Source organism: Anguilla rostrata, chromosome 16 (assembly GCF_018555375.3).
Source record: "Anguilla rostrata isolate EN2019 chromosome 16, ASM1855537v3, whole genome shotgun sequence".
NCBI classification, from domain to species: Eukaryota; Metazoa; Chordata; class Actinopteri; order Anguilliformes; family Anguillidae; genus Anguilla; species Anguilla rostrata.
This window is the reverse complement of record NC_057948.1, coordinates 12,886,846-12,958,934: the sequence shown is the minus strand read 5'-3', so window position 1 is coordinate 12,958,934 and position 72,089 is coordinate 12,886,846. Positions and strand designations below refer to the sequence as shown.

General features: G+C 43.0%; 2 protein-coding genes across 2 annotated transcripts; one reads left to right on the top strand and one right to left on the bottom strand.

Moving 5' to 3' along the window:
* Positions 1 to 23,487: 23,487 nt before the first annotated feature.
* plin1 (perilipin 1) lies at positions 23,488 to 54,176 on the top strand. Its single transcript, XM_064312050.1, has 9 exons — positions 23,488 to 23,602; positions 24,885 to 24,948; positions 25,347 to 25,545; positions 26,540 to 26,622; positions 27,332 to 27,596; positions 31,005 to 31,192; positions 38,129 to 38,269; positions 40,251 to 40,442; positions 52,027 to 54,176. Exons 2-9 carry the CDS (start codon positions 24,898 to 24,900, stop codon positions 52,213 to 52,215), a joined length of 1,308 nt encoding a protein of 435 aa, XP_064168120.1. The 5' UTR covers positions 23,488 to 23,602; positions 24,885 to 24,897; the 3' UTR covers positions 52,216 to 54,176.
* Positions 54,177 to 55,953: 1,777 nt separating this feature from the next.
* On the bottom strand, positions 55,954 to 59,504 carry si:dkeyp-59c12.1 (Ras-related and estrogen-regulated growth inhibitor-like protein). The gene is made up of 4 exons (XM_064312055.1): positions 59,294 to 59,504; positions 59,131 to 59,184; positions 58,902 to 58,978; positions 55,954 to 57,820 (listed from the first exon to the last, which is right to left on the bottom strand). Exons 1-4 carry the CDS (start codon positions 59,406 to 59,408, stop codon positions 57,395 to 57,397), a joined length of 672 nt encoding a protein of 223 aa, XP_064168125.1. The 5' UTR covers positions 59,409 to 59,504; the 3' UTR covers positions 55,954 to 57,394.
* Between the last annotated feature and the right edge of the window lie 12,585 nt (positions 59,505 to 72,089).

Here is a 72,089-nt window from a genome sequence, read left to right as displayed (position 1 = left end):
CCTTTTCATGTACGTAGGCCTACGGGAGGTCTCCAGTACCATAAAGACACATAGAGAGCTTCCTTGCATTATGTTTTACATCCTTTTTATACAACCAGATCTCCTCCTACCCTGATGTATCTTCCCTTTAAAATAACACGATCCCAGCCTAGGTCAAACTTATGTTTCATCAGTTAGTTTAACAATAACTATTATATAATCTTCCATTTTAATCAATAACAAATATTTCACTACACACACTTACAGAGGAATGTACATGCATGACTTGAATAACAAGTATTTGTCCTCATGGTTAACAATTGTTCCATCTTCCAGTTCCAAAGTACATGCACTTCACATGCATTCACTACATGCTGTAATCCAACTGCAATATTGACTCATATACACACCACCATGCTCTAACAAACTATGTTTATATCATTACCGTTGCCGTGATTACTTTGATTTTCATCCATTCATTTTAATAGAATATAATCTATACATTTACTAGATATAGCAAATGAGTTATTTCTAGGTCAGTATCCTTTCTCTTCTCTTGCAACTCAAAGGTCTTCTGCACAAGACTGTTTCCCAACAGAAGTTACTTAGAAAATTCCACTAAGTAAATGTTTACAATTTTCCCTCCTGCAACTGGGGTTCAAAGATTCTCTAGGTAGTATGCATCAGTGTACAAGGAGACCACTGTCTTTCCTTAGTTACAAATTCTTAGACATAACACAGAATACCTATTGTTCTTCAGTGATCATCCCATAATCACATACATTTAAATATATTCTTAATCAGTACAATCTTTAATAAGAAGAAATGTAAAACCATTAAAAGAATGAAGAAAAACCATACTTCCACAAGCTCTACAGCTGTGGCGAGCAAATTGCTAGCATATACAGCAAAATGTATCACCTAAATAAAGGAGGTTATATAACTACTCTATAATTCTATAATGCGGTGCAAGCTCTAAAGAGTAACAAGACCACCGGGTCTAGGTATGATATTTTTGAGTTATGAAGAACAGAATTGAATCTTATAAGGGTCAGAAAAATGGCTCTGGGGAAGGATTTGATTTAGGTTTGAAAATGTAAAAAAGTTAATTAAAAGTGTACAAGTATTTGAGCTTATAGGCAAGTTGAGCTCTATAGGCTGAATATGATTGCTAAGGAAGAATTAAGGTGGAAATTACTGGGTTTACATTTTGCAGTCACACAGGGAAATGCCGCTATAGGCAGAGAGTGATTGACAGAGCTGGCCCTTGGGTTTTTGTGCCCTAAACAAGAATATTGATGTGGCCCTGAAGTGTAAGACACTTATTTGCATACCCTTAAGGAGAAGTCTGTTTCAGAAAATTATACAATCCATGTTCCATGTTAGTTTTATGTCGAGATAGTGATGTCTATTTTCCCCTCAACTCATCACAAGATCAACATGCCAAGGAGCCTGCGGCCAGCCCAGGGGCATTGGTGCAAAGGAGCTTTCAATTGATCTTTCTGATAAATCTAATGGTAAAGATCAGCTCAAAGAAGCGTCTCAGTCCACTTTATAATGACTGTACAACTGCAGCCATGAACTGCAGAATGAAACAAAATGGCAGAATCACACGTGTCAGAGGAGACTACAAGCATTTCTGTGCCCTCCTCGATCAATTGTGGATGTTGCAGTGATTGATTCAGTTAAGAAGTCCAATTAGGCATTCCAACTGGGTAGAAAACAAATAGAAACTGTATTTATTACTCAGATGTGCTAAGTAAATGAATGACTGGGTTGGCGCCCATGGTTTGCTTTCTCTGTGCAGATCCTGATCCTTCGTTTGTATATTCTAAAAATCACATAAGTGCCATGGCCATTTCGCTTCCAGTTTGTGTTGCAGTGAGCTCTGAACTATTCAAGAAAAATGGCAGATTTCATGCTGTCTCTTCAGGTGCAGTGAATGCACTGACTGTAATGGCTTTATTGATTGGCTTTATTTTATTCAATTCCTTTATTTGTTCTGTTTTAATACATTTGTCATTATTTTTATCTCTTTAATTCGTCTGGTCATTATTTTATTCATTAGTCTTTAAATTTTATTTTGTGAAGCACTTTATTCTGCGCTGCTGGGAATGTGCTTTACAAATAAAGTTGTTATTATAAACCGCAAAATCATTTCCTCAATAGCTCAACTTTCTGACCGAACATCTCCACCATCTGTAACTTTTGCTCCCATTTTATATTTTCTCTCATTTGTGACACCATTTATAACCTCTGGCAATTTGGGAATGTTGTGGGTCTAGGGCGAAATGAGTCACACATTGCGAGGGACCAATTAGGTGGGGGGGCCTTGAGTCTTACGTCAGTTCTTAGCAACCATGTATTCCACAATGTCTCAGAGTGCTTTTTGAGTGTAGTCTGCTCCACAGCGAAGTACACACATGCACTGACAAACTGAAAAAACTGTCAAGTGCTTGTACCAGAGGCATTTTAAGTGCGTAGAAACTTCTAAATCAAGTTAACTCAATTGAACTGGCATTGGAAGCTTGATACACTTACTAGAAGTACAGGATTTGCAATAAATACAAACTTTCACTCATCTTTTATTCACTTTTGAGTAATTGTTCCAATACCTATACTCATTTTAACTAGTAGGAACTCAAAATATACTTCTGTTGAAGCCTGACTACTCGTGAGTGTAAAAAATAATAACCTTTGGAACGGTCTTAACAGTTAGCAGCAGTGATTTATTCTTTGAAATCCAATTAATTTTTGTAGATAACAGGAAAAAAAAATCAACTTGGAGTCGCTCTCAAAACCTGCAGATGACACTATATGTCACCATGCCCTTGGTCGGCCAGGAAGTGTGAGAACAATTCAAAAACATTCATGGGAATTATAGCAGATTTGTTTTCTATCATTATTATCCAACCTGTCTGTGAAAACCAGTACATAAAGCAGTCCCCTTCACATCCCCACGGTTTCCCACTGTTCCCTGCTCCTTGCCCACATGCCGGCTCAGTGCAGTGCTCGACATTCTACACCAGTAGCCTAGTTCATGTTTCGTTGTTTTGTATTGAACCTAACCAATCTCAAAACGTTAAAGCCATCTCCCATGATAGTAGCAAAATAAACAGGGCAGAAACTCAAAAGGCTGTGGAGAATGGCTGACTACCCTTTCTCCTGTCTCCCTGCTAACCTCTTCCCCAGGGAAACTTGCCTATGGTGTGGGTTCAATACCAGACCATGGGGTGTGTCATTACTTCAAAAACCTTTGTTTTAGCAGGGCGATCTATTAATAGCTGTGGCCCATCATATGTTCATATGTCATTTCTCTGATGTGTATTACTGTATTTTTGTTTTTGCCATCTTAACTTAGACAACCACATGGTTGTAGATATACAGGCTAGCTATATGGCCATGATCCCATGAACATTTCCCTCAACTTGCATAAACTGTTGTGCCATGCAGCTGGCACAGTGGTACCACAATTAGTGATTCCAAATAGTGCAGGGGTGCCCAACCCTGTTCCTGGAGATCTACAAACTTATAGGTTTTCACTCCAAACCCTGTTCCTGGAGATCTACAAACCTATAGGTTTTCACTCCAAACCCTGTTCCTGGAGATCTACGAACTTATAGGTTTTCACTCCAAACCTAACAAAGTGCACCTCATTCAACAGCTAGAGCTCTTGTCAAGGTGCTAATTAGTATGATGTACTATAAGGGAGACCAACCATAACTGCAGACCAACAAGTAACTTCGGTCCCTATCTGCCTAACCAACTCTACCTACAGTAAAACCTGCCAATTCTTTGAAGGGTTACTGGGCATGGGGCAGCTTTGAACGCTGAACTTTGGGACAAGTACTCTGCAGACTGAGACCAATAGTTGGATTAGCGTACCCCCAACGGAAATTTAAAATTGCACCAACAGTAACCTAAAAAATAAATATGGAAAAACAAAATAACAAAGTAGTGTCCCAATGGAAGGATTTGTAGTCCAGCTGGGAACACGCTTCCAAACTAGAGTCACTATACCGCGAGCAGAGGGCAGAGGGCAGAGTCAAGGTCGAGTACGAGCGAATGGTCAAACACGAAATCCAATCTGCAAACAAAGCAGAGGGGCTAGGAGAGAATGGGAATCAAATACAACGAGCGGACGGTCAAACGCACTAAATCATGGGGCAAACAAACTGGAAGGGCTAGACTAGAATTGGAATGAAGCAGAATCAGGTCCAACATGTTAAGTCAAAATGAGGCAATCAATATCTACAAAACACCAAGCATGAGCTTGAAGAGCTAGTCTCCACTGGTAAATGGCAAATGGTGTTTTTTTCAAGCAGAGTAACAGAATACAGAAACGCACAAAAGATGAATCGTAAGAACAAGATGCACGTGCAGCATCTTAATGATATCTTAAATGACTTTTCTTTAAAACTTATAATCCACAACAATTTTTTTCCCTTTAAATAACATAATCCAACTTCGGTGATTCCTAAACTTGAATAAAAGGTGTTTATGAAGGATGATGTGTATGTGCATATCTATACCTCTTGTGTTGTAGTTCGATGTATGTCCTCAAATTTGAAAGCTAAATTTAGTTTCTGCCTTTCATCCTCTATCAGTGTATTCTGCCTCTCTTCTCTCTGCCCCTTCTATCCTGATGAAGGCTTTTTATGCATTTTATTTTTTCCGAAATGCGTTTCACACATTTTACTTTACAGGTTACATAAAACGATACATTCTGTGCTATCCAGCAGTACTTGGAAAAACAGTTCTCCTATCATTGTTATGCAGATGACACACAACTCTTCTTTTCTTTCCCCCCCTCGGCCACACAGGTCAATGATAAGATCTCTTCCTGCCTGGCTGACATCTCCACCTGGATGGCCAGCCACCACCTGAAGCTCAACCTCAACAAAACTGAGCTGCTCTTCTTCCCGTGCAAGACCTCCTTACTTCGTGAGCTCTCAATCACGGTTGATGGCACCACAGTGACTGCCTCTCACTCTGCCAAGAGCTTGGGGGTGGTCCTGGATGACCAACTGGACCTCAAGGAGCACATCAAGGCAACATCACGGTCCTGAAGATTCCTTCTGTACAACATCAGAAGGATTCGACCATACCTGACGACGCACTCCACCCAGCTGCTCGTCCAGGCTACGGTGAACTCTCGCCTTGATTACTGCAACTCTCTCCTTGCAAGCCTGCCAGCTTGTGCCATACAGCCACTACAGATGATTCAGAATGCCGCTGCCCGACTCATCTACAACCTTCCCAAATTCTCCCACGTCACTCCTCTGCTGCGATCACTCCACTGGCTACCGGTCGCTGCCAGGATCCGGTTCAAAGCCCTGACCCTTGCCTACACTGCTGCCAACAGGACAGCCCCCATCTACTTGCAGGACATGACTCGATTCTATGTGCCTGCTCGACCACTCCGCTCTGCGGCAGTAGGGCGCCTTGTAACCCCTCCCACCCGCCCAAAGGGATCACAGAGCTTCTCCACCCTAGCTCCCCAGTGGTGGAACGAACTCCCCGTCCCTCTCCGAACCTCCCCCTCACTACCCATCTTCCGCCGTGGCCTGAAGACTCATCTCTTCAGACTATACCTAGACTAACCACCACCACGCTGTATATTTCACTCTAAATCTCCCCCCCCTTTTCTTTTCATGACACTTGTTACATGTTGCCCCATCCCAGCACTTTTTGGTAATTTGTATTTGTCCTAATACTGTAGCTTATTCTTCTGCCTAGTTGGCTTTGCAGAGGTTAGGTTTGAATAGTGTTCACTGTGTGAACTAAACTGTGTTCTTGGCTAGAAATAGCTGTACAAAATAAGTATTGTACCTTACTGAACCTGTGTGAAGCAGTTGTCTATGACCATGAAATGCACTTTTTGTACGTCGCTTTGGATAAAAGCGTCTGCCCAATAAATGTAATGTAATGGAATGTACTTGTTAACTTCTATCCAACAAGCACTGCGTACCCCTGTGAGTCAGACACCAGTACTGTACGTCACAGGCCAGGATTGTCGGCTCCTTACTGGCCTTGAGCAGAAAGGCTAAATGGACTATGCAGCTGTGCAGTGGGAAACTAAGTTTTACTTTTCTTCCTAATGAGGTGCTCGTCCTTGGTGCTGACTAGCACATAGTTGCACAACCTCTCTTAGACGGTATGAAGGATTGGTGGAAATAGTCGTTTTTAATACGGTGTTGACTCTGTGGCAGGCGTGCTCTACTCTTTCGGCTGAAATCTAGACACATAATTGAATCGAGAGTGTCTGAACTGTTTTCCTGTCTGAACTGCCTCTATTATGAGACAAATTCTGCCTTCTCGACCCAACGCTCACTATGTGTTGTTGTGTATCTGTGTGTGGCATGTGTTAGCGTGCCACTACAAGGTTAAAGCGAATGTATTACAAGTTGATTACGCGCCAGCGTGTTTTCATCATGTCAAACGCTGAACTCCTGCAATAGCCCATCTTCAGTTATTCACTATAGTACTTGTTGCTGTTCGTGAATTCAATTTGCATATACAAATTTTAGCCACTGGCCTTGGGCTCCATTGAGCTGTGCGTTACCAATGCACTTAGCTGGGCCTGACAACATCTCGTCTGCCTGCTTTTGCATGACTTGCTGATTGCTCTATTCATTAAACGCCCTAATACCATTAACGCCTATCTATATCTCGCTGCTCGCGAGTGTGCTTGATTGTCTTCCATAAGGGGCAAAGTCTGACATTTTAAAACCAATTAAACAGGTACTTTGGCTAAAAAAAGGTTTGAAAAGTGCTGCAATCAGTTTGGATAGGACATTGTAATTGGCGCTGTGTCAGGTGGCACACCCTCTCCCAATTTAAACTGCTTCTTCTGTTTTATTTTTTATCAACTTGATTGGTTTCAACCTTGTACAGTGCAGAATGAGCTACTCGGAAGTTTCCATCCAACGAAATTACCCCTGAAAACCAGGTGTCCAGGTTTTTTATTTTTGTTACATAAGCATAAACCTGGTTGTTGTGTATTTGCTATTGAAGGCAGATTTTCATTGGTTATGGACACACGAGGTAGGGTTATTCTGTCAGCGTGAGATGTCCTTGGGCCATTTGACAGTGGTCCATAGCCTCTCAATGATGAAATAACTGCGTTTCAGAGAGACTGAATTCGTAATGGAGACCCAGTAAACTGCAATAACCCAACCTCACATCTCGGAGAAATGGACTATTTAGTGAAAGCTGTGGTTCATTCTAGACTGAGCAGCTTGTCAGAAATCACAGTGTCTCTGTCTCACAGCAGATGTTGGCTGTGTTGTTTTGATCACCCCTCTCTGAGTCACATCTTTTCATATTCTCCCAAATTGTGGCGTATTGGCAGAGCAATGATGAAAACATACATCAATAATCTTTTGGCCTATGCTAGTTCTGTCCTTGTGTCCTGCTAATGTGCGTCACACGCAAGACGAAGTTGATATAAGAGCTGAGGAAACCCAGAATTACAAATGCAGTTGGATCCGTCTTCTGGTTCACTTTTTTTCAGCATCCAATGCCAATGAGTCAGTGTTATCCAAAGCATCTCTGTTACGAGCGTAAGACCCTGAGGTCATCATTCTGTACTTGGAAACATACCCACTAATGCAATACATATAAAGCAAAACTTCTGTCTCTGTTTCCTCATAAAAGCTTTCAGTAAAGAACTACCAAGGTTCACTTCTCCATTTACTTTTTAACGTTCTATGATGAAGCCTTCTGTTCTGGAGGGTATTTATACTCAGTACTTGATATTGTCTTATTGTTTGGCACGTTGCTGTATTGGCTTTATGCATTGGGGGAAAGACATAGACATAGCATTTAATGTAATTAATTATGTGCTCATCGCTCATTTATTCTTCCTTAGTTCATATAATAGATTTGTCTGTGGTGTGTCGATTCTGGGTGGTTTGGGAAAATCTTTGCATTCACTTACAACGATTAACTGGATTTACTGCTGGCTGCTAGCATTGTTGGATTGAAAACATCTCTAATTAAAGTATTTAAAGAAATATGCTTGGCAGAAAGTAAAGAAACTGAGCTCTCTCTCTCTACCCCACCCCCCCCCCTCTGTCTCATGAGGCCAGTGTGATTGTGCATGTTAATGGCTCTGACTCCCACCGAAGAGCAGATTGTACTCTTTCGTCTCTTATCACCTGCGAAAAACCTGCTTCTCAAACTCCGCTGTGCAAACGGAGACAATGCATGCAAGGCTCAGTCCCAGCAGCTGTTCCTGATTGGACAGACGGAGGACATTGTCGACCCATTAGCATGACTGGGGATTGCAAATGGGGGATGGGGGGGGAGACGCCTCCTGTTTTTCTCTCTGAATTGTGAACCTTCATGCAGAGTTATGACCGTGGTGTGGTATGGGAATACGATGATATCCTCACCCAGGGAGGGCTTCAGTTGGCTGGGTCTAGCTGATGGAGAGCCTGCAGCAGCTGGGTGGGGGACATAAGATGCGTGTGCGCAAGTCAGATGAACCTTTTAAGGTATAAAATCACAGATATTCTTAACTGAACATTCTAACGCTGATGTAACAATCACTAATGGTTATTGAAAGCAATGGCATTCTAGAACACTGACTGAAAAAAAAAAACATTCCAAAAGACCATCCTAATCTTCAAAGGGTTAATTCCAGTTTTAAGTGCATTCAGAGTTGATGCTTCAACAGTACGCCAGTGAGGAGCTGGATATGCACATTGGCTGATGTTTGAGAGTGCCTCCCATATCAGACAGAGAATCAGTCAGACCCTGACTGATTTCATTGCATTTTTAATGTGCATTTATTTAATGCAGAATATAGAAACATTCGTTTCCAAAGTCATTTCCTTTGGGTTTAACTAAGGATGACACAAATGTTTTTTTTTCAGTCGATGATTAATGAATTTCTGCAAGGACTACTACATTCACCCAGCGCCTTGCTAAAATTAGGCTTTGCATTTTTAAGACTCCACAATCTGTCACTTGCGCATTTGAACTGGTATCTGCTGTTGGTGCAGGAAATTTGTTTGACCATTTTCATGACCTGTCAAATTATTGGATTAAAATATGGCTTATTTTAGACACAGTTCATCCTTTAGAACCTAATGGAATTTTATTTCTGCTCTAGGACCCCTGGAATCAAAGGACAGTGTTTTAAATCAAGTTAATATAGCTGTCACCTAAAATGTCCGCTGTCTACCAAGATAGCATATTTAACATTATTTTAAATAAAATATCAGAGCCAGCTGGTGAGCTGAAAAAAACTATTATGGTTTTGTGTCAATGACTAAAATAAGCACATTTGGTTTGTTATGTTCATAGACTTGCGATGATCACCTTTTGAAAGGACACAGCTTTAGCCAGCTTGCTAGCCAACAAATTCTACCTACAGTAATGGGAAAACAACACTTACGTGTGTACAAGCAGCTTTACTTACTGTTGTTTGATTGTAGACTTTTATTTTCAAATAATTTCAGCTTTATAGTGTAACTTGTGATTATAGTTTGCCATAAATGCACTGAAACTACCTCTGGTTTTCAGGAGTGCTTTAATTTTGCATACTTTTTCATAGTAAAAGTCTCACCTGTCTTTCAACGAGTGGAAGATACTGGGAATGCAATGAAAGTGGGGTTCCAATGCCATTCACACTAAATGGACAACATTGCACAATTCTGTCCAAGATTCATGAGGAAACCATACATTCATTGATTTAATTCTTTTTTTCTCCCCAGTCCCCTGGCTGAGCTGCAGTCATCTGTACTGTACGCTTCATGCAGATCTGGTGCATGCATGCAGCAGACACCTGATTAACCAGAGGAGTGAGACTCTGGCAACCCCGCCGACCAAAACCGGCCCTCCGGCTTCTCTGCCTGGTCAACTGGCAATAAGGGTGAGTGGAGTGTTCTTCTTCAACAAGTATCTCTATCACGCGGCTGAAAGAATGTTTTGTTTTCCACGTTCTGTTAGTAGTAACTCCACAATGTACTCCACAACTCTAGAAATGTGTACTACGTGGCCTCTACGACATCCGTTTGCTTGCTTGGCCTTAACTGAATATACAGGAGGACCTAAAGCAAGCCTTGTTTACAGAAGTCATTATTTTAGTTTTTGAAAAACTGAAACTGCTTTGCTTTATTTCTTTGATGAAATGTATACCAGAAAATCAATAGCCCAGCCTTGTGGTTGGAAGATAAGGCTTATCCACTATATCACAATATCATGCTTCCCTAAGCGTATACTTGCAAAGGGAATGGAGTTAAAACAGATTCATTTTGTGAGAAGCCATGTGTGTGAATCTCTATAAAGCACTTTGTCTTCAACCAGGCTACATTTTAGTAGCTTCCTTCCTCTGAGCTCTTTTACCCTGTTGAATCCGAGCGTCTGAGTGTGTATTCAGGGATTCATCAAGGAAACAATGCAGCGACTGCATTTCATTTAATATCCAGAAACTGTCAATCAGAGCAGGGGATTATCGTGCACCAGCGCATTCTCCTCAAGTGCACACTTGTGTGACAAAGGATGAATGCCTTCGCAAAAAATCCACCTGGGAAATGACAATACCAATGCGTGTTGATTAACTGTAGGTTTTCAGGGTTCGCAGACTGTGTGTAATGAAATGGTATTAAAAAAGATGTGGATAAGAATAACCAATCTATACTTCATAAATATGAAGCGCTGTCTTGCAAATTATTTTCGCTCTATTGTGCCATAGATTAAAGGCATACATATTTTCAGGCCAAGTTTGCATTAAAGATTCATATGCATGCTTCTGTACTTAGTTTTGAGGAAAGAAAGTTGATTAAAAAAAGAAAGTATACTCTCTTTGCAAAAATCACTCTACTGTGATGTGAAAGACTGATATAAAATTATAGGAAGTGTTTGGTTGCAGCTGTTTCTGCTAAAAGTGGTACCAGTCATTAGGTTTAGGGACAATTACCTTTTCACATGGGTGATATGGGTGTCTGGTCACTTTTTTCATTAAATAAATGAAATAATTTAAAAAGTGCATTTTGTGTTTACTCTGGTTCCCTTTGCCTAATATTACATTTTGTCTAAAGATCTAAAACCATTCAGTGTGGCAAATAGGGGAGACCTGGGGCAGGACAGTCCCCAACATGACTGCCCTGCCCCATATAAAATGCATTGACAAAGTTATCATGTTACTATCACGTAATATTAGACATTTACGTGACCATTCCACACAATTTTGAGTGCAAAATTGTGTCTATACCATGAATGGGTAATGATGTTCTCAACAGCCGGAGGTTGTCCACATTTCATATCAATCTAGTGCACCTGTCTGTCAGGCAGAAGCCACGGCGAAGAGGGATGAATATGGGAAGAATGATCATTTTAACTGATATGATTGCATTTTTTAAAATGGCACACCATCTACCAGCTTGACCTCCACAATAGACATATTGGGCACCCCTGTTCTAGCTTGTGGCTTCAATCTCCACTTAACCCCCACTGCTGCCACACCTGCAGTAATACATGGATATTCTGATTAATTAAATTTGGGCACCTGCTACCAATGGGCGCATGGCATGCAGCAATGCGTTCTCCACCCACCAATCAGAGGTGGAGTTATTTACTGGAGTCATTTTATCCAATTTCATAAAGCTCGTCAGAAATCACAAAGAAACCAGGTCCTAATTTGAACTAGTGGGCTACAGTGTTGTTGTGTCATACACAATCCTAAACTTCAATCCTAGTGCAATCAAAAACTTATGATGCAGGCAACTTAAAATGGAAATGAAATTGTACTAATAATACTAAAAAGAAAAAGGACCACAAAGCATCAGAAAAAGGGCAATATTCCACATCTGTGGCAGTGTTTTTTTTCTCTCCTTCAGGAAAGGACAGACATTATACTGGAGGTGTCTTATACACATAACTCCCTTAATGAATATCGGTTTCCTTCATGTTCTCAAACAGGTCAGACATTGAAAAAAGCGTAATGTCATTTTAAAAGGCATGTTGAGCAATTGTTCTAATGCATTCAGTTCTCAACTAATGGTACCTGAAAAAACATGAGTCAATGATGACTGCCTCAGGTTCATTCAAGCAATGATCCAGCGTGATCCAGAATGAGGTCTGAGTTCTGATGCAAAATGCCTGCTGTGTGTCAGGTTCGTAGGTGCTGGTCCTTGTTGGTTGTTAAGAAAATGTGTTCTCCCACTCTCCATCATAGTAAAGCACTTTAAATGTGTTTGAGAAGGAATGAATGCTATATAAATCCAATTCTTTCATTCAGAACACAAAATTAAATTGGGCCACATTATTTTCTAAATTGGTTGCTTATTGTAAACTTTTAAGTGTGTCATTTTAAAGTCTGAGTCTCTGATCGCCCACCTCTACAAAACAAACAAATCAAACCAGACTCACAATTCTCCTGGTACTCTCAATGATTTTCTGAGGTTTGCCACCAGTTCTTGACTACTGGTGCATTCTGCAATCGGGGTTATAAAACATGTGATGCTAATTTTATTTACTACTGGATAATTCATCAGAACAGAAGCACTTGAGAATCTGACAGTAGCACAATGGCAGTATGTCATAGATGATTGATGGATCCATGCTGGTCTGTCTTGCCTTATCGTACATGTTTTTGGGTAAGTCACAGAGGATATGCTAAAAAAAAAAGTCAGGTCAATGTAGGATGGCAATAAATGTATGTTTTCATGGTGGCACTTAAAATGTCAACATTTAGTCAGCAAGCTGCCTTCAAACTGCGTCCGAGGGAAAAAAGTGAGCAACAGTTCATCAGTTTTTTCAAGCCCCTTTGTCTGCACCTCGTCAAACGAGGTGTGCGTTTATCCCTTTGGCAGTTATAATGTTCCCATGCTGCTGCTTAACTTTACCCACAATTACCTGCGTAGATTGCTTATTTACATACTGAATATTCATACAGCTGGAACGGTTATTTTGCTTTAGTACCTCTCTTCAAAGGTAAAACAGCAGTTCTCCACCTGGGTTTTGATCGGTCAACCTCCCGTGAGCCAAATTAATTAATCATCACAGTACGGAACTGCCCTTTACTAATCTGCTGGAGGTCCTCCTCACTCAATCCTATGGTAGGTGCTATCGCAGAGGGATTTGTGAGTTCTTAATTCTGTAATCGGGTGGCTCCACGATGTTCTGCTGTTGAGACAAGGCCTGACATCCGTCCTAGACCCCCCCCCCCCCCCCTTCCCTTTTCTCTGAGGAGGACTCACGCAGAGAATGGCAAGGTTGGGTGAAACTGGTGTTGAGCACACCAGAGTTCTGACAGCACACATGACTCATGATTTACAGCGCTGCCATTCACTGTAACGCCGGGCACCCACCGCACGCGTCGCGTATGCGTCGCGTAAACAGCAGGGCGAAGCAGCACGGCGCGACGCGTAGGGTGTCTCCACTGGTTCCGTTTGTGTCGCGCAAAGGCTTGCGTAAAAGCTATATATTCCTAGTAGCTCTCGCAGTCTGCAGTGGGCTTTTACATCGTGTATTTCACGTTTGTTCACGACTGTTGATTATGGGTATTATGGGTTAAGTGAATACTTTGGTGAGAGACCTTTTTCAGTTTGTTAATTTGGTAATATTTCGTTAACTCGTAAATAGCCTACGTGAGAAAGTAAACGCTTTCAGGAAGTACCATAAACTTAAATCGCAACGTAGCCTGCATAACAATCAATCTCAAACTGTATTAATTTATTTGCTTGGTTAACAAGCGTGCCAATTTCATGAAGAATATGTAATGATCATAATAATAATAAATAATCCGTAATCAACCATTGGGAATTCCCGTGTTGTCTTGCCATTCACGTCAAAACATTTATAGGATCAGATTTAGTAAAATCAGCTAATCATGAAAAAGTCAGTAAAAGTTTTAATCTTGAAGGGATATGAACACCACAACGCCATGAACACCGGAAGCTTTGAAGTACAAGTGCAATAAAGGCTTGCTTACAACTTCATTTATAAAATAGGTGCATTTTCATCGGCAAGACCACTAAATAATCTGATTTTTTTAAAGCTCTGTGGATTATCTGATTTTTATTAACAAGCCCTTTTTGAAAGCACGGCGAACGAAGACATCGTAGAAGTCAAATAGGCTGAGCAATGGTTGGTTAAAAACTATCTTCCAATACTCGAGCTAACAAACCGCTGCTCGGTGCATTCCCTTTTACGTCACTCAATAGCCTACGTCTTTCTGTGGTGTATTTTCAAATTTACCCCACCCCCTCCGCAAAATAAGACAGCGAAACTAAGTTTGCCTTTCCCCCAGGTTCCAGTTATTTATTTATTTTTACAAAACGAAAAGGCTTGTATTTTTTTTAGCTGCTTAAAAAATATCTGGGAGGTAACTAGGGACACACCCCCAGTAATATAAGGATGAAATATAAATCAGAGCATGTATACCTAGCATTTTAGAGCATATTTCTGTGTATAAACAGGCCATCGTGACGCGCGACAAGCCGAAAATATAGAACTGAAGCGAAAAACTACGCTTCAGTTCGCTTGTGTCGCGCGAGCTTCGCAGCCGGTACGCGACGCGTTCGCATCTGGTGGAGACGACGTCGCCCGCTGCCGTTGTAATAACAGTACTTCAACTACGCTTCAGTTACGCGCGTAATACGCGCGTAGTGCGCTCGCGGCCGATACGCGTGCGGTGGGTGCCCGGCTTAACTGTGATAAAAAAAAAGGGAAAAGACGGAAGACAACCAGAATTATCTCACCCAAGCTCCGACTATCACATTTACAGGAAGTGAAACAATATGCACAGTTTGATCCTTTAAAAGTGATTATACCTATTGGCTATTGTCACACAAAAACCGTGTTTCGACCACGTAGGCCTTCGCTGTTTGTGTGACCAATTGATTAAATCACTGACTGAACTTATTTGATAATTCAGACACAGCAGAATCGCGCACATTCCAGAAGCCATAAGGTATAATTGCTCTTGTGCTATAATCGGCCTTTTTTCTCAGCTCCAGCACTGACTTGTGGATGCATATTACAAACCCTGAGCTGATATAGTCTGCTCCCTGTTTTACTGCATCACAGTGTTAAGTGGTCACGGGCCCAATGGCTTCTCATTTTAATATTGAAAGTATCATATGCCCTCTCTCATGCTCATCATCAGACAAATCAGATGAGATAAACCGGTTTAACGAAACCAAACCTGCTCTCCTTATTTGTAAATAAACACCCCGTGTGGTTACCGGAGTTTTATGAAATAGGGAATGGAATGAAGACAATCATTTGACACCTCTTTAATATACATCAAATACACAGAACATAAAAAGCCCCCCATCAATGTCAAGGCCTCAATTTTCTAAATTTAAATAAGATACTAAATCTTGAGAATGCAAATTAGGAAAATTAAGCAGCTGCGTATCACATTCCTAGGTTTTTGGCATATTTTGCATCAATTTTAAGTTAACTATTGTTCTGGACCAATTAGAAACACTGAGAGTAGCTTTGCAGCCAAGAGGACTAAGGCTCAGTGGGCCTTTTCATTCTCTGCCCACCATCCACATACACCAGCTCTCTGTCCTCCCCCCAGATCCTTAGGCCTTGACAGTATGCATAATGTAGTATATCTCGCACGCCTACCCCCACCCCCCCACCCCCAAGCCTATTCACATATGCATTGAAATGTGCTAGTTAGAGGACAAATGATAGTACTGGCCTGGGAGGTTAACAAACGCAACTCTGGAAGATATGAAAAAAGAGAAAACATGAGAAAAGCACGTACAGCAAGAGCATGAGCCTGAATACTATACACACGAGAGGACAATGAGAGAGGGATCTGTGAATGCTTTATCACACTGTCATGAGGTGAAGTAGTATTGATAACGATATTGTGAGATTTGAAAGACGATGCTGGGTCTGGATGAGGGAGGAAACGATTCCGCGTTCAGCTTGTACCCTTTACCATCCCTCTCAGGTTTATTATTGTTCCAATGCGTGACATGTTCCTCTAATTTCGTTTGCTCGGCATGATTTATTGCTGAGGGGATAGTAGCTTCTTGCTTTCCCAATGGGCACAGAGATGCTTTTCTTAAGCTGAACTTTGTAATTGTATGTGGTGCAGGTTGCTCTTTATGGGCATTGGGAGTTGGTACTGGGGGGTGAGGGGAGGGTGGGTTGAATGATGTTTTTTTTCTAGAGGTAAAGGCTATATATCCCCCATGCTCCCCCCGCTCTCACCATGATCTATGTTAACTTGTCCTGGAGGATGTATGTAATTGGAGAGGGAGGGGAACTGCAGCTGAATATCAGAGATGTGTGGACATTAAACCTGACAGGTGTGAACCCAATGGGCTGCAAAGGCAATTATCTCTGGAACATTCCGAGCATCGATTACACGTGTCTCACAATGTGTGCGGTTGGTACTCTCCAGAACTATTTTTAAATCCCTTGAGTTCTTGTGAACAACTTGCTGGAAATTGAGAAGAAGGCATTATTGGAGGTATTTGCAATGTTTTCTCTCACCGCTGTTGGTGTAGAAGTTTGCCATTCTGTTACCCTGCCTGTTTTGGCGTTTGTCTTGTCAAAGGACAACAAATTAGTTTTTGAGACGATGTGACATAGGTATTGGTATGGGGGGTGTTGTTTAAAAGTTTTAAGGATTTTCTCCCCTGCTGAAGATTGTTGAGGCAAATGTATTTGAGTTCTTGGAATGATGCCACAGTAATAGTCTTTTATTAAATAGGTGTTAGAAGGATTGGATTTCTTTTTGCTTTTAAAATATTTGAAATGGTCAGCAGTGTGTGCCAGACAACCTTCCCCTTCATGAAGCTTGCACTTGCTACATTTTAGTATCCTGTTCAAAAACTGCCATTGCATGCCAGTTTTGTGTCATCATTTTGGGAAACCCGTCTGGCCTACCAATCTTGATACAAACGTATAGTAGAATATTGGGATGCAATACTATATAGCCAAAGCAATAAGGACATATGTTGAGAGCTTTTTCAGCCATGGTCTGAAGATGCATCTCTGTACCATGACTAACTCTAACACTACTCCTTTGCAGGGTTACGCCCAATCCAAGATCACTGTCATACATTTCTAGTATCTTGATCTTCTAGCACTTTCGTGTTACACGTATGTCTTCATCTAGAAACTTTGTGTTGCACTTGTACCATCATCTTGATGTTATAGCACTTTATCACAACTCTTGTAATCTTGCCTCACTTCTACTTTGACTTTCCATAACTTTACTGACTTAGCCTACGCTTATTGTACTGTATCTTATCGAACCTGTGTTATGTAGTTGTTTTAATGACCTTACGTATGCACTTATTGTATGACATTTTTGATAAAATCAAAAACTAAATTAATGTAATGTATGACGGACAGAATATATGAAGAATATTGCAGCTTTAAAACTGCCTGTTGTTTTGGCCTTTCACCTGAACTTGTTATTTGGGTTATACATTTCTGGCCGGGAAAACATTAATTTACGCCAGAAAACGATGATGCACGGTCCCTATTGCACGCGGGATAAGTGGGTACCGCACATGCAATAAAATAAATGCTTTTGAAAACCTAAACCTGTAATAATTCTAATCGTTCTGTTTTTAATGCGCCTGAGTAATTGTGTGGTTCTGCTGGAGAGATTAGCATGCCGTTTGCTGTCATTAGACACCTGATGCAGTTCTTTCCCAAACGCACACGCGCACAAGAAGCATCCCTTTTGGTTATTTATAAAAGGCAGGTGCGGAACTTTTGAATTGTAATCTGCCGTACCACCATCAGTAAGGTTTTAGGTAGAACAGAACTATTATACATTTTCTCATGAATGTGTGAGTTCATTTTTAACACAGATTGATAGATACTTTAGCATGTTCCTTTCAAGTCCTAGTAGGCCAATTTATTTCTTGTGGGGGAGTGTCTTTACACTGGCAGGTGTCACTTTCGGCAAAATAATATGCTCGAGACAAATTTGCATGCCTTTACTGTGCAACAAGAAAATATTTGCAAGTGATGAGGTTCATTTGTACATTTCTGCTCTTTTAGGAAATTAAAAACCCAAATGGCAGTTAAAATATCTTAAAGAAGAAAAAAGCCCCTTGGGTGTGACAGGAGCACAAAAAAGAGAACACTGTCATTCAAATAGTTATTAATGAGGATAATATCCATAATTAAAACGTATGACCGTTGTTTAATGGTAAAAGGTGTAATTGAAAAATCAATCATTCAGTTATACCAGGTCATTTTCATTATACCAGAGCATTAATCATTAACCTTATAAAACCAATACATCTAAAAGCTGTAACAGTGGGTGGAATGGCAGTGCTTCAGTTTCCCCAGTTTACAGTATTAGACACTATCCTAGTTTCAAGAAAAAATGTGTTTGTGTGGGTCAGGGCTGGCTCTAGCTTTTGTGCCACCCTCAGCGAGACTGGTGTTGGGGTGGGGGGGGTAGGGTGCAGATTTTGTGTGTTTCTGTGAGGACGTGTGGATGGACGGGTGATCTCTGCGTGTGTTCATTGAACGTTTGTGTTGGCCTGCTGTGTGATTGGTCCACAGCATGCCTGTGCCTGTCCCCACAGATACACCACACAAATCTATCTCTCTGTCCTCCTTCCTTTATCTCTCCCTCTCTATCTCCTTCTCTCCCTCTCTCTCCCTCCCCTTCTCTTCCTCTCCTGAAGAAATACTCTTTTTTTATGAAGATGGTACAAATCTCAGATGTCATAACTGCACCTCCATTAAACTATTATCAGTGGGTACACAGAATAATAATAATAATAATAATAATAAACCTTATTTATATAGAACATTGTAGTATATAACAGTATATTAATTTCTTAAGGTAGCTTCTGCAGCACATCTGGTCTCCCACTGACAGTTTTAACCCTCTGATGTCCGCCTGCGCCGTTGCCAGATTGATAAAAGATCTTTTGTTGGAAAATTTTCCTTGATCTCTTCAGCGTCTTCATACGTTAGACAAGAGAATGACTGGAATTAGGTGCAGTTGCCGTGCAGCAATGTAGTTTAAACAGGCTCTGCTTAATTTGAGTTGTTAGCTCTTTTGTTTTTTGTTTTTTGGTCAGCCATTATAATTGCAGAAACGGAGCAGTAGTGCAGACTGCATCTCACTAGCATTTTAATGCAGAACGTTGTGACGCCTGCCAGGCAGGGTTAGGCCACTAGGGAAAGCTCTGTAGGAGGGCTTATGTTAACGGGGGGACCTGGCCTTTTGCCGATGCCGTAATGTCGCTGTCCTGTTGTGGGGGGAGAAACCAGGGTTTGGTTTGGTTTGCTTTGCTTATCCGGCACTGTGAATATACCATGTACTGAGTTCTACGTTTGGCTGACCTCGCATGAAAAATGATCAGGTAAATCATTTTCTTGTTATACAGCCCATAACCTCTCCAGATTTCAGATGATTACATTTACTTTATTTATTTTTCTCTTATGTACTTAAATATGTATGTACTCGGAAAGACCAATTATTTTGAGGTACTACTGTACCACACACAGCCCATTACAGGATCATTGCAGCTAAAGAGCATACACTGCACTGATGCCCCCTACTGCAAGTCAGATTCTATGCTCCATTCTACAGGCCACGCAGTATGACAGTGCTAATGTGTATGTGTGTGTATGTGTGAGACATCTTTACACTTCAAACAGCGAAAAGGTCACAGTTTTCACTCCTTATCTCTTAATACCTCTGTATCCGGCTCTCTCAAAGGAGTGAGCCTCACTGCGTTCCACAGATCTGCCGCAGAGTTGAATCACACCCAGCATCTGCCAGATTCGGAACAAAATAGCAATTAGCCTCTGGACTAAGGGGCTAAATCTATAGATTCCAGCCTAACACCACATGCCTAACCAAATACAGCTTACTTCTGAGCCAACATATATCCCCGGAAAAATGTCTTTTGGCAGGAATATAATGTCTTGTTTGAATGAGGTTAATGATCACGCAGATCACTCACCTTCTCACATTGGTCAAGTTGAGAAAGAGCTATCTTTAGTTCTTCAGTGTGAGTAGCAGCACCCCTAATGACGGCCCTGCTACTATTGCCCCCCCCCCCCCCCAGTTTGTAAGGACATATCGGCAGCATCATTGTGTCACGTCAGCTACAGCTCAGCAAATCAATGAATGGATGTGTTAAAACCAGGATAGATGCACTCTCATTCTCGTGAAAACCCGCAGAGATGAGCTCCAGTTAACCACAAATCTCTGCTATGATGAGTCACTCCGCCACGTTTGGCCGGATGTGCTTGTGGTTCTTTCGGCTCTAATGCTTTTGTGTGCGTCACTGGTGGTCCAAATAGGTGTTTGATGTGCTGTGTGGTATATGTGTATCTGCGCGGAGAAAATGTTTAACCACTTTATGAACCACTAATACGCCTCAGTATCCAGGCCTTTGAGGTATACTATTCACATTTAGGTTGACCATCAATCTTAATATTTCCCATTTAATAACAAACAAAAAAAACTGTTGGATCATTAGGTGCTGCTACAGAAATTCCAGTGATCTAATCTGTCTAGAAGAAAATCTAAATTCTGCATGCATAATAATAGGTTCCATTTTTGACGGCATTGTGAACAGTTTGTGTTTCTGAAAATCTTTCGGAACATCATGCAGTCTAAACTCTAACTTAAACATTTAGAGGGGAAATAAACTCACGCAAAATTGCTATTTATTGTCTTTTCTTAAGCTTTCAGCTTTTATCCAACCCCACATGCTTGCTGTGAGCCTGATAGAACATTTTGAGTTGAGCCATAACATTGTGGAATGGATGATTGATTTCCTGACTAACAGCACACAAAGGGTAAAATTGAATAGCATTTTATTTGATTCACTGTGTTCTACTGGCTCACCCCTGGGCTGTGGTCTTTCCCTTTACTCTTCACTCTATATACTCTACAGTGTTATATGACAAAGAGTCCATCCTTGGCCCTGTTATTGACTTTTTCACCTGGAGTGAAAAATCTTTCCTTCCAGTCCTTTCCTCCTTCAACCCACGGGACCACGACCGTTAAGGGCCTGGCTGTGGATGCATGGAAAGTATGTTCCTGTCATAGACTGGAGAATTGTGAGACGCTGAGAGTATAAGAACGGACATCAGCATCTGTTTTGCCTCAGAAAACTGTCCCTTTGTCATATTGGAAAAAAAACATGATGACCCTCTTATTTTCCCTTGTGTCATATTTTTGAAACCTGTTTCTGAAAAACAAAAATTCCCCAAACGAAACTATTAAAGTGGGCTTCTATGCTTATTGGTGAGTCCCAGCTCAATCTCTTCTTTACTCCTCAGAGCTAAAGTGTGAGATGAGCTCTATTTCAGCTGGGGTTTTGAAAACAGAAATGCTTTTGTATCTGCAGCTATTGCATTGCTAAACAAGATTGCATTGGACAGCATTGCCATATGCACTTTACCCCTGTGTAAACAGTTTTTTTTGTTTGTGTAAAAGTGTTTTCTTGACTGTTTTATGACTTATACTTACATTATGACCTTTGTTTTCATGTCTTTTGTATTGTATTTCTGTATTGTATTGTGATGTCCTCTGTATTTGTAACTCTGGAGCGCTGAATCTCCTCTCTGCAAAATAAATTAACCTTTGGGTACTCATAAAGAAACCTTTAACCTCGAATATTATATTCAAGTTTTGATCCAATGACTAATTTAATTTCAAGACTGTTTGATATAATTTTATGTTGGCTGGGTTCCTGAAGGGAAACCATGTGACCATGTCTGAGCAGGCGCTACTAATTTTCTGGCAGATTGGAGCATATCCATTATTATATGAACAACAGTCAAAATACATACCGCTAGCATGTTATTTTATCTCATGTATGAATTCTGAATCATTTGGAGGTCAAAAGGTTTGTAAATCACATATAAGACATCATCTCTGTCCGTCATTGCTGTGACAAAAGTGGGAGAGGGGAGGCAACTTTCCAATTTTTCCGATGAAATCCTTCACATTCATGGTTGAATTTTCAGGGCCGTGTTTCCTTTAGCGCTGATTACATACCAGACCCACAAACCCAGGTCAAACTAATACATTTTAAAAGATTCAGGGAGAGGCTCTAATCCACTGTGTTACATAAGATATCTGCCAAGTCAAACTACAGCGCAGTGAAGGTATCTATGGTTCTGACCTGAAACAGCGCAGCAGGCAGGCAGGCCGAGGTTGGAAGGTCTGAACCCGTGGTCTGTAGTGATCATGATGTTAATCAGCGTATGCCTCAGGCTACGACACACGTCATTTATTTAGCTCAGTGGTGTCAAACTCGTTGCCATGGAGGGCCATGTGTATGCAGGTATTCATTCCAGCCTCAGATCTTGATTATATAATTAGTTAAATTATTTGCTGAATTAGGGATGCAGGTTTGTGCACAATGGTGACCCGACGTCTATGGTGACCCGCATTGTCTAAATAAAAATTTTCTTATATTCTGTGCTTCAATGCAGCTAAACGCATATGGCTGAATGAGTAATTGGACTCAATTAAGGCAGCATTAATTGGTTGGAATGAAAACCTGCATACACACGGCCCTCCATGGCAACGAGTTTGACACCACTGATTTAGCTAAACCTGGCAGATGTGCAAGATGGGGCTGAAATTAATTCTTTTCTCCCAATTCCTCATCATGGTACTGAAACTTTGTGATAAAATCATGGGATGTGTCAATAGGTTTGTTTTTTTAAAACTCATTTTTAGGTTGCCCACACACACACACACACACACACTATACAAATGAGGTAGAGACATTGGAGACTGGTAGAAACAGTGTGCCTGTGTGTATGTATAATACAATATGCAGCATGTGTTGGAATAGCAAGAATACATAAAAAATGAAAGCAGGCCATTAAGCCCATCTGAACTTATTCACTTTATTTAGACTCTATGGAGCATCCAGAAGTACTTCAAGCCTGGATCTGTACACCCCAAGCATCTGAGCCTTTATTATGACCTGGAAAGCTCCGCATATGCACACTCATATAGTAATTAGATTTATAATTTTCATCTTACTTTTAACTCTGCTGTGTTGCCATGTCATGGCGAATTGAAGATGAAAGATTTGTTTGTTTGCATTTTTCTAACGCGCTGTGCCTACAAAAATCTAACGCAAAGGTAAATGGCGTCCTCTAGTGTAAAACTGAGGAAACAAAGCACACGACTAATTAAATTTCTCTTATGCTCGCATTTTACTTTGACATGCTCCAAACTCATACATGTTTTATGTGAAGAGAATCAACCCGTGCTTCTGAAAATAATTCCATGAATTTAAATAATGATTATTGTTATGTTGATACACATATGATTTTTTTTTATTTTTTTTTTTTACATCAAATTAAATTCAGACTGAGCAAGCATCGTACATTATGTCATATGTGTCAGTAGTCTATATCATTAGTCTAATCGTATCATCAAATAGTGAGTTCGTTTAATTTACTGAAAGAGAATAGCCAGAAGTCAAAGGACAGTGAACTTTGTGTTGTTTAAGCACCACCACAGTGCCTACTATTGAAAGTGCGTAGACCTGGGGATCTTGTGGGCGGGGTCGGCTGGTATTTCAGAAGTTGCTGCTCCATAAAGTCCTGTCTTGTTCATCTCGAATTGTCACGCAGACAGTGATAGCGGCTCCACCTTCGGCTCGTGTTTACCGTGAGTTTCCGACTTTCTGCGTGTTAATCTTTCAGTAAAATGGCTTACTTAAATCCACAGCGTAGGGGCTCCTAATGTATTGCTTTCAGTTATATTCGTTTGTGAATGTTAATTTGATGCTGGAGGTAGCACAAAAACGGCAGCTGTTGCTTTCGTTTGTTTTTGCGGCAAAATGTTCATAAAATAAGCGCATTGCACAGTTGACGTGTTAACACAATTTTTTCATGAGGGTGTGCTGGACCGACATAAAATAAGTTGATTAGTGCGAGTGGATTAATCCCTGTTTAAAAGTAAAACCAACTGCCAGCTTGTTTACCGCTGTAGGCTAGCAAATTAAGGCAATATCAAAGGTCCGACTTTGGCAGGGATTTGTGTTTGGAGCTTTGTTTTCCATTCTGTTCACATTGTAATGATTATTAAATTAATTAATATTCAATGTTTACAAAAGCTTACAAAAGAAGAATGGAGTATAATACTAATACATAATACATAATAATCGATAAAACCGAAGTAGAACACAAAAAAGAGAAAATTATTAACATACATGGTATAGGCAGGCAGGTATAGGCAGAAATAATGAAAAGCACCATTTATCATTTGTCAAACGTGACTCAATCCAAACATCATTGGACAGGGACAACTGATGGTTTTACATACTAAAAATTTCTGTGTAAAATCAGTTCCTATGGAGTACATTTTATAGAGTTGAATTAACTACTGTGTATCCTGCTGAAAAGTCAGACATGTATGAGCTTCACTGCTGTGATCAGATGTCTCCAATGCTAAATGTGGGCAATACATACATTATTGGCCTGGTGGTCATGGTCATCCCATTTCTGCTTTCACACACAGAATCTTGTAATTCACATGTTTATGAGGTCATAAAGACCATATTATACACAGTACCGTAGGGTGTGTGTACAAACACCCCGAGTGACTAAACAGAAATCCCATCAAGCTTGGTGACACTGTAGAATTCAGATCAAATAGGGCTGGCTATGTGTCAGAATTCTCTTTCCTTTTGCTGACATTTATACCAATAGCATGGTAATCACATGATATGGTTCTCACATTGAATTGGCAGTTTTGTATTTAAATGAAGAAAAACACATTGCACATCATTGTAGGGCATTGTGTTTCCCATGCTATCCCAGAGTAAAATCATTTTGGAGAAATAGCACAAAAAGGAGTATCCTTTCTTGACCGGTTTGATGATCACTCTTTCTCCAAATGTTCTCACTGATTTGTTCAATAAGGACAATCAATACTTTTGCTCTTGCAGGTTCACTTCACCAATGGCACCAGAAAAAACAGAGCCCCCCTGTACCAAGGATGGGAGCTTGCAGGTACAGCTCTCAATTTCTAAAAGCCTGCTTTGCCGTGTGCACACTAGGAGCTACAGTGCCTGAAAAACATTTCCCCCACTTTAAACAATTAATTTCCATACAGTACTAACTGAACACGTGTAACAGTAGACTACATACCCTAACACTTGTGTGTACATCCCCGTTTGTTCCTAGCACGAAAATCCTACTTATGCTGTAAGCCAGTCCTTCTAAGTTAGAACAATTAGTGTCTAATTAAGCACAATTAGCAGTTTATTACAATACAGTTTCTATAGTTGGAGCAGATCGCAGTATGCAGAGTTGGTCCCCAGGAGTAGGGTTGAGAGCGCGTGGGTGTGTAACATTCTGTGTGTGACGTTCTGTGCGTACCTGTGATGGCTGAGTCCCGTCCCCTGCAGGGCAGTGCGCTTCTGCGGCTCCTCAACCTGCCGGTGATCAGCTCCACCTGCGACATGGTGGAGAGGACCTACAGCAGCACCAAGCACACCCACCCGCTCATCTGCTCCGTGTGCGGGGTGTACGAGAGGGGCGCCAAGACCGCCGGGAGCCTGGCCGTGTGGAGCGTGAAGCCGGCCATCCATCGCCTGGAGCCTCAGAGTCAGCACTGCACACGTGCACGCACACTCTCTTATACACGTACACGTATACTTACACAGACACTCTTATACATGTGCACGTATACGCATGCTCTCACTCTCTCTTATACACTTCCACATATACACATACATACACTCTCTCTTATACTTGCACATATATACATACACACACTCCCTCTTATACACATGCACATATACACATGCAGTACACACACTGTCTCTGACAGGTGCACATACACACTCTCTTCCACTTGTGCATATATACATACTTATATAAATGTATACATTCTCTTCTACACACACATATGCATGCACAATCTCTTACACGCATATGTCTATCTGTCTATAACCCTGACAAAGGGTTGATTTATTTATTTATTTTTATAGCATGCCTTAATTGAGAGTGCCTTTGCTAGTGCTAGTAGACTGGGGGCAGTCCAGTTTTGTGTCAAAGAGAACTCTGGTTGAATATGAGGTCCACTCAGTCTGCCACGTGTCCCTTGGGTTTTTTCAGGTTGTGACACTCTGTCCTGCTTTTTCAGTGTGGAATGAACTTTACTGTGGTATTGCATACTGTTATTGCAACATATGTCTGCTGTAGCATGCAAACTTTGTGATTTCAGGTTAATTGGGAAATATGAGGAAAATATGTGGGGGGTTTTTTGGGTCCAGTTGGACATTTCACAATATTGAGCAGTCCAGCCTATTTTGACCAAAGGTTATGAATTTTCCACCCTTGAACATCAAGTGCATCAGGGACACAAAGCTTTTATCCTATTAAAAAGTAGCTGGATCCCTGAAACGCCAGACTTTACTGTCTGAGGGTGCCATGGACATCTTCCCTGGTATTAAGCTTTTAATACAAACTCTGCCCCTACCACCTTGTTCCCCCCGACCAACCAACATACAATCCTTTAAAAGGTAGAATTCTTAACCTTGGAACATGGCCACTTTTGTGATGTGATATGCTGCAATTCCTCCCTCTCTGTACCCAGTTGAAGCTGTCAACAACCTGGCCTGTAGAGGACTGGATCGACTTGAGAAAAAGATCCCGGCTCTGCAGTACCCCCCTGAGAAGGTGGGGGGCAGTATTATCCACATTTTGTTCGGTTAGCCTTTCACACAATTGACAATGACCAAGTATTCATTACCAGTGTTACTGTGGGCAGAGCATTCAAGCACTATTTCCTGTTTGCCATTACTGTGTAATGTAAAAAAAATCAAACCAGCACTTTCTCTACACAAATAGTGGTAAGAGAAAAGCAACTGAATATATTTTCTGCTGCCACTATGATTTCAACTAGCCAATCGAAAGTTGCAGGGCATTTAATCCCACTCCAGAACACAACCCAACAACAAATATGCTACACTTCTGAGTGGCAGGAACATGGAATTTACAGTCGTAAAACTACAATGCAGAAATGGCAATCTGATGTTCTGCTAAAGCGTAAATTCAGTACATGATTGCTGCCAGTAGATGGCGATTTGCTCCTTTTCTCAGTTTATTAACCTTTTAATTTGTAAGATCACAAATATGACATTAGAATGTTCTTAACTGAACATTCTAATGCTGATGTAACAATCATGACTGGTATCTGAAAGCAATGGAGTTCTAGAGCACTATGAATTTTGTGTCCTAGAACACAAAGAACTTTGAAAAGAACATCCCCAAAAACCTAATTAACTTAAGGGTTAATTAACTGAACAGTATATTTTGGTTTTTGGGTAATTGTAATGGGGCCCACTTGGCCTCACGCCCCTCCCCTCTGTGTCTGTCCCGCACGCAGTTGGCTTCGGACATCAGTGAGGCCTTTGCCCTCGCCGTGCAGTCAGCCAGGCAGGGCATCGCCGGGACCTTCAGCAGCACCTCGGACGCAGCTCTCGGCTTGGCCGGCGGCGGCTACCAGCTGACCTGGAGCACGGTGAGCGACGGCGTGAGCTACGTGATGAACAGCAGGCCCGTCCTCCTGGCCACCGAGGGGGCAGACACCGCCCTCACCCTCACCGAGCATCTGGTCAACTACATCCTCCCTGCGACCGACGAGGAGATGGGTAAGCGACCTGGGCAGATCAGAAGTGACTGTTAGTCTGAGGCCACTTTTCACTTAGCACACTCATGCTACTCACACCTGAGTGGGCAGGATACTGTATACTGTACTTAGAGGAGCTATGGTTTTGTATTCTAGAATCCTAAAAAAAAATAGCAGCCAATGAAACAGGACTAAATAAGGTATGTCATGTAATACTGAATAAAACTATAACTAAACCTGGAGTGGGGGGTGGGGAGTGGGGGGGAGCCCTTTGACTGACAAATACAATTTAGTAGTTTAAGAAACTTCTTGACGTACTTCTGGGAGACCTGGTGTTTGCTCAGCATTTCTCAAACCTCTCACAAAATGTGCCAGTGTTGTTGGAGTTGTAACTCTATTAGAGCAGGCAGTTCCGTTCAGTATGTGTAATTGTTAAGTTTGAATGGTATAGGGAAGCTGGTCAGCCAGCTCAGGCACTTGTCATTAACTTGTTGTAGTACACTAAACTTTCCACTAGGTGTAGACATTGTATAATTAAAGTCAGTTTTGTTAGTCACGTGGAAAAAAAATTTCCACCAGTAAACATCATTATGTTTTAAGTAATGAAAGGCATTTATCTTGTAGAGATCTGTTATAAAATATTATTAAATGAATGCATAGTCATAGTAATTATAATGAAATTAAATATTATATTTAGTTGGTCTAATGATATAATGTTATACGAGTCCAATTTTATTATGTTAAATTATTTTCACATGCAGATGTGCATAATAATAGACTCCTCAAACCAAAGATGATACAGAGTATTTCAGTTGAGATAAAACATTATTAAAGGTAGAAATATAATTGCTTAGTTCAATTTCACTCATTCACTTTTGCACCCCAGCTGCTTCCAAGCAAAGGTCTTTCTAAAAAGTATGTACATTAAATTTGTCATCACTGTTATTATTCACTTCTCTCTGCAGTTTCCTGTCTTTAAACAAAAACACCAAAATTAGGGGCAGCATAAGATTCATTTAGCTTCAGTAGGGAACCATGCCAACTGATAATCTTACTGTAAGCCAATAATTGTGGTTTTCTAAAGGATATACGCAGTTTGAATAAATGAACACTTGCCAGTGGTTTACACAGAGTTGCAGAGTCGGACAGACTTTTGTCTGGAGAGAGGACGTAACCCCCCACTTACTCTTTCCAGTGTTTGCGTTGGAACGGCGCACAGAGAGAATTTGGATGTCTTCACTGTCTGCTGCTTTTACTTTCTCCCTAGGCTGTGTTTATAAAGGCTGAAAGTCAGATGAGTTTTATTTAAAAGGTCACGGTCTGTGCTTAGGTATCAGTGCTGATATTTCTCAGAGAAAACCCAGTGCTGTCTGTTATTGTTTGTCATTGGTAGCACCCCTACAATGCTGCACAAGGTAGAACTGCCATTGTAGCACCTAGAAACTGCTGTACGAGGTAGCACTAGTCTTATACCCTCCTGAAAACCACCACACAGATTAAAATGATCCTTATCCCTTCTCCATACTGCTCCACAAAGGTGTGGGGGTAAAATGTTTGTATTATTCCTTTGAACTGTCTTTACAGTGTGGCCAAGCAACGGAAAAGAACACACTGTGCCAGTGCCAGTATCGCAAGGGGGGGCAATGAAGGGCTATGGTGGGGGGTCCTGCTGTGGCTGGATCTTTTCAGTAACCGAGCATCTTACCGCTTTAGACAGAAAGAAAAAAGCGATTGTATTCTAATGCCACCCTAGGACACCGTTTCTGAGAAGGCCTCATTAGTGGACCGTGTGTGGTTATTCTCAAGGCCGGCCTTCGCCTGCCGATTTCAAGGCTGGAAGTCGGCCGGCCAGGAGTGGAGAGGCTCATGGGAATGCCGGCATCCCGTCCCTCTGAGGAAGCTCCTCCGAGTAGCGCCCGACCGCAGTCCCCTCGGAGGGGGACACGTGCGGGCAGAGCCGCGCCAGTCTGTGCCACGTGCTCCTCCCGCCCTCCTGGCACCGTGCCACCGATGCTGCTCTCGCGCCGCCTGCTAAGCTCGTCCCTCGTCTCCTAACTGGCGCTTTTAATGCCACCCTGTCTCCTCACCCAGACAAAAATCTCCCTAATGGATCTTTTCTCAATGTCTGCAAATCCAATCCAAGGCATTAGCCCGTTCCCCAGCCAGTCACATTTTTTATAGCTAATGTATATAGTCTAATGTCAAAATAGCATTATTTCACAGCACTTCACTAAAGCGTTTCATAGAAACAAAGCAAGTTGTAATGAAATTGCCATGTGCAAAAGTGGTAGCAGTTGGAAGAAAAATTAACAATTTTTATTCTCGGTGGACAGAAAGACAGGTACTTTGTCATAATTTAGAAAATGAACATGAACAAAGAAGGTTGAACAATTCCACTCCAGCTACAATGCAACCTTGGGCTGCTTGTTAAGTTGCAGGAGCAGATAGCATCCTGTTGTGTGTTTGTGTTAGTGTTATATGCAATGTGCACACCCTGAATCATGCCATTGAATCATCAAGCAATGCCAGTGCATAATGCATGAGAGCATGCCAGGCAATTGGATGTCATGTCATTGGTATAATTAGCTTTAATGAAATATAAAGAACATAACCTTTCTGAAATTGTTAAAGGAAATTGCAAAGAAGTGCGTGTGCGTGCATGTGAGTTTCCAGACACTAAATTCATCCCTCCATTACTGGCCACAGCATTTACTTGGATTTTTAAAAAAACAAACCGATCATGTTTTTGGTTAACTGCAAAAAAGGAGATGTTTTATTGAATATGAATACTGTTTATCATGGGGCACTGTGGTTCAATCATAAATGCACTCATTCATCACTGTGAATTATCTTCAGTGGTAAACAGGATCTCTCTACAACCTCAAAGGTTAAAGCAGTGGTGTACTTTCACTATCTTTGCCTGTCTGTGTCTGGGACTACTGACATTTTGGGGGAAAAGTATTTTGGTTATTATGCGCTGTGGTCAAACAACAATTTATAGAAACGTCTTGGATTGGGAAGCTGTAATGTAATTTCAAAACATGATTAATTGTCACTGTGTGGAAGGATTTGTTTCTCAGATTGTTATCTTTGAATTGTTTTTAATAGAAGTCTGTGTGTATGCATCGCTTCCTTCTTGCCAGCTCTCCCTGGAAGAAGATAATTTAATTTCAGAGCGGCTCCCCTGGTTAAGTTAAATCAAAGTTTCAATTAATTCATAAAAGATATGCCGTTGGAAACAGGTGAGAGGGACCCCTTTGTCACCTCCCATAATGCTCTGTACTTTAGGGGAGGTTATTTATTGTAGATGTTGGTGTTGACATTGGCTACAGTGTGGCTACTTTAGTGGGCCTGGAGTTTTAAAAGAAGCATTGCTGTACTCCTGACCCGTTCTGTGGCTGGTAAGCGTGTCCCTCCTCTCTTCCTCCAGAGGAGGAAGCTCCGTGGGAGGAGGGCGCTGACGGGGAGGACCCTGCCTCTCAGCCCGGGTACAGGAGGCTGGGCACCCTGGCCAGCACCGTGTGCCGACGGGCCTACAGCCACACCGCCAGCCGGCTGCGCCGCACCGGGACCCGGGGCCGACAGCTGGTCATGGGCGTGCCGGGCGTGACTCCGCTGGTGAGCGACAGAGTGGACGGGGCAGGGCAGGGCATCAGCGTTCCGTGAGATACGGCAGTGCCGCTGCAGTATCCCAAATTTGATGGTGTTACTGCACAGTCAAACGGGACTCTGCTTCCTCCACACTGGTCTTCCTCTGGCCCCTCTTGAAAGCTGTAGATACCCTATTACAATAAGCTGATTGACAGCTGGATTTACCAGTTAATCAAGTAAACCCCTCCCCCCCCCCCTCAGTCGTAGCCTCCAAATAAGCAAGAAAGAGGCCAGTACTAAGGCCAGGGTGGTTGACATTGTCCTGTTTTCCTGCACAGTAAAATCATCACTTGGGAGAAACAACACTGTTTGAGTACTATTTCTCTTTGTTTACTGTGTCCCACACCATTGATTATGTTTAATGTACACACTTAATGTGCTTTTTTTTTTTCCTCAGACATGTTTTAAAACTTCACTGTTGCAGTAATATAATGTTAGACCAGCTTTTTTCTAATATAAGCACTCGGTGGTAGTTATTTTTAAACTCTGTTCCTCTGTACAATGTTTGAGCTTTTACATTTGTTTTGCATGGTCTATTAACATTAATGCATTCGAGCTACATAGAATTTGCCTGTGCATAAATCCAGTTTTTTTTCTCCCGCATTCATTGTGCATCGTTCTTAGCTGCGTCCTGTCTGCTATATGTATTTAGCAGGGTATTTTATCTAATTATGTTATGTACTCACTGCACCGCACTCAGTGGATTCTTTTATATGGTGCACCTATCTAGTACTGGGTATGACCCCCTTTTGCCCCCCCCCCCGGACCAGCCTAAATTCTTTATGGTATGGATTGAACAAGGTGCTGGAAACATTCCGTAGATATTTTAGCACCACGGAGTTCCTGCAGATTTTTCAGCCGCGCATTCTTGCTGCACGGCTCCCATTCCACCTCATCCCAAAGGTGCTCTGTTGGATTGCAGGCTCTGGACTGCAGGCCATTGGAGTGAACTGAAGTTTCCATCACGTTTGTGGAACCAGCTTGAGATGATATGTGCTTTGTGACGTGCTTCATTATCCTTCTGGGTGTATCCATGGTATGCTGTCACACTCAAATGATGCTCATTTGGTATCAAGAGGCTTAATGTGCGCCAAGAAAAAATTCCCCACTCCATTACCCCCACCACCAGCCTGCACCTTTGACACAGGGTAGGATAGATCCATGAATTCATACAGTTTTATGCCAAATTCTTACCATATCATCTGCACGTCGGCGCAGAAATTGTGATTCATCAAACCAAGGGATCAGTCAAGGGATCAATTTCCAAACTTCAATCGTCCAGTTTTGGTGATCACATGCCCACGGCAGTCTCATCTTCCTGTTCTTAGCTGACAGGAGTGGGACCCGGCATGACCTGCTGTAGCTTGTCCGCTTCAAGGTTCATCGTGTTGTGTATTCAGAGATGCCCTTCTGCACATTACTGTTGTGAAAAAACTGTTAATTGAGCATTTGTGGCCTTGCTGTTAGCTTGAACAAGTCTGCTCATTCTCTTATGACCTCTCATTAGCAAGGCGTTTTAAAACTGCTGCTTATTGGATGTTTTTTGTTGTGCCATTCTTTATAAACTAAACTGTAGTGTGTGAAAATCCCTGGAAGGCCTCCGTTTATGAAATGCTGCAACCACCATGTCTGGCACCAACAATCACACCATGGTCAAAGTTGCTTCGATCACACATCTTACTTATTCTAATGACTGGTTGAACAACAACTAATCCTCTTCATCATGTCTGCATGCTTTACATGTTGACTTGCAGCCACACGATTTGCTGTGTGAAAGAGCTTCCTGTTCGCATTAATGAGCAGGTATACCGAATAAAGTGGCTACTGAGTGCACAGTATATCTACATGTTGGGTACATCTAAAATCTGCTAGTTCCAAAGGAGCAGCGTAATGTAGAGAAAATAATAATACTTTCTTGTTCACAATAAAAGCACATTGTAATGCATTTCTTGACACTGGATGAATTTATTAATTTACAGTGCTGGCAGCAGTTTAAGTTGAGCTGGATTGTTCAGAGCCATCTTTGCATCTGCGGACTGCAGCTCATCATTCAGCGTTTCCTCACCAATGCGGAGTCTCGATGCTTTTATCTCATAGCAAGAGCCATCCCTGGCTTGCTTTGAACTCGTAGGTTGCCATGTGCATCCTTCTTGGTTAATAGCTTTTGGTTCATCCGTAATTGACATACACGGGCTACATTCTTTGACATGAACTAACCCTGCAATTTGTAATGTTTTCATTTTTGAGAATTCAAAACAGGTAGAATTTTTTGCTTTCTTTTGTCAGATATAGGCGTTTATTATGCCGTGTTTTATTTCAGAAAACCAACATTTTAAGAAAATGGTGTTATATTTCTACTCACAATATTTTGATGACTAATTAAAGGACTTATAGCTAAAAATGAGAGCCTAGAGTAATGCAAGTAACCATTAAACGATGCAAACTAAAATAAAAATGTTTAGTAATAATGTTTTATTTCAATGTTAATAACATTCCAGAGTTCTGAATAACCCCCATTCCCTGTAGGTTTGTATCTGAGCAGATTTACAGCGGACACAGAAGATTCTGTAGTTGAGGTTTGTAGATGTGACGGAGCTGCCTGTTCCCACAGCACCTGCAGTGTCTAGTGTATCTAGAGCTTGCAGTTGTAATGCTCAGACAGAGAGACTGTTATAATATGTGGTTGTATTTAATGTCTAATCGTTTTGAGCATTTAGATTACAGTTGCTTGTAAACTACAGCAATTATCTAATGTATGATATGTCAGTGTGCTGTATTGAAAGCACATCAGTTGTAATGCCAGTGCACATTACCTGAGACTGGCAAAAGCCACACCCACGTCTGGTTTTCTGTCCAAATGCAAATAATTTTGTTTGTTGAACAGAAGCCTGTGAATAAAGGTATAGATACAGATATTGTCATCTCTACACACCCCTAGGTGAGACTAATTTCAGGTCTTGTGGCTGGTGCAGTGTTTTGTTAGACCTGAGACGCCTCAAACAGAAGGTTGTTCTTTCGTTCCAGGTTTGAGCAGGTGTTTCTTTTCCGTGTTGTTTGTGACGCCATGTGCCGTCGAGGGTTTTGACGTGTACTTGCAACGTGCAAGCGCGTAACGAGTGCTGGCTATCTGCACTGTTTGTACCGTTTGTACTAGCTGTCCTACATTCCTGGCACATACAGTAAGCATCCATCTTGCGACCCAGAGGACTCTTAGGATCTGAGAGACAGACAGCGGCCCAGACGCATGAGGACGGTCTGTTCCCCTTGTCTCCTTGTCATTGTCAGTGAATCCGAGCAGACTGCTGCAGCTCGCGGCGTGAATAACCGATTATGTCAACAGAGCTAATCTGGGACGAATGCTCGTTCGTGTCTAGTCACTAATTATAGGGGAACAAATCGGTGGCACTAAGTGGCAACGTGGTGAATATTTCATACATTTTTCATTAGCGGGCTGGCAATGCCGAGAAATCAGAACATCGTGCGGGATGATTTCATCTTCCCGTCGCCTCTTCTGCACATTCAGTTATCCCGTGCGTTCTGTTGGGCTGACCTGCGGGGTAGGCTTGACTTCACATAGCTATGTCCTGTGCCCCTTGCTTGCTGAAATCTAAAAAATCGTGAGATTTCCCATGATCCTCATTGTTGTTGGCACCCAGGAGGTCAGTAATGTGGCGAAAACTATACTTGTGCCGGTTTTTACAATGTTGGACTGTATATTAGCAGGTTATACCTAGCAACACTCTTAGCTCCACATTATTTATGCATTTCTCTAAAAAAGGGAAATAAATCCCTGAATCTCTCAGACAATATACAGTTTATGTTTAGCCTGAGGGGGAAAAAATTACCTGGTGGAGTCCATTCTCACTCATGTGAGCGATTAGTTCACACCAAACTGAAGAGAAAAAGGACAGCAGGGTTGGACAGAAGAATTCATGCATGCACATCATGAAATCATCCTAAATATAAAACACACTCTAAATATAGCTTCTCTTGTCATCCATCAGTGTTGACTGATGATAAGCTGATTGCAAGTTTCATGCTTTCAACAGTGTGCTAATGTGGCAAGCAAACATACTGTGCTAACACTTGTGTTTCTGTCTGCAATAGATTTAACATCATTGCTCAACTTTCAAAGTGGCCAAAAAAATGAAAACATGTTATGCTGGCTAGCCAGCTAACCACCACTATGACGTATCATATGGTTGCTAGTTCAAACATGAATGTTAAGAATAATATTATGCTAGGCAAGTAAAAAGCATTCATGCTGAAAGGCTGTGGTCTAAGAGAGCTGTTGATGTGAGCTTGTCCTCCTGCTTGTAGCCTGTGATGCTAGGTTCTCAGGTTGGGATTGCCAAGCGATATGGTTCTGCTGTAGCTCCACTTGTGTTGGTACTGTCTCACTGTCAAGTGCAGCATAGTGGTGTCCTTCTGCAGTAACTCATCCTATCGGTTTTATAGAGATAAATTATTTAGCTGGTGAGTAGGGATACACCACTCTGCCGTGCTGTGTACATAATACAGCACAGCAGAGTGGTGTATCCCTACTCACCAGCTAAATTTGAGGTCCTAGTGCTTTCACAAGTAGGCACCAATCAAAATTTCTCTACTTCTTCCCCCTCCCATTTTCCTTTTTCCATTTTCCCAGAATGCAAGCCTTATCGTTCAGCAATGGGATGATTATGGGTTTCAGTTTGGAACTACCTATCTGGTCTGTCGGAATCCATTCACACGACACTTGGTGTGGAAACACTCCGTTCCGTATGACACTTGACGTTTCAAATGAAAATCATTGATGGATGCTCTCCATGTATTTTTTTTGCATGTATGTTATGCAACCCCTGAAGTATAGACAAATTCATGTGTAAATTATATGGTAAATGTGTATCCAGTTGCTTTGGTAGAATTACACTTCCGTGTAATTGTCAGTAGGAGGCGTCACACATAGCCGGTGGAATACTTCATCTGTTTGCTCTATGCATTTCTGAGAGTACGGCAGCACCCCGACTCAAATTATTCGCCCCTTGTCAAAGCCCCTTTTGCGTCACTGCACAGCATCAGACCTGTCCGGCTCAATGTAAACAAATGCAAACGCAGTCAAGCCGTGGGAGATCGAGCCTATACATTGATTGGATTTATTCTCTTAATAATTTCTCATAAACATTGTCAATGTAGTAGTCAAAATTATTGGCCTGTCTCCATGAAAAAAGAAGAAAAAAATAACGGTCGTGTCAAATTCCAGTGAAAAAGAATGATGTTAAGGTCATTTATGTTGGAGAGAGGTCAGCGTACATGCAGGTGAACGCTAAAGACCTTTCTCTGTCAGATTCTTAAAGAAAGTTCCAGCAGAGGCACTAGCATGAGGCACGAGCAATGAACGTGGCTACAATGCACATGAATTGCTTGTTTGTGTTTGTCAAAAATTCTCATCCCAAAACCATTTAGGCCAAAGAAATGGGCCTTAAAATAACTGTTTCTTTTCCTATTCAATTGCTCTCGTTCAGCGATTTATGTCTTCTGAAAATTTTTGTCACGCTAAAAAAAAAAAAAAACTCTGTCACGCTGTGACCATGAGCTCATCACATGCTCTTCTGTATTGTTATTTTTTTTTAATGTTCGCCGGCATTTTGCCGCATATGCACGCACAAAGAGGAAGAATGCTGCGTTTTGATGATGGGTCCTGTTCAGAGTTATTTCGAGGTGTGTAGATTACTCTGCGCTGTGAACAGCTTTAGCATTGTTCCAAAGAGGAGCACAAAACCTGCAGAAAAATGCTATGTGTGTGTATCTGTGTGCATCTGTGCATTTTCATGTGTGCCCATTCGTGTTTGTGTGCGATTTTGCAGTCGGTGTGCGTGTGTGTGTTCGTGTGTGTGTGTATGTGTTCCTTTCCTTGAAGCTGCCTGGATTCTGAAGAACTTGGCTCTGTATGGGCCTGGTCACCTTTTCACTCTTTCAATAGACCTGCGCATGGAGAAAGAGCTGTTACGTGAGCCTGCGTGGATAACTAGGTTACGTGGCACACTTTCTCTGTGGAACCACTCAATGGAAGCTGAAGAGGCGATCATTTACCTGCAAGTGTGCTAAGAGGCCAAGGGGGAGGAAGACTATGGTCCATTGTCTGTGGACAAAGACCTCTGATCTGGTTTATATAAGCCTGCAGTTATGTACCTGCGTGGTCCCCTGTCCTACATCTGATTCTGATTAATATCAAGGCCTGCCAGTTTGCCGATTTAGCTTACCCTTTGCAATTGGTGGCCCACTTCTGTTGAACACATTCAGATTACAAGTTTCTTTTATTACCTTGCTTGATTTATTTTATATTTTGTACAGTTGAATATTTGTTAGCTACAGCTTATGAACTAACTTAATTTTTTTTTTTTTACTTGGCACTCAGAGTAACATTACTTAGCAGACCATTGTGGGTCAAATGTGTTCAGTCTGCAGCTGAGTTTATGATCACTGAGCTGTCACCTGGGCAAACTTGGTTGGAGCAAGAGAGGAAACCCCTTCCCTAAAGGCAGTGAATGGACTGTGAAATGTGTTCATTAAATGTCTTTAATTGGCCCACCCCAGTTTGGACCATGCCAGTGCTGACTGTGGCTAGGAACCCTGCATAATCGCCTGTAGGGTTACTGAGGGAGGGAGGGATTCATCTGGTGGGATTGTCCTCTTCTTATTGCACACCTGCAATTCCACCGGCCAATCAGATGCCAAGCGTGCGAATTGACTGCCCGGTGCAGTCAGTGGACTGTGGATTGAAAATCAGATGCTGGCTGAGTGCTGTTTGGCTTGACCTGTGATGGGACTGGCCTGCAAATAGCATTTCTTTCTTGTACGATAGTAAAATGTTAATGAAAAATGGTAACTGAACGAATAAATGCTTTTCTGACTCTCTCCCCACAGACAGCCATTGCCGCAAAGAACCTGGAGATGGCGGGAGGCGTCGTCCTGGGGCTGCAGAGCACTGTGGAGGGGCTTTTTGGGGGCACAGACAAGCAGACTGAGAAGGAGAGGAGGAAGAAGAAGGAGGGGGAGGTGCTGAAGGTGCAGAGTTACGCAAAATCGCAGATTATTGTCTCTCTGTTCTTGGAGGTGAACCTGAGACGGTTCTGCTTTCCACTGACCCAGGATTAGCTGTTATTGGGGTTTCTCCACCTTCCACTGGCCTGGGGTCAGCTACATATTCGAGACCAGCCGGTAGTGTTTCCATTGCACACTTAGCAATAGTGTGCTCAAAAGTTATTGTTAGGATAGTAGGTTTGTCCAAGTCACATTATATATGCTTATCCTTTATCAAAAACCCCATAAATTAGTTTTCAATGCTTACTCCTTGATTGCATCATCAGTGGCTATGTGCTAGATTAGTGGCATGAGTTTTTCCTGACCCTGTCTCTAGACATACATTAGGCTGGTTATCCAGCAGGCATCACAATAGCCACCTCATTTGGATTCACGGGTCCTAATTGGGCTCTCCACCATGTAACTAATGAGGAGTAATAATTGCCAATGATTCCATCCAGTTACATCCCGCTCATAAAGCTGGATACAGTGAACCTAAGAATGGAGAGAATGGACACACCCTCAAAATATCTTGCGGCACCTCTGAACCCATGGTGGAACACATTTTGAAGATGGAATGTTTTTTTGTAATAGCAAAACTAGCAAGTTTTAATGTGCCCTTCTCATGGAAAAATACAGAGAAAATGGCTGTGATGTAGTGGGCCAAGCCCATGGCCAGCTCCGAAACATAAGTCCCTTTCAGCACCTGGACCTCAGGAACAAGGTTTATTAAATGTCTATCGCTGAGAAAAAGCCATTCAGATTCATTTTGCTCTCTCACCTGCCTCAGCATCTCAGGAGTGTGAAGTCTGGCCGCTGTGAACCCATGCCAGCCTTTTATTACCAATCTGCCTGCAGGCTGAACTTCATTAGCCGCATATTTTTTGCACATGGCTTGATGCAGAGTTTGGCTGGGCTATGAAGGTGGGATCTGTCATTTAATGCAGACCTGCTGCAGGGTGTTGATCGGCTACAGACTTACCTGAGGTTATTGTTGATTGGCTACAAACATACCTGAGCTTATTGTTGATTGGCTACAAACATACCTGAGCTTATTGTTGATTGGCCACAGACATACCTGAGCTTATGGCAACTTAACTGCCTGGTACATCCTGTCTCCCATGGTCAGCTGCCAGGGGCTTTGCCAGATGATTATTTGACTTTATTCATTAACCCTCAAAATGCACTGAGTGCATGTCTTAAGGGGTTTAGCCACAGGGGGCAGGGTTTATCATTTTTTCTATAAAAAGGTAGACTGGAAGAGTTCTCAATGTGACCTTGGGGTTGCTGTTTGCAGGGTTTAGAAAATGTGATTAAGCATACTTGCATTCAGGAGGCATTCCCCCGAGACTCCCCGCTGTTGAATGGCAATGGGGGATTTGATGTACAATCAAAGACACAGTAAGTGCTTGATTACGTAACTCTTCCAGATCCACTCACCCTGCACCCCTGGGGGCCTGGAAGGAAGCCAGATTGCTTTAGATAGGGTCAGATGTGCCGCCACTGGGAGGCGCACTGTCTAGTGAACATTAATGACTTGGAAATTGTCCCTGTGCATAGGATGTAGCTGTGCTCTCAGACTATGTTACTGTGTGAAAGATGTAAGTGTCAGAGAGTGTGTCTCTAGAGAGGCTGTTATTATGTAGGATCTGACTGTACTAAATGCTTTAGTGTGAAAGATGTAACTGGGGGATGTTACTGTGTAGGATGTTCGTATGAGGAATGTGATTGGTGGATGTCAGTTTGAATGATGTGACTGGAGGATGTTAGTATGAGGAATGTGATTGGTGGATGTTAGTGTGAATGATGTGACTGGAGCATGTTAGTGTGAATGATGTGACTGGAGCATGTTAGTGTGAATGATGTGACTGGAGCATGTTAGTGTGAATGATGTGACTGGAGCATGTTAGTGTGAATGATGTGACTGTGCGTAATGCTGTGCTGTGTCTCCTGTGCTTATATCCAGAGTGGGGGGTTGCGGGGTCTGGTCAGTGGGCTGGGGCAGCAGATGCAGAGTGCCTGTGTGTCGGTGGTGTCTGTCGTGAAGAACGCCCCCTCCGCCACCCTCGGCCGGGCTAAGGATGGCACCGGTGCCCTGCTGGAGACCCTGGGCATCGCCCGGCAGCACGTGCTGGAGACCGCCTCTCATTACGGCCTGGTGAGTCACCCCCCCACCCCACCCGCCACCCCCTTCCCGCTCCCTCGCTCCCCTCATCCGCCACCGCTCTTCTTCCCCGCTGATTCGATTGTGCGCTCCTCTGCATCGATCCGTCTGGAACCCTGTTCACATGCCCACCCCCCCGCCCCTCCCCTGCTCCCACGTGCACTAACCCCTCCCCCCCACCACCCTCCCTCAAACCTCCCCCCTCCTCCTCGTCTGTTGAATGAGTGCGTGCCCACCACTGAGTCATTAAGCGCCTGTGTTACTCTACATTACCGTCCTCATACTGCGTGCGAGGGTCACCGTCTCCAGGCAACCGCGCGCCGTGTAGCAATCAAGGGCCGCGGCAGAGCTGAGCCGTGAACATTTAACCTGTGGGTCACGGGTTCGAGTCCCAGGCCTGTTCTCACACCGTGTGCTTTGCCTCCCATTGCTACAATTAAGATTCAGCACATGTAATGCACGGGAGACCGTTCAGCGCTGTTCGCGTGCAAAGGCTAACGCCACTGCAGCTCTGGCAGCCGTTGGATCACACAGTGGTATGTGCTGGGGGGGGAGGGGGGTAGACAGAGAAGGGACATTCCCCGGTATTCGGGATGTGAATACTTTCAGCTGTGTCTTTATGCGTCCCCAGGAACGTGTCTACCCTGGACGGCACGGCAGGTGCTCTGTTTTTGCAATACCCCTGCTCTGCATAGCGCTGTTTGTACAGACGGCAGTTTATGAGCTGTGACAGGATCGCGTGTCGCTGGTACTTTATGAATTTCCGGTCCTGTCTCACCAGCGACGGCCACTTTAAACCACTCTGAAAGGCCTTCCCTGTGGCAACGTAAGAGGAATATTGGGGAATACACAGCGGCCATAGAGGCAAAATTCACAGTCAAAAGAGTCTGTTCCTCTCTCCTTCTCCTTCGTCTATCTGTACCTCTGAGAAATGAAAGAAGTTACAAGGCTGAGATTATTTATTTTCGTTGAATAAGGCAGATATTCCGGATATTTCCTTGTGTGTGAATTTAGAGGAACTGACTGGGAGAGGGAAAAAGTAGTATTTGTATTTGTCAGGTTGTCTTGAAAGAGTGCCTTGGAAATAGGTCAGAAAAATATTCTATGTTCTCCTTCAGTTGTGCCTCAAACCTTTTTTTAATGTGTGCTGACTAAGACCTACCAATGTTAGAATTATTGTTATTATTTAGCAGGTACTCTTATCCTGACTCATAAGTCAGTCCTGCATACTGTATTGGTGTATACAATTCTGTACCCATAAAACAGTAAAGCAGTAACAGTACAGTATGTTATGTTGTAACTGGTGTACAGCTATAGTATGCAACCATATATTTATTGCTGCGGGGAGAATAAAAGAAGGAAAAACTTTTCCAAGTTGGCAGGGCTTCAGTGCGATAAAAGGCCTTCAGAACATTCCTGATTTTGTATGGGTAGTTTCTTTTAGAGCAGCTCAGTGCAGCCACATCTGATCCAGCAAATACCGGCAGTGGTGCTACAGGTGAGTTAGCTCTCAATACACTCCGAAGTGTAAATCCACTCCCTGTGTGGAGCTTGACTTCTGTATTAAAATGCACCAAATTTTGGTCCATAGTGTTCTGCCATAGAAAGCTTGCGGGTCAGATCCTCCAGGAAGCACGTACTGTATGGTGCTAGCTTATGGTTTATTCAGTATTCGGAGAGAAATTCCGCTCGATAAACGTATACTCACCTGTAGCACCACTGCCACTATTCGCTGGTTCATTACATTTATTTGGCAGACGCTTTTATCCAAACGACGTGCGATAAGTGCATACCAAAGGTCATTGGAACAACTAATTGGTCATTGGTTCAGATGTGACTGCTCTGAGCACCTCAAAAGGAAACTACCATACCAAATGAGGAATGTTCTGAAGACCTTGCACTGAAGGCCGTGTGCTATAGACAAGTCTACAAAGCCTCAGGGCTCTGAACAGGAAAGCAGTGCCTGATCAGTAGGTCACAGCAGACCCTCTGCAGTAAGTGCCCAACAGAGAGTAGCCTTTTACACTTGATTAATCATAAAAGAAATCCCTCCTCTTGGTTCAGCTGAGGAACAGCAGTGCTTGCTTCTGATCATACTCCTTATGGACAGAATACCGCTCATGAATTGGACTCTGCCTTTAAACTGACCGGGTTCTATGTTATAACACCTCATTTGGCAGGAGTACACTGCCCATTTCTGTAGCCGCTGTAGCTGAGCAAACAGAATTGGCTATGTTAATTGGACGTGATTAAGCGCTGATTTAATGCGGAGAGACCCATAAGAGTAGAGCCAAAAACAATTTTCTGCAATAAATTGAGCGAAAATTATACTAAAGAAACTTGAAAGAAGTGTAAAACCACGTCTGAATGCTTTTTCTGGAACAAAGAATGTATTCCACTATGCTGAAACCTACACTATGAGGTCCATTCCATAAAAATAATATTTTTGAAAATAAGTTCACTGTGAGATGTTTTTGTCATCCAAAATTCTTATATTTTGTCAAAAGAATGAAAATACTTTTTTCCTGCCAGGAGGTTGTCTTGGTTACTGATTATAGCGTGTTATGAGGGCATTCCCCTGGACCACAGCTGTTCTTCAGCTCGACCGCAGATGTGCAAACCGTATTCAAACGTTCTTTTCGGTCCTGGCCAATCAAGCAGATTCTTCTCTCCTCATTCATTTAAGCATTCAGTGCGGTCAGGGTGAATCTTGCACATGGGCGCAGAGCTAGCAGGAGAGGCTCTCACAGCCGGTGGTGTTTAGCGGGTGGTGGGGGCCGGCTGATCCCAGAACAGTGAAGGCACGTGCGGTGGCGTGTTTTCCAGGCACATGTTTGACACAGGTGAGGTGTTAAAACCCACATGCCTTTATTGTATTTTATTGCACTTTATTGTGTGTGGTTTGGAACCTGGACCACTGTACAAGGACTGTGCTTCCCATTGTGGCTTTCTAGTGTTATTGTAATACCTGTTTTCTGGGGAGGGGGAATGGCTCCTATTCACATGCACTACACTGTAATAGAATTGAAATACTTCCTGCGGAAAGCTGATGGTCAACTGATATTGTACCCTGTTCCTTTCTTTCATTCTTTACGATTATATTTGAAACCTTAAATTCCTGGTGTATAAGAAAATGACATTAAAATTTAGTAGATTATTTTTATATTTTAGCTAAGCCACAGAAAAGCAGACCAAAATAATTCTCATCTATTTAGTGAATATCAACGCTGTCCCCCTACCAAATATCCTAGAGTGCTTATTTTTTAATTTAATTTAATTTTTTTGGAGGGGGGTGGGTTGGGAGACCGTAACACCTTCAGAGGCTAGAAGAGAGAAAGAGTCAGGCCAGGAGCAGGGAGAGGAAGAGTGAAACAGGACAAAGGAGTAGAGCCCTCTCTCTCTCTCTCTCTCTCTCTCTCCTCTCTCTCCACTGCCAGCGGGCCAGAAGAGCTCTGCAGGGGGTCCTTCTTGCTCCTCGGGGGACCTGCAGCCATGATGGAGGAGCCGTTAGAGGGGTGGACTTTTTCAGGACTAAACGCATTTCTTTTACTTTAATAAAAACGTCCACTCAGTCCAATTTTACAGTGTTCGCATTCCAGCCCCCCTGCCGACCGGGCTACATCGGTTATAGGAGGGTTTGAAAGCCAATTTCTAAAGGGGCGTGTTTTGTCTTAAGAGGGCTTTAGCAATCTTGCAGGGATGGGGGGGGGGAACTCCATTTTTATATGCATTGTTAGAAACTGTAATGACCAAAGCAGACTTTTACTTTTTTCACTGCATGTATTTAAAAGACTAGTATTTTAACCCCATAGTTGCATCTTTGTTGCCTATGCTGAATGTAATAGTAATTTATCATTTTGAAGGTCCGGGCTTTTGATTGCAAGTCCCCTCAGTCATAGCTCGATTTCCATTTCTCTCTTAATGTGGTTGTTTGTTTTTTTTGTTGATCAAATTGAGAGTATAAATTTGTTTTTACGTTTGGTTAAAGACATGCAAATTTCCAACACTGCAGCACCTGTCACGTTAAATATACTTATGCTGCATCCACTTGCATTATAAATGAAGGAACAGGAAGAGTTCCTGTAGACCTACAGTTTGTAGTGGCTATATTGCATCCAATAGGTCACACTGTTTTGCAGCAGACAGCTAGTCCCGATTGGAGAAGAAGCACAGCTCTCACTGACTTCAGCTTGGTACCCTGTGAGTGTCTGGCTTGTCATTGTAAGGAACGGATCTAAAATTTGAGTTGCCCTATACGTTACCCCCGATATGACGGGCCCATCCATGTCCCACTGCTGTTGGCTCAAAGGCATTGTTGACTAACGACGTAGACGTTGTTAGTCAACAACGGCGTTGGAGGGCCTGGCCTGATCTCGCATCTGGTGCCTTTACCGCCTCTGCCCCTCGGGAGCCTGCCAGAGTCTCACGCTCCTTGAAGGAAATGCGGTCTTCCTCTGTTTGTCAATCTTCATGTTTTTGTGTCTGTAAAGCCTGGGCCTGGACCTCAGCCTCTGGTTCCGTGTCTGTTACGTGGAAAATTACTGTAATGTAATCAGGGGGAGAGGTCACACTTGTTTATCCAAGGCGTTTTTCTCTCTCTCTTTCTCTCTCTCTCTCTCTCTCTCTCTTCCTCTCTCTGGTTGTCTTCCTTTTGTTTGGCTGCTTTATTGTGACTCTCTAGCAGAAAACTTTGGCGTAATCCTGTTGTTTCTGAGGTAACGAGATTAGGGCTCGCTGTATTCGATAAGGAAAAGGAAATGGGAGTGATGCGACTGTTTCAGTCACCTGGATCTTCGTTGGTAACGTGATGGCCAGGCTGTGCCTGGGGAGGAGGGAGAGGGGTGTTGTGATAAGAGGGTTAGGAGGTCTTTATTTGTGAGACCAATCTAAACTAAAATGGCTGAGAGGCTTAAAATGCACAAAATGGCAGTTATAAATGAGAGAATCAGCCCAGGAACTGAGCAAAATACAGAAACACAGAACATCATAGATTCTAGTCTACTGGTACAGTTCCATACAAACAAATGACTTTAAAACATATAGTAGTAATAGGTTCATATGAGATACATGTTTGCATATCAATAATGCATTATTACTAAATATCCACCATTTTACTACAGGGAAAACAAAAGTGCAGGGCAGAAAGTGCAGCTGATCTGGACCTTTCTGTCTTGCTCTCAACCCTGGTGTATGGAATTGTCACTTTGTACTGAACCTTAAATGAGACCAACAGCTTGCTGTTTGGTTAAGGAATTAAATATGTCTTACCATTCCAATGTGGGCTTTATGTACTTTGATGTATTGTTGTCCAAGCAGGGCTTGCACACTGATAATGCTGGTGAGAGGGTTTGATATTATTATTTTCAGGAAACAGGAGATGAATTGGAACTTGCTTGTTAAGACTGTTTCTTTTATAACAATTAGCACGTAACCTTACCCAGCCTCATGGGCGCTAGTAGTATAATGGGTACGGAACTTGTTCTATAACCTGAAGGCCACAGGTTCGAGGTATGACACTGCTGTTGTATAAGAGCTTCTGCTAAATGCCAGTAATGTTATGTAATGTTCACCTGCACAGAAGGACTTAATGTTTTCTTATCCATGTGATCATAATAGCCATTCTTACGGAATGCAGTTCTCGTACGGGGGAAAACCGATGGCGTCGTTCGAGGAACCTCGACCGAGCCAGTTCCACAGAATGTTTATCTTAACGGTAAGGGGCTGTTGTGAGGACTCGCATTCAGGCAAACAGATTATTCAATATCTTGCTCCACAGTGACTGGCGCGCATATTGCATTAGGGAGAAGCTGGTCTTGCGTAACGACGGGCACAGCTCCCTGCAAACAGCTCTCCTTAATGGATGGGTCTTTCTGCGGTGGGTGGCGTGTGCTCCACCGCTGGCCTCTGTGCGGCGGGGTAATGAGTGCTGATTGCGAGCCCGTCGGACGGGAGCCGCCGCCTCTTCAGAAGGGTAAATACGGGGCTTAAATGGCTATCTCCAGCGTTAGCGTGGGCCACGGTGCTGTCAGCGGGACAGCACGCAGGCTGCTGGGCCCAGGCCGCCTGCCCAGAACACTTCAAAGGGGACGTACGCCGCATGTGGTGCGCACCCCAAATATCCCGTCGCCACGCATTATTAAACAAAGTCTGTTCCGTCGGAGGAGGAACAGAGATAAATAAATGCTTTCGAAGGTCATTTGTTTTCTATATGCAATCTTTCGCCAATTCGCCAGTTGCATTAATAGGTTTTTTGAGTGAATGCCAGGGTTCTTATTTATTTTTTTATTTTTTCATTGAAATCATCTGTACCTGTGCAGTTACAAGGCTGTAGTATACACACACTTAATCCATTTTTCACTTACCTCATCTTAATGGATTTGTGATGCTCGTTTTCTTTGGAAAAGCGCAGGTCCAGGAGCCCTGTGTTCGATACGCTTCATTATTTCGATGGAAGCTCGCCCGCCTGCATGGGCCTTTGTGTGCTGGATGGACGTTTGTTTGTAAAAACGATCCCCGGCGCGTGGTGTGAGATTTACGCTGTGTGAGGTCATCTCGTGTTCACCCGGCCCTGTTCTTCTCCCCGTTCGTCGTCGCCGGCGATATTACAGTCGGGGAAAAGCTGTTCTGGTTAACGTGTGGGTTGAGCTGCCTCATCTCTGTCCTGCCTCGGACCACGCTGTCATCTTTGGAGGAGATGACAGCATTATGGTCTGTCTCTTGTGTGGTTTTAGTGTGCGTTTTAAGACTTCTTGGCAGCAGAGGAGAATTTATCTTGAAGCTGAGTTGTGGTACACAGTCAAGTTGAGTTTGACCAGATATGAGCTGGAGGCTTTTGTCTGCGGACTGTAAGCACCCGAGTGACAGGTGTGGGGGTCCCTAGTGAGCAATGAGAAATGGTCATCCAGGCTGAATGGCACCCAGGTTGACACGATGGCCAGTTACGCTCACCCTGTGGGGCCCCTACCCCCTGACTGCACTGGCACTGTTCTGATTTGATGTCCAGACCGTGACCCCTGTCGACAGTGCCTTAACAGGGTGAGCTTCCCAGCAGCGCACCCGCCCCGAATGATTTTGATCAATACTAGGGGATCAAAGATGCGGCAACATAGAAACCTTTTTTTCATTGCAGAACAGGTAATGCTGTAGTATTATATGCATTCAGATAAAGGAACCATCCACCCATAATGAGATCCATATTTGTGTTTGAGTTTCACAGCCACCTCTTCAAGGTTTTCATCTTTCCATTTGTCGATATTTCTTGAGTCATAACATTACATTACAGTCAGGATTGTTATCCAAGGTTTTCACATTTTTACATAGTATCCATGTATACAGCTGGATGTGCTGAAGTGGTTCAGGTTCAGTACTCTGCTCAAGGGCATAACTGCGTTTCCCTTGAATGCCTCTGCTCACGGTCAGGGGGTTCTTCGGTAACAAACAGATAAACAGACACGTTTCAGCCTGTTCCCCGAGGCCGAGAACGACTACATTAAACCCGTTTGCCCGTTCGAGAGAGAGCCCCGCGTCCCTCGCCGAATCCCATGAGCCAATCAGCCGGGGGCCCGGTCCCCGCCCGCCGCCCCGATCTCGTGCTTCCCCGAACCGACGGCGGGGCGCGCTTTCTGGTGCCGCGGCAAGGCGACGGGCCACCCGCCGGCTTTTCTGGGAAAAACATCGCGGTCTGATATTATAATTGCCGGCAAACTGGAGCGGCTCACGCATTTGGGGGTGAGGAACCGCGGGGTCCTTCGAGATGCTATCAGACGGTTACATCAGGCTTCAGACGCCAGCGGAGGCTCAGAGGTGGATAACATCCACGGAGTTAAAGCCCGGCCAGGCTGCTCGCATTAAGCACAGGCAATATTAAACTTTGGGAAGGGAGTATTGATCTGTTCTTCTATTCCCTGTCACTGCGCCACTTATAGTTTCTTGTGTTGCCGTTCTTTCGGTCCTTCATGTTGAGCATAAATGTTGTTTGTTATTTATGCGTGGGGCTACTCTGTAATCAATATACAACTCCAATTTATTCCCATCTTGTTATGTATTAAATGTTATGGAATAAGACCTTGTGGTAATATTTAACAACCCACTCCTTATCCCTGATCCTAACCTAAGCCCAGCTTCAGGTCTGTTCCTTACCATTAGTGGGTAAAGCAGTGACACATGTATGCGGTTGCATAGTACTGACACACATCTACTGTAGTTACGCAGTCACATAACTACTTAATGTTACTGTAGGTCTGACCCCTGAACAGAATAGAGTTAAGAAATCAGGCATTTCCTGGGCAGAGATTGGACCGCTGTAACTCCCTCCTTGCTGGCCTCCCTGCCTCTGCCATTTACCCTCTGCAACTCATCCAGAATGCTGCTGCTCTTCTGGTCTACAGTGTCCTCAAACTCAGCCATGTCACTCCCCTTCTCATCTCCATCCACTAGCTATCTATGTATCTGCTTGCATCAAATTCAAAGCCATAGTTCTAGCATATCGGGCAAACAGCTTTGTTATGTCTTCAAAAAAATAATCAGACCCTACACACCTTCCAGACCTCTTCTATCTCTCGTCTCCTCTCCAGACCCATCGCTATAGATAAGACTCTATGCTTAGTCATTCTGTAACGTAATGAGTTCCAGTTACCTGAACTTGGAAAGTATATAGATTGAAAATAACAGTTACAAGGAAATGATTATGATCAGCATTATGCACCACTGTGGTGCAGAGTTCTAGGAACTGGGCTTGTAATTCCAAGGTTGAGCTCAAATCCTACGTGGGGTACTGAAGTTGTGCCCTCAAGCATGAATTACTTCATAATAACATACAGCTGTCAGTAGCATCTGCCATCAGCGCATAGACTACAGTACAACTTTTCAAACCGAAGCTCAACAGGTTTTTGCCAACATCAATGAGGATTGGAAATGTATTGTTTATTTTTTTTTCCCAATGCCGTGATGTCTTATGTAGTCATTTTTGTTTTCGTTGTGCGTATGTCAGAGTAATGAACTACGCTCTGCATTTTTAGTGCTTGTATTGTACGTTTTTTGTGGACACCGATACCACAATCAAAGTTCCTGAATTTCCTTTAGGAACACAAAGCTATTCTATTCTATTTTGTTCTATTCATGTTAAATAATCTGTTTGTCAGTGTAAAAGCAGTGTCTGCTGTAAGGTACAGTAAAGAGCTGCAGATGTCCAAGCATGTGTTTTAGTGGTGGTATGCATTATCACCCACACGTTGGTCTTTCCCAATGTCGGTGGTTAACAGGGTGTTCGGTTCCAGCGTACGCAACCCGCTCAGCATTGCACGTTATGTAAGGACTGTTTTTAGCGCCAAACAGCTACAGTTAAGCTTTTTGAGCCACAAAAACAAACTGTAACTCGAGTCGAAACCTGAGCGTGTTTACGCCTGTTAAGCCCAGTTATAATCAGGCTGCGTGAGTATGGTGAAGAAGAGCAATTGGGGGATTAGGGTGGGGGGATTGGGTCTGGTCCCGCCCCTGGGCAGGGCGCTGGAGAATCGGGCCGTGCACTGGGATCTGAACCCGTCCCGCGCCCTGTGGCTGCAATCTCCCCTGCCCTCAGATGCACCTGGACTGTGACACGCCTGCACACAGCAGGCCGAAATCGCCTACTGTAAATGTGTGTGTTTGGAACTAAATTACAGTTAATGGGCCTCACTCATGAAACATGCATATGATCGTATTCGATCATTAAACTCTGTGTAAGAATGTTTCCACAAACATTTTGGCATTCATCTTTTTTTTTTTTCTTATCTATATTTGTTCCTGGCAGCTAATCTCATGAACAGGATTGCGCATAATTTGCAGTCAGCATTCATCATCTTGAACACCTGGGATATGCACAAAAACAAAGGTCTGCAAATGTGTTATGAATTGAATCCCATATTGGTTTTTCATAGGAACATTTTTAAGAACAAAAGTAAGATGATTTAAGAAAAGGTTTGTGAATGAGGCCCAATATTTGCTTATTTCTAGCCCTATGTCTTACATTTTTATCAATTTTAACAGTGTTTTTATAAATTAACTTTATACAGTTTGAACAAATGTAACAAAATGTAGTAATAATAATGATAATAATAATAATAATAATGCTTTGTATGTTGTCTTTATAACTCTTGTCTTTAGTTTCCTGTTCTTTGAATGAATAAGTAAGAGACAAAGCTGAAAAAATGTGCCATGTTCCATGACAATGCTGCTGCTTTTAAAGGATGAAAATGGCCTCCGTTAAACCACAGAGATCCATAAAGAGGGATACTTTGCAGCTCGTGCTCACTGCAGTTAAGCTGACAAAGGCTATCAATTAGGGAGGTCTGCAAGCAGACTGGAGGTCATTCAGAAGGCAGGCTTGGCACGGGCTTCAGCCGCAAGTCTCCCCGGAAAATCGAAGCGGTTATAGAATTTCAAAGGGAAAGAGAAATACAATATACTTCTGTTTACGGGCTGAACCCTGAAGATTACTCGTGGCTCAAAATAATCTCGGTCCTTATTGGCAGGTCTTATTGTAAACATTGCCCTCCTCCCGAACTTATTCTGTAATATTGTCTCTCTCTCGCTCTCTTTCTGTGTTTTTCTCGCTGATTTTTTTGCTACGAGAACAGTGAGGTTTCTTTGATGTTCTTAAGTACAGAGCGGAAACTGTCCAGTCGGTAAGGTTTGTCATGTCCTGCTGTGCTGCAGGGGTTGTTTAATGCAGCGGGCCAGCGGGAGGTCATGGGATCTGACAAAGAGCTACGGAAGGTCCAAATCGGCCAGCCGCCCCCCCCCCCCCTTCCCCCCACCCCTCAAATCGTTCACTAACCCTTAATAATCCTCTCATTTGGAATCTCAAATATTCGCACCGGTTGCCAGGTTCGACGTCTTTGCCCACCTGGGTGATCTCGCTGCGACACCTGGGTGGATTGGGGCCCAAACCCCTTTCTCAGGTGGGGGAGGGTCCGTGAAATCCTTTCTTTTTTTTTTTTTTGCGGTCTCTGTCTCCTAGCTGCAGATTGGAATTCAGCTCCTTGCTGGAACATTTTCTGAAGGTTCCCTGCCAGGATTACTATTCCAGAAAGAAGAAGCTGACAGCAGACTGTCTTGTCAAGATACTGCAGTCATGGAAGAGCATTATGATCTAGAAGGCCTGCTGATAAAAATCAATGGGCGCTTTGCTCTAACTTTGAAACGAAGCGAAGGGAATGCATCTGGACACAGTATATTCTTTGGCTATGGAATATTCCGCGTTACACAACTAGCATTTCTCATGCTTAAACCTGTAGCTCACCCAGCATTGTGTGACTCATTCTTCCCGGTCTTTAAGACGTCATTGCAGGTGATTGTGTTTACTGTCAGACTGTAGAAATGTGAGGTCAGAGAATTGATAGCCCCCAGGCTCAATTACATCAACCCCCCTCCCAGACTCTGGCAATTGAGAAGGCAAGACGAGATAGAAGACCAAAACAAGGGTATTATTCCTGAACTTAGGATATGAGCTTTGTGAGATATGGGGAGTCAGTAGTGGTCGGATGGAACCTGTAAAGTGAAGCGTGTAATGGTTTGTTTTGTCTTTTTGTTGATGACACAGCTTCCTGGGTCGTCCCCTGAGGGCGGAGCCAATGGTGCCTGCACCGCCATCAAGGAAGAGGAGGAGGAAGAGGAAGCACTGAATCCATCTGAGAACAGTGAGAGGGATCAGAGCCCGACCCCCGCTGACTCTGGGATTTCCCAGACCTCAGACGTGGCCCAGAGTCTGCAGCAGAAGGTTCTGGAATGAATCCCGATCCGGCAGAGGGCCCGGCAGAAGGGCCCCAAGCAGGCGTCACTGTCGTCATGAGCTGTGCACTGTCGTCATAAGGTCCCGCACCCCCACCAAAAAAACAAATACGGCAAACCCACCCCATGCCCCCCCCCCTTCTCTCACTCTTCTCTACACGTGCACACCAGCCCCAGCCAATAAACACTGAGTTTATGCACCTGTCATCTTTTTTGAGAGAGTATTCATCCTATTCACTTTTGAGTGGCAAAACCTTTATATTCTGGCTCCGTCACAATCAGCAAACCCACCCATCCTCCACCCACCCCCCTCCCTTCCAAACTTTTTAGCTGCTGCCATCTTGCCAATGGTTCCTGCTGATGTATCTATGTTAGCAAACGGAGGAAAAACTGCATCTATGTTTGAGCCTCTCACTTAATTTTCTGAAAAGGACTATATCTCCTTCATATTGCCATATAATTCTTGTGGATGTTTTTTTGCTGTCAATGCAGCATGCTAAAAGAGATTTATGAATGTTGAAAAACATGACAGCGAGCTTTATGTTGGAAGGGATCTGTGTATACGCGGTGGCAGTAAACCTTAGGGGAAGGCCAGCTTCTGTGGCCTATGACTGATCTGTGTATACGTCCTGTGCTGCCACTGCTACTGTGTGTTCCAGCTTTGTTTTGAACAGTGAGCGTCTGAAGGACTCCAATCCTAAGAGGTGAGGAGAGGAGGGAGAAAAATGTGATGGGTAAAGCAAAGTATGAAAGAAAAGCAGGAAAACTATTTAGAAGACTTCTTACAACAGTAACTTTAGACGTCCCTTTTCGGTCAGTCCAAAATGCCTTCAGTCTCACCCTGAGAGGATTCATATGGAAGGTTCCATCAAGGAGAAGGAAGGTTCATGTTATGGCCAATCTGCAACAAACTGGGATTATGACAATATCAGTTCAGACAAAAACGTTAGCTGCAGAGAGGCAGTTGTATCTAAGAAAGCACTCGTAGTGTTTGATGGTTTAGTTCACTAATTTCACTTTACAACATTTTTCCTGAAGTATGAAAATGCTGTCATGGTTTGCATAGGAATGATTTTACCAAATTCACTTTAAAACTATGGCTGACAGTCGGCTTTCACATGATTTCATCACTGTGTGTGATGCTTATGAACAGGAATAGTGAAGTTTTATGGAAGCATGTGAAGTCCTGTTCACCCTGCTTCTGTGTCTGGGTAATCAATGTCATTTAAATAGATTGATTCACTCCAAACAAATGCACGCACACTCTTAGCTAATCCTCTGTCTGCACATGCTTCTCTAGTTATTATACAAGAGAAAAAGTTTGTGTCTTGGAAAATATCTCTTGCTCAATTGTCTTTATGAGATTTCCCCCCTAGTCCTCTTTCAGGAAAGACTTTTTAAAATTTTGCATTTTAAACACAGCATGTACACAGGAGCCCCCCCTCCCACCTCCACCCCCCAACGAGAAATGTTCTTCTTTTCTCCTCGATCTCTTTATTCTTTTGCCCTGTTGATATCATCAAAGGAAACTCAGCAAAAACCACAAGAACATTCCGTTTGAATCAGGAAGGGTTCCAGCGTCGGACCCGTGAAATCTTCCTTGTGGGAGTTGGAAGTGTACAGCCCTGATGAAATCAAGACATGGATGTGTTCTGCAGTGCTCACTGCGTATTGATTTTTCATTTTAAGTCCCTGCGCTGCCTTTTAAGTCCAGAAACCAAATTTTGTACGTAGTAAGATATATCCAGCAAACAGATCTGAATTATGCTATATTTAGAAAATAATTCTTAGAACTGCATGTTGAATCTATTAATAATTTAGGAAATGAGACATGTTTTCTTTGGTATTGGCTGGATTCTGTCTGCAAACATTGAATTATGTGGTTTGCATATTTTCTGTGTTTACTTTCCTTATTACAGTCTCAGCATGGCAACGTAAATACAATAAAAGAATATAATTGCATTTACATTGTCCCTTTAACGCAATTCAGAGGGATCAAAGGGAGGCGGTGGTGGGTGGGGGGGTGGTCTCACCTTAGCCAAGACCAAAATAACTTCATCTACATTTCCATTGTTTATACACATTTCAGCTATAAGATAGCCTACTTCCCTCCTTTGCTGTCCCCACAGGGCTGGTGTGTTCTCCATATACAGATAGTCCTTTCATCTTCAGCGTTATTATTGGGCCTGCGCTGTCTCACGGTCACCTTTTAAAAAGTCCCCGGTTCGCATCCGCTCTGTTTTCAGTCTTCAGACTAAACTATACTGCGCGGAGAAGAAAGCAAAATGGCGTTTACGCTACGAACCTGAGCTGTAAACCGGCTTTAATGCCGAAGTCTGTTTTCTGTCGCTCGCTCCGTTGCCGTGGCGCTTCATCTGCGGTTCTGGAAGCCTCCGCGGTCTCATTGTTACTGTATGTCCCGCTCTCTGCTGGAAAAACAATCCTCGCTCCAAGGACGGAATTAGAGGATCCCTGGAGCGGCATGGCTTCAGATGATTAATACTGATGGTATTTTATTTATTTTTTGCCGGGAACACAGCACCTCTTGTTCCCGCCGTCTCCGTGCTACACTCATTACTCCAAGCTGGGAGAGATGCAGGCGTTCGCTAAACCTCCCAAACGAAGTCAAAATGCATCAGCGACGCGGGGAAAGGTGTCCACAGGGATGCAGGGCCATGCACCTGGCTGATAAACGAAGCACATTAACCACTATGGGTGCAATGTATTAGGAAGAGGTACGGTATGTACCCACAGAAAACCTATTACTCTAAGGCAGGGGTCTGCAACCTGACCCTGAAGAGCCACAGGGTCTGCAGTTAGTGAGCAACCAATTCAGACCTGAGAAATCAGGTAATGCAAGTTAACGGTGAAAGTAACTTCATTAATTGATTGTTTATTAAGTGCCTCTGTGTCTATGGGAGTTTCCATCTTAGAGCAGTGCTGCCCTTTAAGAAAGGCACTCCCAGAGAGGTTCACTGATAAAGTTCTCATTTCAGCTTTTCATTTATTCTTTAAAGATGGGAGGAATCTCTCTGAATAAATCGTTCTAAAGGCCCAAAACTTTTCTTGATTGTAAAACTGTGATAACCAACAGCCCTGGCTTTGTAGTGTATGAGACAAGTGCTTGCTTTATTGGCGTGTATTTTTGCTCTATTTCCCGTAGTGTGTTTTTGAACTGTAAAATGGGTGGGCCTGTACAGTAGGGGTCAGTCAGCCCAATTATGAGAAAAATTAGCAATCAAAGAGCCAAGAAAGAAGACAACGAAACCACAGCCGCCAGGGTCTGACAGCACAGATCACATACCATTCCCACCATTTTCAGTCCTTTGGCCTCATTGCATGAAGACGATTGACCCATCTGAGGCTGTCCAAATGCAAAATGAGGAACTTTCCCATGCTCTCTCTGTCCCCTGTGACCGAGTGTATGCACCTGCACGCATCATGCTGCCCTGGTGTCACAGTCTGCGTGCACCAACCATGGCGGTAGAATATCCAGGTTCAGAAAATGTCTGCCCCAGGATTTTGTTCCAATTGCCTGGGTTTGCTAATTAGCACAATTCTTCCGCCAGGAGGTGGGACTAATTAGTGAAATCAGCTGGCTGAGTTTGTGGGTGGAAGAAACACGTGACTTTTACTTCCTGGCCCCAGGATTAGACTGACTGTGTACTGCTGTGACAGTGACACACTAGAATTAATACATAGCACCACTCCCAAATAATGCAAAATAGGTACAAAACGCTTTACTCCACACTGATTTATTCAATGACATGACATTTTAAATTCAAATATCACCAATATTTACATTTAGTATAGTTCAGTATGTACAAATACATCAGGTTTATAGACATTCATATGCTTTAGTAAGCTGGCCTTCACCCTATCACAACAGTGACAAATAAGGATGGCAAAACGGTAACAAAATTGTTTTCAGAATTTTCACGTATCTAAAGTTTACAAAGATGTCAGAGCTGCATGGTGTACTAATCTTGCGAGTAATTATTTTTACGGCAAGCTCTTTCGACAGTCAGTTTTCACGCTACTGGGAACCACGACAAAGAAAAACAACCGACAGGAAGTCTTTTGTGCGGCGTACGGATCCTGAGTGCTGTTAAACTGAAGGAGACAGACGCGGCGAGATGCAGGGTTTTATTCTGACAGGTAGCAGGAGCCTCGACGGCACCTGAAAGCTATATAAAGAGCGAGTGCGTCAGAGGGCTGGGAGGCAGCCCGCGCCTGAAGTGAGAAACGGTGCCGTCGCTAGTCAGACACGTGCCTCCGCGTCTTCGCCGCCTCACCGTGCGTGGGGGCGGGGGCACGTGGAGGATCGCGGCCGCGCTCCCAACAGGCGGCCTTTATTCGGGCCTCCTCCAACCCTGCGGCTCGAGGGAGGTCATTCGTCGACGTCCGTGGAACATTCTGAATCCGTATTTTGACAGCTTACTGATGGCCAAATCAAATCAAATCAAATCACTGAGTCCAAAAACCATATCAAAATGGCGTGTTCGTCCTCTCCTTGGATTTTGCTGGCTTGGGTGGTGTCCAGAATGTTCGGTAGGCTACACAGCCACAGTGGAGCAGCTTTATGAACATCATACAGGTTTATGTTTAGTTTGCTGTCAGCAGGCATTTAGCCACGTAGGGGACTACAAAACAGAGCAGAAGAGAACACGCTGTACAGGTTGTTGTCATAGCGCCGTCCGTTCGTAATACACAGAGCACAGAAGCCGATAGCATGGCGGCAGCTTAATTGGTTCCCTATGAATAACTTAAAAGAAAAACGTCTCCTTTTCGCCTTTTTACAGCTTAAGCAACCAGAGTTCTGTTAATCGACAGTTGCCATGACGGTAAAACCGAACACCGGGGGGGAGGGAGAGTATTCTTCGTCCCCCCCCCACCTAGGCCTTTCTCCCGGCTCGCGGAAGTGGCCGCGCCCTCCTCCCTCCTCTCGTAAGGTTTCCGTTTCCGTCTCCGGCGACGAAACCGAGGGAGCCTGGCGGCGCTCCAAAGCGAGAGCGAGAGCGGCTTCAAGGGGCCGATCGGCTGGAGCGGGCCAGACCGGGTCCCGCGCCTACACGTGCGCGACCGTGTGTGTTTACGTGTGCGTGCGTGTATGTGTGTGTGTGCGGGTCTTCCCCCTTCTTCTTCTTCTTCTGCTCCTCCTGGCGGGTGCGGCCGGCCCCTCACAGCGAGTCGGTTCGCTTGCGGGTGAAGACGGCCGACATGCTCTTCACGATGCCCTTGATGCCCGCCGGCTTCTTGGCGGCCGACCGGGCCTCCCGGATTCGGTCGGCCAGGCCGTGGAACACCATCAGCACTCCGTGGTAGTTCTCGGCCGCCGACACCTCGTAGAACTGGCAGTCCGTGGTGAGCGCCAGCAGCCGGCCCTCCTCGCTGGTCACCGTCCGCCGGTGGTGCAGGTCGCGCTTGTTGCCCACGATGACGATGGGCGTCCTCTCCGCGCCGGCGCAGTCCCGGGCGGCCCTGACGCGCTGGACCAGCTTGGCCACGGCGTTGAAGCTGGCCCGGTCGCAGATGCTGTACACCAGGACGAAGCCGTCGGCCCACTGCGTCTGCTTCTCCTGCGCCGAGCTCTCGCTGAGCCGCTCCTGCGATGTGAGGAAAACACGGAGGACAACGTTAACTGCTGCGGTCATCAGAGCAGTTATCAGCGCTGCAGTCATCACGGCAAGATGAGCTGCTCAAAACCACTTTCTGCTGGGGAGAACCAGGTAAGCTAGACAGCCCATCTCTCCCCACACGATGCTTTAATGAATGCATGCATGCATTAATTTGTTTCCCTGTCCTTAATTATGAGCTTGATTGTGTAACCTATCAGTCTCAATAACTCACAGAACCACCAGACAATATTTCATTTGAAAATGAACATCACCCTCATGTCAGAAACAGAGTATGCATATAAGCAGAATGACAAAATGCAACAGGGCTGAACCTTTTCCATCAATGAAAAGTAAATATCAGGTGTTGAGGGGTTTTTCTTTGTACTGATTGAACTTTGGACTCTCTAATTACTGTATTCTTTTTCAAGTTGAAAAGATTAGCCGAGTCCTGTGGCCCAGAGAATGGATGTCACTAATGATGCGAGCCAACTCGTGGCTGTAGGTTTATAGATCTGTAATCAGTGAGGTTAACACAGCAGTATTATTTTGCACCCAAGACAAACGGGAACCTGGTGGCAGTACAGGCAGCATTTCGGCAGTCTGGATAAACAATGGCAGCATTAAACTGTTTACGCACTCACCTGGTTCTATCGCAAATATGATTTTGCTTAAGTGCTCTAATGGTAAAATGCCAGATATTCTGACTTCTCTGCCAGAATAAATACAAACTGCCGCCACGAAAAACAACCGGACGAAAGAAAATACTCTCAGTTCGGCGTTTATGGTCATAAAAGCCACGGTAAAAACGACAACTGAAAAGGCAACATCCTTCTGGCTAGTTTTCCTCAGTGTTTGTTTTAAATGTAGACTTTTGAACCACAGAGTGAAGATAACTGCACGTTATTTTCCTGTGTAGCAGAATATATATTTTTATTCCTTAGACATATTTATTAATACATAATGAAAGGCAGTACTATGAGTATTGATTACGCACTGCTTCAGGGAGGAAATAAACACAGTAACGGCTGTTAATATTTAAAACTAAATGTAGATGTAGATGCTACTTCACCTGCGAATACGGGGAGTCCCAGATACCAAAGGCAATCTCCTTTCCGTCCACAATAACATTATGACTGTAGATGGATTCTGTATAGAAAATCAGAAGTAAAAAAAATTAGTTGGAAAAAGCATAATTCGCTTGAGCCATGTAAGTATTGTTCATATAAGCTTTTTGACGGTCCAGGACTGTCACAGAGTATTTTAAACGGTGCACTCAATTATAATGACAAAAAACTCACCGATATCTCCGTATTCTCCGATAAATCTCCTGGTCAGGAAACGGACCGTAAGCGCTGAAAAGAACACCAACACCATCAGATTCATCATCATCATCATCATTCTCAAAAGAGTAAAACAAATATGAAATCATTATAAATTATAATAAAAAATAATCAGTCTTACCAGATTTCCCAACGTTATCTGTGCCCAACATAACTATATTTACATCCATCTTCAAAGCATTAGGTCCAGTCATTGCTGTTGTAAATTCGGCAGGGTTCGAAAACTTCAGTACCATTTGCAAAGCCCACTAGAATCAAACACACCCGCTCAGGCAAACAAGCGCAATGATAACGGCCGCTCAAATGGAGTGTGTAAGAACTCTTGGGGTCGTTCCATTATTTTCAGGAGGGGTGGGGTGTTTCAAATAGAAATGAGTTCAAAAAGATTTTGATGAACAAGCTGATCGCATAAGTGATGCTTTTGAATAAAACGAATTATGACCGAAGTACAGCATTTATTTATTGTCAGAATGTCTGTTTTCTATTTTTCAATGACACTTGAATATATTTAAATGGTATCTTCCAAATGCATGTAAACAATCTTACCATGCATGCGCTTGGCAGACTTGTCTGGAAGCGCGGTGGGCATGTAGAGATTTCTCCTCTGGTATACCAATTAGTGTAACTATAGCCTACTGGCTGCACGTGATATGACAACATACGTTGTTCGTGGGAGGTGGTAGCACGTTTGTGGCAACCCTCCACAGGGATTCACAACTGCAGTGATGTCCGTATTATGAATAAACACATATTTTGGCTCCACGTTTTCTATATATTTTTATTTTTCAACAGAATTGGAGCTATAAAATGAGGTATGGGTGACAAATTAAAGAAAAAACCTGAATAAATGAGTGGAGAAGCATAACGAATGAAGATGCTTTAATACAGGTGTACTGCGTGATATAATTAAACAATTAACGTCCTATCATGCCATGTGGCGTGTATGAAAATGCTAAGCAGGCTCAGTTGACCTTGATTTTGGATGAAGATGGCACGAGGAAAAGATCTAAGTGGCTTTGAAAGAGGGTTCATTATTGGGACTTGGATGGCAGGAGCGTCACTCACAAAGACTGCTCAACTGGCTTGTGTTTCAATAGGAACCATGACTAAAGTGGCATCTGCATTTAGATATGTGAAAAAGACGTCAGTAAATAAAAAATGTTTGAACATTAGTGCGATATGTAAGGAAAAACAGAAGAGCAACTCTTCCTTGGGTGACTGAGATTGTTAATGTAGGACATGATCAGACTGTGTCAGCATGAACGGTCCTTTGACAAATACATAGAGAGGGATATTATAGTATGGATGCAGTGCATAAACCCCTCATTACAAAGACAAATGCACATTTGAGAGTTAAGTGGCGCAAAAACTAGGCACTAGTCTACAGAGATGTTGAAAAAAGTGATAGTCAGATGAGTCATCATCCTTCACCATATTCTCAACAAGTGGGTGAATGCATGTGTGGCATACACCAAGAGAACGGTAGAGTATGAAAATTATGTGAATCATATGCTATGGCCAGCACCTTATTAAGACATTTTATTATGGTTTTTCCTTTAATTTGTCACCCATCTATATGTTTGAATGTTACATTTATGTAAGTCACAGTTTGAGAACTGGCTTTTAAAAGATGTTTTCGTTTTCATCATAAAATCGACCCTCAAACCCGGTGTTCAAAATTGTTGTATTTGCAAAGTCCCTAATCCAGTGTTTGTTATTATTTTGGGTAGGTTTATAATATTAAATAATACATTTATTAAAATATGAAAGACATATCAGTGATTTAGCTCCAAAACCTTTTCCTCTCTCATTCTTCCATTTCCCTAATTATTTTTGCTTGACTCCCCCATAATCGGATAACTTAAAAACATCGGAAATTGATCTCCTTATTGAAATACAACAATAAAATACTTCAATGAGTGCCTCTAAATTTTATAGCCCTCATCAACGGGTACTTGCTTCTGACCAGGTAGCTATCCCACGATACCTTGCATAAGAATGCTTGGAGGAAAATGCTGCCTGCTGTCTCTTTTGTCTGCCCACAAATTAATTTGCATCTGAATCTTGGAGGACTAATGGACCTGATGTATATTGTCAAGTTTCTGATAGTAGTTGCCTTTTTTCTACTCATGTTTGTCAGGTGGGACATGCTGTAAGGCACAAGACCACACCGTCGCAAATGCTGGGGGAGTTAATCCAAGGTGTCTATGCATGTGCTGTGTAGGGTAATAATGTGGATCTTTATTTGGGATATTGGCCTAAAACAGGACCCAGTTCAGGCCTATATTTAAGAGATTGATTCTGTAATGTAAATTCATCCACCATTTTTCATCACAAATAATGATTTAAAAAAACTTCCTCAAACCGTTCCTTTATTGAACCTACATTCAGATCATGCAGGCAGTCCTCAGCTGTACCGTTGACTTGGCAACAATAAACATTAGCTGCACAGCTGTTCTTGGCTTTCTTTAGTTAGGCACTCAAACAAGTCCTATGGAAATATATGTAAATCTTTGGAGTCAGGCAGAAGTTACACCAGACTCTATTGAAAAGCAGTGCTAACATCAACGATAGAATGACACATTAATTAGCCCCTTGCTAGCATTAGCGTTATACCCAGGCTACTGTGTGCCCCACTGATCAATGAACAAAGGTGTCAGCTGCAGAAAAAAAAATTGTTTCTGCCCTTTACAAGACTACTTTATAATAGTAGAGCAGCAGTATTTGATTATATTGTATTGAAACTTGTCATCACTGACCAATTAAGTATGACCTACATCTGTAAATCCATAGGCTATCTGATGAACATGTTTGAACACGCAAAAGCTTTGCTTGGAACTCCCAACATTTGATATTTTTTTACATCTGTTGTATACTGGAGAACCAACTAATCTCAATATTTAACAAAAATTCATGTAGCTGGTTTGCCCAATGATTTTTACCAAATAGGCCTGTAGTGATTTTGCAATGTTTTTCACTTCAGCTGTGAAATGGTAGAGTGCAAGGCATGTAGTCTATCTCAAGCTTGCATCGTGTGTGTGTGTGTGTGTGTGTGTCCTAAGCATGCAAGAGTTGGACACTTTTTTTGTGCATATTTGAAAATATTGCACTTATGAAGAGACCACTGCTTGTAGACCTACCTGTGAATTTCAAAAAGCTTGAAACCCATAAAGGAGCTTTTATTTGGCTGGCTGAAAAGTTTTGTATTTTTCCCCCCAAAGAGTGGGTTAGCGCATGTTTTCAATCTATTTTAGAAATTCCAAACCCAAATGATGTAATCTGTGTGCCAACGCGCCCAGGGCAGTGTTTGTAAAAGCAGAACTCCTGGCCGCTGGCCTTTTGTGACATACTGTAAGTAAATATAATAATGGAAATTCAATCAAATAATGGGTTAATTTCATTTTGAGTAAAAATGCACGTTAGTATTTAATACGCACATCTAACGGGCTAGAAACCAAAACTTGAATTTGTTTTCAATACTGTAAATCATTGTCATGAACCGATGGCAATTCAACCCACAAATCCTTAGATGCAAAACTGCAGTCATTCGTTCAGGCTATGGAGTGTTTGTCAGATGATACACTACATTTCCAGTTCCAATGAAGGGAAATGTTAATGCTACGGCATACAATAACATTCTAGAGAATTGTGCACTTTGTGGCAACAGTTTCCAGAAGGCCCTTTTCTGTTTCATCATGCCAATGCCCCCATGCATAAAGCAAGGTCCATAAAGAAATGGTTTGCTGAGTTTGGTGGGGAAGAACTTGACTGGCCTGCACAGAGTCCCTGACCTCAACCCCTTTGGAAACTTTTGGGATGAATTGGAATGCCAACTGCGAGCCAGGCTTTGCGCCCAACATCAGTGCCCAACCTCACAAATGGTCTTTTGGTTGAATGGAAGCGAATCCCCGCAGCCATGTTCCAAAATCTACTGGAAAGCCTTCCCAGAAGTGTGGAGGTTGTTACTGCAGTAACCAACTCCATATTAATGTGCATGGTTTTGGAATGAAATGTTCAACAAGCACATAGGGGTGTGATGTTCAGGTGTCCACACACTTTTGAAATGTAGTGTATCTATTCACAACACACAATGTTGCTCTGAACAATGAAAACGTTTTTAGTTGTGTTAGTTTACTTTGTGAAATGATATTATCCTTTTCCCACCCCAAGATTCCACATGTGAAAGATTCTAAAACTGAGGTCATTTTAGACCCCCAAATCATATCCTACGGGAAATCTATTAGAACCTTTGATTCTTATAGAGTTTTTGTCAGGAATTTATTTGTTCCACACAATTCATCTACTGAAAAGTATTGCTCAATTGCACAGGCCTCTTTCCACATCTGGTAGGTTTTCTCACAATCAAAATACATATTTGATTGTTAACTAAGAAACACATAACTGACCACAAAATTGCTGTTTTGCAATGGCCATCTCAGTGCCCAGACTCTAACCTGATTGAAAATGTGTGGTTATGAATTGAAGTGGGCAGCCCATAAGTGAAGACCAAAGGATCTGAAGGATCTTGAAATATGATGTATGGAGGACCGGTCTGAGATATTGCATTACAACCACTTAGCAGATGCTTTTATCCCGGCCCATTTATTATCAATAAGTGTCAAGTTAACTGAACATAATGACAATTCATACTGTAAACAAATGTAAATACCACTTTGCCACAGCTATACTAATAACATTGTTCCAAAAGGAATATCCATAAAAAAAAGAATGAAAGAGAATAGCTAAAGATCAGGGTGGGATGGTGCAGTCAGACGATGGGCAGGGTCTCTTCTGTCTTAGCTGGAGTGCGGTGGGAAGCTCATTCCACCGCCGGGGGCCAGAACAGTCATGAGGCATGACCTGGAAGTGCAGGCATGCTGGGGAAGAGGTCATGTGGTCTGATGTAGCAGAATGGAGAGGTCTGGCTGGTGTGTAGAGTCTGATGGCCTTTTGAAGATACTACAATGGAGATGGGCTGGCACCAAGACTGTTGACTCTGAAGGTGATGTTTCAGATGTTGAAACGTCTGTTACCCTGTTTTATTAAGGTGTTTTGTTTCAGTAGTTGTAGTTTAGGTGAGGATTAGTCTAATATTTTAGTCTAAATGTTAGGCTAGATAGTTAATGAGTAAACTATGCATAATTCAGCAAATCAACTGACAAACTACCCAGTAATGGAGAGGGATAAGTAGGCAGGTGGGTGTGTAAGTTATGCAGAGATGTAAATGGATGCAGGTGGTGAGTTACACATTAACATCTTGGAGAGCCCAGATTTTATATCAGAAAAGGAGCAGGTCTGTATTATATTTTAGTGTTTACATTACTTTATATACCACCTATATGTTATTGATTGGTTTATGGACTGGATATGATTTGTATTTTTAAATAACTTATTCATGTTAACGAGCAGTTTTGACTTGGAAATGACGATACACTTTAAGTCTGTATTCACGTCAAATACCTTTCTTATAAATGTTGATTGGTGTCATTTTATATTAACAGTTTTATATATTGAGCTTGTTTGGCACAACTACCTCAATTCTCTGAAAAATATGATGGAGATGTGTTGACATATGGCAAATGTATCATTTAAAATTTGAATAGTTTTGTATGTTCTCTAAAGATCAGCGTTAAACATTAGGGAAAAATGTCACATTTAAAGGCTCTATTTTGAATGGGGTTTCAATTGACCTCACTTGTCCAAGGGTGTTTGTTCCAGAGATGTACATCGAAGAGTTTAGGTCCAAACTCACTTGCCACTGGTAGGTTCTCTTGTGAAACATGTGCCACTAGATGGCAGTAGATACACAATATATGGCAGTGTTTTTCAAGCTTTTTTGATTCTGGGACCCTCACCCAGGCTCAAAGGCACCCACGGGATCCCATCTTAAGTTAAAAGGAGTCTGCAGACGGCCCTGTTCGAAACCCAGGCTTTAGGAAACAGATTTAGTGTGAGATTCTGCATTCTCATTTTGGAAAGGGCGATTGAAAATGTTGCAGTTTTCATGTTACTTATGAAGTCCTCAAAGAGCAACCTGGACAGGCTTAACAGATGGTGAAAAAAGGGTTTTGAGCTGGTAGTCTTTGAATAATTCATAACTCAAGCATGTGATCCCAAGAAATACTAACCATTTTGAAGCCTATGTCCGTGGGTTATTACGGCTAAACATTCATGCCAAAGACTCCCCTACATTCTCAGGCTATGCGTATGCGCTAATATAAAACACCACGCTCTTCTCCACAAGCATAACCAGGGGTCTTTTCATCACAGAATTTGGAGGCAACAGACGCCAATGCTAGTTATGTTCAAAGAAGGAGCCTCAAGCAACCAGTTCTAATCACAGTGGAGATTTTGCTAATCTCAGAAAATCTGGATGGAGGTTTTATACCACACGTAGAACATCTGTGTCCCCATTACATTGGCAGGACTTCATGTAGGCTTGGATTTCTGGTTTGATTTACAGCCAAGTTTCAGGTTTGTTTCTTGGGTGGGTTTTGCATCAGAATTTGTTTTGGGGTAAGGGGTAGTGGTCATCGCGCCTGTGCGCAATATTGTTTTGGGGTGAGTCGGCAGTTTTTTGGACAGGTCTGGCCAGGCAGCCTTCGTGGTGATCCAGGAGCAGGTCTGGATGAAGCATGCAGACACAGAGCTGAGGAGAAACCTTGTCTCCCGTGGCGATGTCAGTCATCAGGAGAGCAATCAGAGGGCCGAGCGGGTGGGAACAGATGGGTAATGTTATTAATATCCGTCAGTCAGGACCAGATGGTACGTAGACCCTGGCAACGGTGCGCACACCGCATGGAAGCGGCTGCTTCTGTGGGAGTTTGTAGCACACGCCATGTGCCTCACATTCGATAGCACCATCACGCAGAAATTTCCAGAAGTTTTCAACGCAGGGTGCCCACGTCCTTTCGTGACTCTTTTTTTGTTTCAGTTCGCAAAGTGAATGAAGGGTGATTTGCCCTCCAGATCAAAGTCCAAGGGTTCAGAAGTTATTCTGTTTTTCAGATTAAAATGTGTAGGATTCACACGCACAGCGTGATTCATGCTGGTGTAATTAAATAAACATACGTGCCATAAGGTGTTTTGAAGGCAAAACGATGTCATAATTTTTTAAAGCCAAGAACATCTGCGAATCATCTGGAGAAGCATCCAAACGCATGCACAAATGCATGGGAATAAAGTGATGCACTTATACATGCACGCACACTCGCACCTGCCAATGGACACACATGCGAACGCATTCACAAACATTAATGATAGTAGGTACGGAGTTCATTTTAAACAGCACAACATGAGGTGCTGGGCTCAAATTCGCGATACCCATTACACAAATATGTGCAGTCAATTAAAGACACACATGCACTTGTGCATGCACTTGTAATTTTGTTGTGCTGTAATGCAGACATCCCTCTGTCTTTCACAGTGACATCCACTGCATGATGAGTCGTCTGTGCCTCATGATTTCGCAGTGACAGCCACTGCGCGATGAGTGGTCTGTGCCTCATGCTTTTGCAGTGACAGCGACTGTGTGATGAGTGGTCTGTGCCCAGTGCTTTCACAGTGACATCCACTGTGTGATGAGTGGTCTGTGCCCAGTGTTTTCGCAGTGACTACCACTGCGTAATAAGTGGTCTGTGCCCAGTGCTTTTGCAGTGACAGCCACTGTGTGATGAGTGGTCTGTACCTTGTGCTTTTGCAGTGACAGCCACTGTGTGATGAGTGGTCTGTACCTCGTGCTTTTGCAGTGACAGCCATTGCATGATGAGTGGTCTGTGCCTCATGGTTTTGCAGTGACAGCCACTGCTTGATGAGTGGTCTGTGCCCAGTGCTTTTGCTGTGTTAATCTTTTTTCCGGGGACATTCTGGAGTACAGATGGAGGGAACATTCAGAGCCCACAAATATTTCATAAACCAGTGGCTTAAAGAGCCATCCTGTCAGATTTTCCATCGAGACCTACAGGCCAGTTTGATTAGCTGGGAACGCGTGTCATAGGCCATGACGGGAACAGAAAACAGCCGCGCTACTTTGAAGTGGGTTTCGTTTTTTAAACGGCTACGCACTGTGCGCTCCATTGCCTCCTTCCATGGAATTTGCTTGGGCCGATCACAACACGTCTTCCAAGCCTCTGTGCTATTTACAACGGTACTGTTATTTTACAGTTTTACCACTAGAGGGTACTGGAGTGTCTCAAACCAAGCGTTTCAAAATACTCATTTCTAACTCTTAGGTTGTTGGAAAGTCAGCAGGTGTCTTGCTTCAAACGGTGATCACAGTCACTTCACGTCATGGTTACATGATTTGAAATATTTTTGTCTTTTATTATCATTCCTTGCACTGGCAGCAGTGCTTTTACTATTGAATAATGTTCTGTAATATTTTAATGAGCTGTTTTGTCCATTTCAACAGCCATATTTTACATTGAAAAATGTGTGTTATTTTACTGGCCAGTCAGTGCCTGTTTACCATCTGGATAAGTAAATCGTAATGCAGTGTCCCATTTGATGGGGGTATTAGGACTGGCTGTTCTTCAGATGAGACGTTAAATCAAGTCCTGACTCACTTAATTTATTTAGTTTGTTTATCCTTTTTTTATCCAGGCGGACAAAAAAAACCTCATTGAGATCGACATCCTTTTCAAGTGGGACCTAGCCAGTGAAATAGCAGTGGAGGAAATATGGCTCTTTTTAAAAGTGTGAGCATCCTGGTTGAATTAAATCGGATCATCTATCATTCCCAGAAATGCTGACAGATTGCGTTAGCCCTTGCATTCCCTACCATCTCTGCTTCCTAGGGTTATTACTATAAAGGTAAAATTACTTGTATGAAAATTATATTAAAATAGTATTAATAGTAAAACTATAAAGAATAATTTCTCAGTTGATACTGCTCTGAAGAAAGGTTAAAAAAAGAATGTTTTAGGGCAGTTTTAAGCTCTAGTCTTCGACTTATCTGCATCAATGAGTACATGTTGACTTCTGGCCCCATCGACAGGGTTGTGTCAAATAGTCTGACAGACCTGGTGACTTGTGGCTCTGGGTATTGACCATGGATTGCCTCCCAAATGGAAATGGATTTCTTTTTTTAAAGATATTTAAAAAAAACATCCTGTTTTTTGGGGGCATTTCAAAAGCAAGTAAAACAGGTCTTTAAAGAGGACTGATCTGCCCCAGGTTATATACTGGAAAGGTTCACAAAGTGTGCTGTTCTTTTTACACGCTATCCAGAAGTTCCCGCTTGTGTTGCTGTGAAGACACCTTCAAAGAATTGAACGTAATGTTCATTTTTTTGCATTCACATGTTAACAATGTTTGTAAATTGACCGATCGGCAGAGCAATCAGAAAACCCAATGTAGACGAAAGGGGAGGACTTCAAGCTCTTGTGTGATCCTTCTTAATATCGTCCACACAAAGATATGGGAATTCCATGATGTTTGCTGATCTAAGCCAATAATCAGGAGCACGTTAATTACACGCTCTGCCCCGGCACATTTTGGCGTAAAACAGCATCGCTGGATTGATGCCTGCCGACCGTTTAGCCAAACAGAAACGACTGATTAATGTTAGGCCTGAGGAAATGTGGATTATTAAATTTGTAGTGATAGGCGGTGACTGAAAGGCTGTTACAATGACAGCCCGTTTCCCCACGAGCGACATTCCTGCTTTCCAGTTTACTTCAGCTGTTAAAAAAAATAATTCATTGGACAGTACTCAGGCCTGTTCTCAAGAGCCTACTTACAATATATCTTTATTGATGTGGAAGATGCCTAGAGTGTGTGTGTGGGTTTGTAGGATATAATGTTAAAGAAGGTGAATCTAAATAACTCAAAATAGCCCCCCTAATGCTCAGACTTAAATGGTTGATGGGTAAGACTGCGTTATTCAGAACTAAGTTTTTGCTTGAATTTTAATGATCAAAAGAAAAAGAATATTTGGGCTGAACAAACAGATAAAAAAACAAACAGACAGAAGCATTATTGTCCTGACATAAACCCCATCCTTAAAGAATTATGTTCTAAACACAAGTAGCTACTGTAAGCAATCCTAGACTGCCTCGATTCCTGGAACGAACTGTACGACATGAATAAAAAGTATATTTCTCAGCACATATTTTTGTCTGCAAATCTTATTTTGCCCTCTGGTGGTTTGCTATGCAAAAGTGAAGTAAATTTGTGCAGGGAAGAAATATACACTGTAAAGCGCCGTCGTAAAATTCCTCAGAAAAGGATTCTTCAATAACTTACTGTAAAAACGCCTATACCCTGAAAATGATTTGCTGTCATGGATCGATTGACCTGTAAATTTTGGACACAGTCCAATACTATTTTGTCAGCTGACTTGCTTATATACACAGCTTGTAGACACAGATATGTGCGTATAAACATAAAAACAGGTTAAGTCCACCTAAAGAAAAATCATCCAACCACAGTGTCATCTGTTTTTAGAACAGCCTCTTTATAGATCCCTTCACCTTTCATGACCCAACACTAACCCCAAACTCTTTTTTTTTTCCGTTTTGCACATGCGCACCCTTTTCTGCTCACTGTGATTCGGGCCCCCCCGTGATTTAGGCGACAGAAGTACTTTACAACGCAATTCCGTTTGACAGGTTAATTACATGACAATTTTTTATTTATATTTCTATTGATTTTTTCATTTGTCATTCCTCTGGCGGTTTCGGGGATGTATCCCGGCCCGGACAAGGCCACGTCCGCTAATAGCCGGGCATTGTAATTTACCGCCGGCCTGATCGAACCGACGACCCTTCGGCACCGAGGCCTACTCCCTGCCTCTCCCCGTTCTGCGCGCCGTCTGACTGGTGCTTGTGCTCCCTCCTGCTCACGAGTGGGCGTGCGGTCCGTGACATCACGCCAGGTCCAGGTGGCTCTGCGCCGAGGTCCAGACGCAGTACGGGTCAGGCATCGTAGGGCGGACGCATTTGGAAGGTGTCGCGACCAAGCGACTCTCATTAGCCTGGTAATTTAGGAACTATAATCTGTGTGTGTGAACGTTTGTGTGCGTGTGCGCATGCGTGCGTGTGTGTGTGTGTGTGTGCGTGTGTGCCTGCGCGCGTGTGTGCACGTGTCTGCGCGCGTGTGTGTGTGCGCGCATGCGTGCCTGCGTGCATGCGTGAGTGTGTACGTACGTGTGTGTGTGTGTGTGTGTGTGTGTGTGAGATGTGCACCTTTTCCATCAGTGCCCTTTTTAACTGGTTAATTTCTGCCAGTGGAAGCTATTGAAATGAAATTCCAACATACACAGTATGGCAACACATTCCAGAACTACACGTCACAGTACACTGTGTTACTTGGACAAAATTGTAATGGTTGAAGACTTTTGCCTCGGAATGAGTTGAAAGGGAAACTGTGTTATAAGCAAGTGCCACGTCGCACTTGATGCATGCAAATATGATGGTGCGTTTTGTGTGTGAATGTCCTGGCATGCTCAACGCGTGTGAACGCAACGACACGCTCCGTGTGCGAATGCGACGGTGGGCTCGATGCACGTGAGTGCGACTTGGGCTCCATGCGCGCGTTTGTTCTCTTTTCCCTCTAACCGGGAAACACGTAACGCTGAAGGTCAGCGTTTGTTCAAAGGATGATGACTGATGCTTTTTCTTCCCAGTCCAAACCAATTAGATCCAAAACGCTTTCATCTAAGATGACTTTGACCTTTCGCTTGGCCTAAACCCGCTTCCCCCCCCCACACCCCGGCGCAGATAAGACGTTCACTCTGAGGGGATTAGCCCGACATCTGAAGACGCGGAGGGGAAAACTCGTCTTCGCCCCAAAATCTCTCACGACTGACGCCAGATTAACAAATTTTGAGTCGCACAGATTGTAAATGCATAAAAAATGTGGAAATGATGAATAATCCAGCAGGGCTGGAGGGTCAGTGCGGTAAGGCTGCTCAGCGTGGTGCTTAGAGCAGGACTGAAGGAGGAAATAAAGTGCTGTGCTGAAATATCAGATGTGGAAGTGACAGACTTCCCGCTCTTTTTTCTCTCAGAAACATCTGCTCTTCTTTTTTCTCTCGGCACAAGGCTGGTCAGCTCCTCAGAGAGAGACCCCTGATTCTGCCAAACACCCTCTGCCATCAACCGTCTGCCTCCCAAACCCTACTTCCCCCCCAAGCAACACCCCCACCCCCACCCCCACCCACATCTGGCAGGTATATTTCAGGCTTTCCTGATCAGAGAATGACTTTCCACTGTTCAGATTCGGCGATTAAAATGAGTGAAGATTCTTGTTCCTCAAAATGGCGGGCGATCAGGCTTGGCGGTGTCATCCCGGTGTGTAGAGAACGCTCTGGAAATTGAGCATGTGCTTTTCACGTGAGGGAAGACCTAGCCCTTTCCCTCCGTGTGGGCTGAATGGGACTTGACACACGAGAGGAGGTCTTGCAAAGTCAGCTGAAAAATCAAGCGCAGATGTGTTGTTGTTCATATCGAATCCATATAAGGAAGACGGATCGGTTGATTCGGCGAGTCAATTACCTCTTCTCATTCGATAACCTCTTCGGCCCCGTCACTCGTCCTCAGCATAATTCTGCAGGAAAAAATCCATGCGGGCAAGCTGGAATGCTGTTTAATTGCAGGAGGAGCAATGTTATGACAGTTTTTGTGCCAGAAAATGTGATGATGCGATGAAAAGTGAGTCACTACTGTACATACACAGACAGATTGGAATGCATTATTATGCATTATGAGTTGCAATCGATACTACCGGGAGTGTTGCTGATGACGGCAAAGATGTGGTGATAATGATATTGATCACGCTCAGCTTCCTTCCTTTATTGTGAAGCCCTTTCGTGCGATGAGAGGAAAGGTGCTATATGAATGCAATCCATTATTAATGGTGATAATGATGGGGTTGGTAATGGCAGTAAGAGTGAGGAAGCTCGGTCTCGGTGAAGA

What these genes read in the sequence shown, in the direction of transcription:
- si:dkeyp-59c12.1 (XM_064312055.1), bottom strand. Translation starts at nt 59,408, where the DNA reads ATGGTACTGAAGTTTTCGAACCCTGCCGAATTTACAACAGCAATGACT. An exon ending in CGGAGAATACGGAGATATCG is followed by an intron (nt 58,979 to 59,130) that starts GTGAGTTTTTTG and finishes TTTTCTATACAG; the next exon opens with AATCCATCTACAGTCATAAT. An exon ending in GGGACTCCCCGTATTCGCAG is followed by an intron (nt 57,821 to 58,901) that starts GTGAAGTAGCAT and finishes CTCACATCGCAG; the next exon opens with GAGCGGCTCAGCGAGAGCTC.
- plin1 (XM_064312050.1), top strand. Translation starts at nt 24,898, where the DNA reads ATGGCACCAGAAAAAACAGAGCCCCCCTGTACCAAGGATGGGAGCTTG. An exon ending in TGCGACCGACGAGGAGATGG is followed by an intron (nt 27,597 to 31,004) that starts GTAAGCGACCTG and finishes CTCTTCCTCCAG; the next exon opens with AGGAGGAAGCTCCGTGGGAG. An exon ending in AGGAGGGGGAGGTGCTGAAG is followed by an intron (nt 38,270 to 40,250) that starts GTGCAGAGTTAC and finishes GCTTATATCCAG; the next exon opens with AGTGGGGGGTTGCGGGGTCT.